Genomic DNA, 60948 nt, shown 5'->3' with positions numbered 1-60948 from the left:
AGAGACATTAATACGTATTCAATATAAATTTCCAGTAATATATACACTCTTTAATTCACTCATAAACCCTCTAAAACAAGCTAAAAGTTAATTTAAAATCCTAATTTTTATTCCCAATTAATGGGTAATTAAAAATCCCTTCAAGAAACATAGTTATAACCTTTATATAAAAATTCCAGCTTTATAAAAACATGTAAAATTTCTGTAATTATGTTTAAAAACATCTAATTTAATAGTTTCAATCACCTACAATCAATTCCCATCAATATAAATTAATTTAGAAACCTAGGGTTTTCAATTTGGGCTTTTTTAATTCAAAAACCAAAACTGAAAATTATATACATAATAATTATAATCAAACATCATAAAAATTATCACAAAATCCAAAATAATAATTGAATCAAATCTAGAATAATCTAAAAACAAAAGAAGAGGTTTTCTTTCTTTTTTTTTAAAAAAAAAAAACACACGCACAACAAGGGGGAAAACGGAGGGTGGCTAGCGCCACCTCCCACGGCTGCTGCTGGTGGTGGCAGCCGGCTACCTTGGTGTGTGTGTGGTGGTGTGTGAAAATTAAAAAAAAAGGGGAGGGGGAAAATTTAAGGAGAGAGAAAATAAGAGGAGAGAGAGAGAGAGTTTACCTTTGGGTATTCTCCACCTTGGGCAAGATCTAACTTGCTCATAAGATGGGTATTTTATACCCTCTCTCTAAAACCCTCCTAAGCTTAAATTCCCTTTCTACCCTAAATAATCCCTTCTCCTATCCAAACTAGTCCTTTGGCTTTCCTTAAACACCAATGACTTTAAATTTTCTTTTATAAAATAATATGCCCCAAAGTTTCTAAATAATTAAATAAAATATTTTCAAAATAATTAAATAAATAAAAATGAACCTTTAATTAAAATAATTCCTTTTAAATTAATAAAATACCATAAATAATTCATTTCAATTATTTAAATACTTTATAAAATAATGATTTAAATTAAAATACGACTAAAAATACGGGGTATTGCAGAAGCAAGCTAGAGATAGAAGAGTCGCCAATAAGTTTTAAGAACTTGCATTGTAAACTGTTCACGGGTGCAAAGGTTACACCCCATTCACGATCACGGAGATCGAGGCTAACTCCATAGTGGTCCGGAACCGTGACTGGATATTCGGGGATGATGGTACGAATCCAACCTAAAAGAGATGAACCCGCCCTAAATCGGCCTATACTTAATTCTTATGATATTCATGTGTGCTTTCCGATCAACATACATACATCAAGTTAATCTTAAACCTGTTTAATCTACATTGCTTGATTATTAATGCACAATCAAATCTATTATTGGTGATCACTTGATTTAAAATCCTATTATCCGAAATCAAATTATTAATTATCTTATTAGGCTTGATTTCAAGTACAAATTCCCTTTAAACCCGCAAAAAGGGCGTGATCATGCAATCTCGTGAATGAGGAATGGTTTTTTATTTGGGAGAGTATCAAGGATGTGTTTAGGCTAATGGATAAGAATATGAGGAATCAAGAGAGAGAGAAAAAGTATTAGAGAGGCTATTGATCATGATTGTTGGTGATTGAAAACGGTGGAAAACGACCTCTATTTATAAGAAAAAAAGAGGGTCGAAGCGATCAGAAAAGATCCGAATTCAAAACGGAATAAAACAGGTTCCATCGCGTGGTGATAGGAGCATCGCGGCGCAATGGTGCTGTTGCGGTGCGATGGTCCTGCAGTTTTGCGGATTTTGTTTTTACCATAGCTTTTGATCCAGAAATCAGAATAAGATAAATAATACATCGTTGGAAAGCTCTATAAGTCTAATTTCCAACCCAATTTGAATAAGATTGATATATTTTTTAGAATAAAAGATATGGCCAAAATAGTGGAACGGTGTCAGTGTTGGATAGGGTTTGGTATTTTAATCATATCTTTTTTGTTTCTAATTGAATTGGGATTATGATGTATCATTGGAAAGATAATTTCAAGGGCTATCCAACCATTCAAGATTTGGATAAAAATTATGAGGCACAAAATTCAGTTTTGACCGGGATTAGAATTATAAAAAAAGAGATGTTTTATTCAATATCAAATTCTTTAATATTTATCTTTCGGGGAAAGGATAAATTAGAACCTTCTAGAGGATTCTATAATCTTGTAATAAATCCTAAGTGTTTTAGGATTGGTATTAAGGTGTTGGACCTTCCTCATAATCATTGGGTCGTAGGTAAGATGGACCTAGGTGCAGTTTAGGCTCGGTTTAGTATTTGGCCATAACTTATTCGTTTTAAGTCGGATTTGGGCTTATAATATATCGTATGAAAGCTCCCTTAAAGCCCCATCCAACTAAACTAATAATTGGACCAGTATTATGGAGCAAAATAATCTGTTTTGGACGTTTTTAAGGTTTGGACACGAAATGAATGATTTTGGGTTTAAAGACACGAAATAAATGGTTTTGGATTAAAACATTTTAGGAAAGATTAGGAATATGGTCAAGGCTTAAGGGAATTTCACGAGACTCTTCAACTCTTTACCAAACTCGTTAATCAAAGACGTGGAAGATACTCATCACTGAGTTTGGTTTTTTTTTCGCATCGCGAAAAGCTTGTCGTTCCACGATGGAACCATCGTCATGCGACAATTCCATCGCCACACAATGGTTCAATCGTTTTTTTCGAGTCTTCACATCGAGTCCCACTATCACTATTAACCAATTTAACGTCCGTATATGGTCTTTCCCTGGTCTTGTATGATTTTAACCACTAGGTCATGACACGAGTCTTGCAAATAACACTTACACTCACGAGTCTTTGCACACACTTTGTACTTACCTTCTTTCAAACCATGACCATGGCTTAGGTCCATGCATGAGTCATCTTTTCTATCATTTGAGTTAAAGGTCCATCTTATTCCCGGAAATTTCCATATCTTTCCACATTCACATACTTTCCTTATATACATATAACTTCCTGCATAATTTCCTCTTACATGCTTCACTCATATATATCATTAACCTCATACACTATGCTCCTTCCTCATATGTGCATGTTGAATCGAGTTCGAGTCATGTGATTGACAAGAAATGTCCATGGGGTTTCCTTCTATATAGCGTTTGGTCAAGGAAAGATGGTCGATTAGTTCGAGACAACCCCTGCATACAAGAGATCTTCTTGAGAAACGCGGTTGGAAGGAAGAAGAAACCAATGGAGGCCACTAAGGAAGACATTGAAAATCACTAAAAAAACCATGGAGAACCTTCCCGAGCTTGTCAAGAGACTCTCCATTCGAATAGAGAAAGTTGAAGATACTAATAAACAAAATCTGCCTGAGACCATCAAGCGCATCTAAGAGAAGCTAAGCCAAGTTTCCAATGACTATAAATATCTTGATATGAGTACCAAATGAATCTCACTGAATAAGGAACTTCTTCCGCACAAGTTCTCCTCTACTGACATTCCTAAGTTCAAGCGCACAAATAACCCTTACATCCACTTGAGAGCTTTCGAAAGAGTCATGGAAATCAAGGGGATTGACAAGCAACTCTTCCTTCGATTTTCTCCTTTTCATTAAATCCGGTGTGCCAACAATGGTTATTTTCTCTGGATCCCAAAGAAACTTCTACTTGGGAGAGTATTGTACCTACTTTCATCAAGAGATACCAGTTTAACGTACAAGTAGAGAATGATCATAGAGAGCTCAAAATATTGAAGCAAAAGGACAATGAAGGCTTCACCAAATTCTACCTCTACTAGGTGGAAGGAAGTTTCTGCTAGGATGAATAAGACCCCAGACGAAAAAGACTCTGTGAGAATGTTCATTAAAAACCTTCAAGACAGGTATTATAAGCACCTAAGATTCTTGGAACTGGCCACTTTCAGGCAGTCTATGACATAGGTATTAACATTGAAGATGACCTCTTGAAGGCTAAGGCTAATAACAATGACAAGAGTAGGAAGAACGATAATCCTTCTTCCGCTTCCTCCCATCAAAATTGCAACTACATTAATAATATCGATGACGACGAAATCTGCGCCCTTGAAAAGGATACTTCAAAAGCCAAGAAATCCAGAAGAGCGCTCACACCGATTGGAATATCCTATGATGTCACATTCGACCATCTCTACGATCGAGGTTTATCAAGCCTATTTGTCCCGCTGATGATCCAACACCAGATAAACGGTCTTCAAGATGGAATCCCAATTCTTATTGCAAGTACCATCGAGGCAACAGTCATACCACGGACGAATGTTATAGGTTTCAAAACCTTATGCAAGATCTCATTGATGCAAATAAGCTTCCGTTCCCTCCAGCTGGTAAGAAGACCGAGTAATAAGGAAACAAGGCACATGGCACTTCGATTTTTTGGATTTTCATGATTTTTTCTTTCTTTTTTGTTATTTTCCCCTTTCCCCCAATAAGTCTAGCATAGGCACTCTCTATCTTTTTTTTCATAGATTTACTTCGTGTCCTTGTTTTTTGCCCTTTTCCATTTTCAATAAAATGAGCATTTATTTCTTTGCATATGATCATTGCATTGCATATCACTATAAAAAAAAAAAATCCACAGCGAGATAAACGCTAGGTATACCAATGATTTGAGGCACCCCTTGTAGCCACATCATATCACCTACACTCTTTCGAATATACAATCCTATCTTGATAAACCATTTTGAGCCTCGTCTAACTTGGCCTTTTTTCCGACCCATATCTACCTGACCTTGGGATCGGATGGTGTGCAACTTATGCAATTTTCAAAGCAAAGTAAAAAAGCTTGAGTATTTTTACCAAAGTCCCAAAATTTCAAATGTTCAAATAGCTATAAAAGTGTGCAAAAGAGCAAATGTTCCAATGTCTTTGATATGAACATGTCTCGGATTACGTCTCTTATCGAGTGCTCAGCACCGTACTTGAGAAACATGAATGCTAAGTGAGTGATAGACTGCATGATCGAGATTTCCCACACTTATCCAAGGAAGATTCAAAAACAAATTTCAAATGCAAAAAACAAAACAAGTTCAAAAAGTGAGAAATCTCAAGCATGCAAATACCAAGATTCAAATGCAAGGTTGCACACCTTGGGGGCTTATTTTGGGTCTTGAGCTTGTATCCCCTCTTCTTCAAACTTTAGCATAACCCCATTACAACCCCTGAAAGACCTCCTTGAGGTGTACACACACTTGTGAGAGGTTCGGTTCGAGCTACATCCGGCCTAAAACCTAACAGATACATAGGCAACCTCATGTTGGGGTGCAGCCGTAATAATTATTTATCACGTTCATTCACATTCATGCATGATCATATCAAGGAATCTCCAATGCTCGTCCCTATCCATTTAAAGCTAGACTTGGGGGTTTGATCCCTACTTCATTAGCCTACCCAGCCTAACAGTCACCATCATTTGGCTCTTCTCAAAATATTTTTCCACACCCCTAGCTTTTGTAGCTTAACCCTGATAAGTGGTATTTATGACCACTTTTATGACCTTTTTACCCCTCTTTTTAATCCTTTTCTTATACATTATCTCCTTCTTTCTCTTATTTTTGGTGTAGTTTGCCTTTTTCCCCTCTACTACTAACCTTTTGCTAATTCTCTGTTATTTTAGGTGTTTTTAATCCCTTTTTCTTCCCCTATTTTACTCTCTCTCCTATCTTGCCTATATTTGTGTATGAGTGTTTGTTCAGGTTGCATGGGAAGCTCGTGATCTTTACCCTGATGCTTCACTTGAACCTCGAAATGCATTGAAGTAGTGGAAGAATGGAGTATGAAGATTATCATGAGAGTCGAATCAGTTGCAAGGAGCAGCTGCTTACCCCTACAAGAGCGTCCGCTCCTCCCGAGCAATTTTCATACTTTTCCAGCAGTATAGAGGAGCGGCCGCTCACCCTTATAGGAGCGCCCACTCCTTGCTGTAGGAGTGCCCACTCCTCTAGGGTGGAGCGCTTGCTCGCCTGGGATTGAAGTTTTCTAAAGACCCTTTGGAGCGGCTGCTCCCCTTGATTGAGCGATCGTTCCCCTGGGTATTTTTGTGCTCTCTTATCTCATTTTGGGCTTATTTTGGGGGATGAGAAGAGGATATAAATACCCTTAATGATGTAATTAGCATTTGATTAAGACTTTTAGACCTAATTAGAGAGTTAGATTAAGATTTAGAGAGAAGATTAGCTTAGTTCTAGAGAGAGAAAGTGTGGTTTCCTTTAATTCCTCCATTCTTAAACTTCAAGTTATTTCAATATAAGCTTTTGATTAGTAATTTCTTTCCCTTATCTCTCTTATTTTGTTTATTTCTTTCTACTTTGGTTGTTATCTTTGTTTGTGGTTTAGCTTTGTTGCTTTGTTTTGTTCATCCTAGTTTGTGAATGATGATTTGCTTTGTGGTGTTAGTTGTTTTATCTATCTTTTAATAGCTTCTCTTCCTTCTCTAGGCTACATTTCTAGCTAAGTGAAAGGAGGGGGCTAAGAACATGGTTTAGCTTTGATTAGATTATGATGATGGATTGGATTATGCCTTGTATTATTGAATTTATGCTATTTGATCGTGTGGAATCAATGTTGTGCACCATTAATTCCATGATTTGATTGCCTTGATTAGATGCACGAAAGTGATCTTAGTTAGGGTTAGATCTTGTTCATCAATATACTTGGATGATTGCATGGAAATGGTTTATTTGAGTATGATTATTAATCCTTTGGCATATTATTCATGAAACTCATTATCATCTACCTTTGTTGATCATGTTTGTCACCCCCCCCCCCTTCCCCTAGCACTCGTCTCATCTTGTTTAATTCCCACTTTCTTATTTGTTTTGTTTATTTTGTGTCGTTTGTCCGTGTTTTTATGTTAAATGGTTTCAATCTCTCTCTCACTACAATTATATACACCTCTTTAGGTCTCAAAAGTCTTGTTTATTTGTATTAATCACCGTTTCCTTGTGGATCTCGACCTTATTTATCACTATACTTGTATCTTTGTGAGTAGTTTAATTTGATAGGAAGAATACGAACGACTTAACAACTTTCTTCGCATCAATTTTTGGCGCCATTGTCGAGAAAGTGGCTTGTTTATCGTTTGTTTCGTGTTTGCTAGAGTTATCTTAATTGCTTTCCTTTTTTGTTTTTCCTTTTGCTTTTCATTACTAACCGTGTGCTTAGCGTTGTTGAATGCAAAGAAGATCACTAGGGCCACCTACACATCAAGTTGATCCCGAGATTGATTGAACTCTTAGACAAGTGCTAAGGCTCTTTGAAGAGGAGTCCCTAGGTCTTTTTGAAGCCAAGAGGTAGTTTTTGTAACCCGATGTGAGTTTCAATGTTCAAGCCTTCAACATTCTTTTATATGTGGCATAGGATCATTACCAAGGCATGCTTAGATCGAGAACTTGTAGTCTAGCTACCCAAGATCGCGACCGAACTAAATCTAGGGAGGACAAAGGCGTTTTCTTTCGATGACTATTTTTATTTTTCTAGGTTTAGCTTTTCTTTTGTGCTTCTTTGTATCTTTGTTTGCATTTGCTCCTTGATGGACAAGTTGAGCCTATCCCTCCTTGCTTATGAGCACATTACAAACCTCAAGGCCTTTTTGTTTCATTTTTCACCCTTAGAATTGTGAAGCTTTTAGGTCACAAAAGTTTGTTTTCGACTTGGTTTGAAAAGTTGGAAAGGTGATGGGCTGGAATGGAATACAAGGTTGTTTTTTTAGAATGTTTTTGTTTAATAAAAGAAAGTGTGAATTCAAGAAAAAGTCGTCCATAGTTATAGAAGGCAAGGACAATGCAATAAAAGTTTACAAAAGCAAAAGCTGAAAAAAAAAGAATGAAAATTACAAAAAGATTTTGATGTAGTGTCTTCCCTAGTTTGAGCATTGAGGACAATGCTCAATTCAAGCTTAGGGAGAGGCTCTAAGCATTTTGTTTATAGTTTTAATTTGTGAATTTGTGTTGAATAAGCTTGGGGGAGATGTGTTTTTGTTTGAAATTTGATGATCTCTTGAGTTCGTTTTTTAGAGAGGGCCCCTCTTTTGCTTCACTTAGGAAATACCACCAAAATTTTCAAATTTTTCCACACCTTCACCCCCTAGCCTACGTTACAACCCTTTAACATCCTTTTGACTAAGATCAGTTGAGTCACTAGTTGGTGGAGGGACCTAAATTTTAAGCATATGGAGAGAGCATGACTTGGTAAGATGTCATGTTCCCCTTGTTCTTATCGTCTTATCTTTGTTCCGGCTCCCTCGCGGAGTCAGGAGATGCTACCTTGAAGGGTGGATTTGAATCTAGAGAGAGAACACGGTAAGATTGTTTGGAATGCGGGGGGAGTGGAGCTTGTTAGAGTTCTCTATGCTTAACATAGCTTATCCTTCATTCAACCTTTGGCATCCGCTTGCATGCTTAGAAAGTTTGTCATCCATATATGGTTGTCTCTCTAAAAGTTCTTCTTGATCATGATTTGTGATGTGTTTGTTTACTTTCTTTCTTCCTTTTCTCCTTGATTTTTGGTTTGTCTTGAACTTGGTTCTCAAGAGTTGTGGGTTAAGCTCTTAGGAAACCCTCACGAGAGCACACTCGTCCTCTAGGGCGATCTAGGGGTTTAAATGGCTTGTCTCTAGTTGCTAAAAGTGATCGTGATTCCTACAAAAGTGAGTTAGTTTATATTCTCTTCTCTTCTATCTCTCTTTGCTTGAACAAGTTCATTTTTTTTCTCTTTGGTTTGATTTGTTTTACTCGAGGACGAGCAAAAGTTTAGTTTGGGGGATTTTGATAAGTGGTCTTTATGACCACTTTTATGACCTTTTTACCCCTCTCTTTAATCCTTTTCTTATTCATTATCTCCTTCTTTCTCTTATTTTTGGTGTATTTTGCCTTTTTCACCTCTCCTAGTAACCTTTGGCTAATAATTCTATGTGATTTTGGGTGTTTTTATCCCTTTTTCTTCCCCTATTTTATTCCCTCTCCTATCTTATGAGTGTTTGTTAAGGTTGCATGGGAAGCTCGTGATCTTTACCCCGATGCTTCGCTTGAACCTCGGAATGTGTTGGAGTAGTGGAAGAATGGAGCATGAAAATTATCATGAGAGACGGATCAGTTGCAAGGAGCGGCCGCTCACCCCTGTAGGACCGCCCACTCCTCTCGAGCAATTTTCATACTTTTCCGGGTGTATAGAAGAGCGGTCGTTCACCCTTTAGGAGCACCCGCTCCTTGCTGTAGGAGCGCCCGCTCCCCTGGGATCGAAGATTTCTCAAGACCTTCTTGAGCTGCCGCTCCCCTCGATTGAGCGACCACTTTCCTGGGTATTTTCGTGCTCTCGTATCTCATTTTGGGCTTATTTTGGGGGATGAGAATAGGATATAAATACCCTTAATGATGTAATTAGCATTTGATTAAGACTTTTAGCCCTAATTAGAGAGTTAGATTAGGATTTAGAGAGAAGATTAGCTTAGATCTAGAGAGAGAAAGTGTGGTTTCCTTTAATTCCTCCATTGTTGAACTTCAAGTTATTTCAATCTAAGCTTTTGATTAGTAATTTCTTTCCCTTATTTCTCTTATTTTGTTTATTGCTTTCTATTTTAGTTGTTATCTTTGTTTGTGGTTTAGTTTTGTTACTTTGTTTTGTTCATCCTACTTTGTGAATGATGATTTGCTTTGTGGTGTTAGTTGTTTCATCTAGCTTTGTTTTAATGGCTTCTCGTCCTTCTCTAGGATAGATTTCTAGCTAGGGGAAAGGGGTGAGAACATGGATTAATGTTGGCTAGATGATGATGGATGATTGATTATTATGCCTTAAATTGATGATTTGTGCTATTAATTGCTTGGAATTATTAAGTGCACCTTTAATTCCCTCATTTGAATTGTTGCCTATTTTAGATGCACGGGAGTGATTTAATTACGTATTAGATCCCGATTATTGATTTTCTTAAACAATTGCATGGGAATGAATTGTTTAGGTGGAATTTTATATTCATTGGCTTGTTAATATTGATTTCTATCATCATTTTGTTGTGTTGGCCATGTTTGGAACCCCCGTACCCCCTAGCGCTTGTTTTTATTGCGTGAATTCCTTGTTATTTGTGTTCATAAGTTATTTTTAGTGTTTAAACCTCAAAAATACCAAAATAATACCCCTTGTTTCGTGTGTTCATGAATTTTATGATTGATTTGCTTTGCTTTCCCGTGGAAATATGACCCTTACCTCCCACTATATTCGCTTATTTTGGTAGTTAGGATTAATTTGATAGGACAACTTTTAACGACGATTTCTACGCCTATCAAACCTTATTGTCACTCTCACACATATCACAAATACATATCCAAATAATCAATCCCTTAGGAACCCTTTGTCATGAAATCCTAATACGACTTTGAAGCATGCCTTGTTATCTTAGAATCACTCATTATCATAATCATCATCATCACAAAGTATGAGGTACTTAGCCTCCGAGCCTAAGTTACCCAAATACTTTCATTATTGGATTATAAATTGAGATAGTCTAGAATACTACAATCCTTGCACCAAGAGATATAAAGATTAATGAAAACACTTGATTAAACTCATTCAACATGCATCATTACTCGATTCATTATTTTCATCTTTTTCCTGTTTTTTACCAACACTTTACCTACCTTCATTTTCACGTCTTTCTTATTAGGAGAAAGTCGGTACCCTCCACAAAAATGACGGAAATTTTTTTGCTTTTCTGCATTTTCGAGTTGCACGAGCACAATCACAATGCACACACAATTTATGCACAATCATGTCATGTTACCACATCGAGTTGAGTCTACACACATGAGTTGTACACTTTAAATTAAGTCATGTCGCGAAAAATCATATAGAGTCGAGTTGAATACATATGAGTCAATACATAAGAGTCGATGAATATATACAAACATGAGCAAAGTCCTATAGACCAAAGTACAGATGCAGGTACACTAAGGCCCTGGTGGAAGAGGCTTCCGGTAAACTTACATAGATCAATAATGAAGAAGATTGAAAATGTAACTTTTACGACAAATTTGAGACGATTTGAATTGAGCACGAGCAGCGGCAGCAAAATGAAAATGGACAAAAGGGAGAAGAAAGAGTTAAAAACTCTAAACCCGATCCCAACGCAATAAATATAACGCGGCGTGACAGGCACTGTCACCGCGCGATGAAAGTTGACATGGCGCGTTAGTTTTGAGATCCCGCAAAACGATCTGTTGGATGATAATTATTCTACTTGAAGTATCATGATGAGTATTTGTTTTTTTCCGAAGTCTCGTGATGAGCAAACCATTCTTCCTAAGGCCTCGTGATGAGCAGTTTATCAAAAATCTCAATTTGATAAATGATCGGCCCAATTACAATCACATTGATTACTTTGATTAGTGATCGACCCGATTATGATCACATTGATTAGTGATCGGCTCGATTACGATTACATTGAGTAAGTGATCGTCCCGATTACGATCATATTGATTACTTTGATTAGTGATCGGCCCGATTACGATCACATTGATTAGTGATCGGCCGATTACAATCACATTGAGTAAATGATCGGCCTGATTACGATCACATTGATTGCATTGATTAATGATCGGCCCGATTGCGATCACATTGATTAGTGATCGGCGCGATTACGATCACATTGAGAAGTGATCGGCTCGATTACGATCACAATTTCCAAACATGGTTTGATAGGACTCTCGAGGCGAGATATAACTAATGGAAGAGAAAATGTACAGAAATCAATTTGAGCTCGGTAAAATCTTGAAGAGTAAGGTTTTACGATAGGTTTTCAAAGGCACCCCAAGCAATCACTTCTAAGGCATGAAGACAAGAAGATTTTGAGAAGACGGCTTAAGGAGAAGTGGTCTTCGGCAGCGCTCCCTGAGAATAAGGAGGTTGTCACTTGATTTGAGAAAACGACTCAAGGCGAAGCGGTTTTCGGCAGCGCTCCCTGAGAATGAGGAGGTTATCACTTGATTTGAGAAGACAGCTCAAGGTAAAGCGGTTTTTGGCAGTGTTCTCTGAGAATAATGAGGTTTTTGATTTGAGTAGACGGCTCAAGGCGAAGCGGTTTTTGACAACGCTCCCTGAGAATGAGGAGGTTTTTGATCGTCGGATAATACGTCGTGGTATACTATCCTAGATCAAATCTACAATTTATATTCCTAATCTTACTCTACCAAGTTTACACAAGGTAGTGGCAAGTTAGGGTCAAACCACAAGGACTAAGTGTATTAATTTGAGCTAATTAAACTATTAGGAAGGTTGTGAGATAGAGAGAGAAAAAACTAAAACAATATTTAAAGCAACTAACATAAACTAGGGAAAGTGGAATCCAATTACATTAAAGAATTCAACAACAAATCGCAATTAAAAGATTATGATCTCAGTTAGGAACGATCAACGCACTCAACTCACTCCCACGCAATTAAGAATGTTGATTATCCTACTAAGCTAATTCACTCTCGCGCAACTAGCTTAGCAAAGGTATGGAAGAATCTAGACTCTCAATCAACTCACTTCCGCACAATTGATTGAAAGCACAATGAAGAACCTAGAATCAATTAGTTAAAAAGATTCTAATCAATGTAAGAATCATCCAAACACAATAATCAAGAATCAATTGCATTCTAATCACAATCAATCACTCAATTTATCAACATAACCTTCATCCATTTCCCTAGAACAAAATCGAAGCAAACATAATGAAGAAAAACATGAAAAACAAGGTAAAACAAGAATTAAAACAAGAATCCAACAATTAAACTAATTAACTACCCTAATCAACAAAGAATTAAGTAAAAATAAGAATTAAACAAAGCAATAAAGGTGAGAGAAAGTTAGAAAAGCTCATTGAATAGATGAGAAGAGAATCCACAAAATTGCTTCTTCAAGCTCTCAAATCTCCATTAAAATCCCAAGCTTTCTCTCTCTAAAACTACTCCTAAACTAGAGAGAGAAACTCCTATTCTAAGCCTAATCCTAATTAGAGGAGAGAGAAAATGTAAAAACTTGCTTCATAAAGTCTAAAGAAGGTCGTCCTATTTATATTACAAGAAGAAAAATGGAGAAAAAAACGAAGATAAAACTTGAAGGAAACCCAGAAACCCGCGCCTGCGGCCGCCACGACCGCTCGCGGTGGCTAAGGGTTGCGCCCGCGTAAAGGCATCTCCAGGGCATCTACAAGAAGCTGGCCAAAACTGGAAACCCGCAAGGCCGCACCCGCGGTGGTTAGGACCGCACCCTCTCCAGTTTGGGCCACGCCCTCTCGAATCTGGGTCGCGCCCTCTCCTAGCCATCTTTATGCCATCTCCGCTTAATCTTGTTAGCTTCTCCTCTTCTTCTCCATGGTTCTTGACTTTAAAGCTTCATCTTTTGAATCTTGGTCTCTCCTTGTCCCATAGACACACTTAGGCACTTAAAGTACCTAGACAAAGGATCAAAGAAAGGCAAAAGTAAGAGAATAAAAGAGGAAAACACGTAAAACTAAGCAAGAAACCGAGCATAATGCACGTTATTGCAAACTAAGGCCTAAAAACATAAACTAAGACATTATTAACTAAAACAAGACTAAAAGGACTAGAATTAACCAAGATAGACCAAAATAAACCTAAAACTAAGGGAGAAAACCACCCAAAAATGTGTCATAAATGACACTTATCAAATTCCCCCAAGCTTAGCTTTTGCTCGTCCTCAAGCAATATACAAAAACAAAAGAGAAAAGGAGAATGATTTGTTCAAGCAAGACTAGAACACCAAAGGAGATGAGAATGTACACTAACTCACTTTCGTAGGAATCATGGTCAATTTTAGCAACTAAAGACATGCCTTTTAAACCCCTAGATCGTCCTAGAGGACGAGTGTGCTCTCGTGAGGGTTTCCCAAGAGGCTAACCCACAACTCTCACGAACCAAACAAACAAGGCAAATCATGAAAAAGAAAAACAAAAAGAGAAAGAAAGAAAACAATTGCTCATGAATGGACTTTTACAAATGAACAAGCACCAGCGAATACGAGTCTTTCTAAACAATAGAGGAGTGCACGCTTAAGATGTCCAAGGTTGATTGAAACATAAGAAATGCTAAGCATAGAGAACTAATAAGACACAATTCACCTTCATCTCAAACAATCTTACCGCGTTCTCCATACTAGTTTCAAAATCCACCTCTAGTGAGCATCTCAATGATTCCTCTAAGGAACCGGAAAAGAAGAGATTTTAGGGCTACTCGACATCTTGGCTATGCAAACCGCTCCATAAGCTTGACTCCCATCTCCCTCCACCGACTTGTGACTCAACCACACAGGTCGAAAGGTCTTTGAAGGGTTGTAATGTATGGGCAAAAAGGGTAAAGGTATACTAAAAATTTGAAAATTTTTGTGGTATACTTAATTGTGATCCTCACCAAGGGAAGCTCTCAAAGGGGGTGAATAAGGGGAAGGAAGGCGCTTAAGCTCAAAAGGGGAATGAAAAGGATCAAAATCCTCTCATCACAAGAAAATCCCCCTTACCTTTACACCCTTGGCCCATATCATCCTCAAAAGCACTCTCACACTCCAAGTGAGGTGCCTCGCATCCATTTCCAATAACCCTAGCACTCATCACTTGAGCAAGTCTCACTTCTCTCACTTTTTGTTCTTCTTGAAGCTCTTGGACTCGTTGGGTGAGATATTGTATTTGGGCAAGAATTTGGGCACATCAATGTTATTGGGTTGAGGTTCACAATCACCATTAACATTCATATCATCAACATTAGAACACACCTCATCATAATGAGCATAATAGGGAAAGGGGTTAACATGCATATTTGGATCATCACAAGGCATATTAAAAGCATCAAGAGAATTCATGAAAAAATTAAAAGAATATTGACATTGAAAATCAAAATAAGAAACATGACATTCTCTATCATAAGAATCTCTAGCAAGCCATGTGAAGAAATTCCAAGCATCATGCATAGGCAAAAGATGGAATTTACCATTATACACATTCTCAACCATTCCCCTAGTATACTCATTCATGCCCCAATAAGCTATACCACAAGCATCACTAAGAGAACAACCATAGAAACAAAGGAAACCATCAAGTCTTTCAAAGTAAGCATAGAAGGGTTCATCATCAAATTAAGGAAAAGATAAGCAAGTCATTTTCTTTTACACAAAGCAAAGAAAAGCAAACAAAAATCAAAACTATACACAAGAACCCAGCTAATCTAATCAACACAAACTAATGAACGCCTTAGTCCCCGAAAACAGCGCCAAAAATTTGATCGCCGGATAATAGGTCGTGGTCTACTATCCTAGATCAAACCTACAATTTTTATTTTTTATCTTACTCTACCAAGTTTACACAAGATAGTGGCAAGCTAGGGTCGAACCACAAGGACTAAGTAAATTAATTTGAGCTAATTATACTAGTAGAAAGGTTGTTAGATAAAGAGATAAACAACTAAAACACTACTTAAAGCAATTAACATAAACCAGGGAAAGTGGAATCCAATTACATTAATGAATTCAACAACAAATCGCAATTAAAAGATCATGATCCTAATTAGGAACGACCAACACACTCAACTCACTCCCGCGCAATTAAGCATGTTGATTATCCTACTAAGCTAATTCACTCCCGCGCAACTAGCCTAGCAAAGGTATGGAAGAATCTAGACTCTCAATCAACTCACTTCCACACAATTGATTGAAAGCACAATGAAGAACCTAGAATCAATTAGCTAAGAAGATTCTAATCAATGTAAGCATCATCCAAACACAATAATCAAGAATCAATTGCATTCTAATCACAATCAATCACTCAATTCATCAACATAATCTTCATCCATCTCCCTATAACAAAATCTAAGCAAACATAATGAAGAAAAACATGGAAAACAAGGTAAAACAAGAATTAAACGAAGAATCAAATAAGTAAACTAATTAACTACCCTAATCAACAAAGAATTAAGTAAAAACAAGAATTGAACAAAGCAATAAAGGTGAGAGAAAGTTAGAAAAGCTCATTGAATAGACGAGAAGAGAACCCACAAAATTGCTTCTTCAAGCTCTCAAATCTCCATTGAAATCCCAAGCTTTCTGTCTCTAAAACTACTCCTAAACTAGAGAGAGAAACTCCTAATCTAAGCCTAATCCTAATTAGAGGAGAGAGAAAATGTAAAAACTTGCTTCATAAAGTCTAAAGAAGATCGTCCTATTTATATTATAAGAAGAAAAATGGGGAAAAAAACGAAGATAAAACGCGAAGAAAACACAGAAACCCGCGCCCGCGACCGCCACGGCCGCGCCCGCGGTGGCTAAGGGCCGCGCCCGCGGAAAGGCATCTCCGGGGCATTTACAGGAAGCTGGCCAAAACTGAAAATCCGCAAGGCCGGGCCCGCGGTGGTTAGGACCGCGCCCTCTCCAGCTTGGGCCACGCCATCTTCAGTCTGGGCCACGCCCTCTCCGGTCTGGGCCGTGCCCTCTCCTAGCCATCTCCACGCCATCTCCTCTTAATCTTGTTAGCTTCTCCTCTTCTTCTCCATGGTTCTTGACTTTAAAGCTTCATCTTTTGAATCTTGGTCTCTCCTTGTCCCATAGACACACTTAGGAATTTAAATTACCTAGACAAAGGATCAAAGAAAGGCAAAAGTAAGAGAATAAAAGAGGAAAACACGTAAAACTAAGCAAGAAATCGAGCATAATGCACGTTATTGCAAACTAAGGCCTAAAAACATAAACTAAGACATTATTAACTAAAACAAGACTAAAAGGACTAGACTTAACCAAGATAGACCAAAATAAACCTAAAACTAAGGGAAAACCACCCTAAAATGTGTCATAAATGACACTTATCAGTTGTTACCTGACTTCAAAAGGCGGCTCAAGGCGAAGTGGTCTTCGATAACGCTCCCTGAGAATGAGGAGGTTACCAAAAATGAGTTCAAATTGACAATATGTCACCCAGAGATGTGTACCCGGCGATGTCAGTTACGCGTTTCTTTCCTTAACTCCTTTATTTATAGAACTGACGTTTTCAACAGGTATCGACGCTAAAAGAATGATTTAGGATCTTAGAATGTTCTAAATCATTCTCCGTCCCTATCGACTTACTTTGACTTTTGTTTTCGAAACTTAAGTTTCTCCAAATTCAAACAAAGTGGGGGCTTCTGTAGAAACCTGATTGTGTCTCCCCAAACACCAAACCCGGTGATGAGTACCTTTCACGTTTTGATTGACGAGTTTGGCAAAGAGTTGAAGGGTTGCGCAAAGTTTTTGTAAGCCTTGACCATATTTCTAACCCTACCCGAAGGGTTTAAATCCAAATCATTCATTTTGTGTCCATAAACCAAAAATCATTAATTTCGTGTCCTTAAAATCATTCATTTCGTGTCCAACTTATAAAAAACGTCCAGTCTAATTATTTTTGGTCCATGTTCCCAATCCAATTATTGTTTAGTTGGATGGGGCTTGAAATTTTTTTTCCAACAATATATTATAAGCCCAAATCCGACTTAAAACGAAGGAGTTATGGCCAAAATACTAAACCGGGCAAACCGAGGCTAGGTCCATCTTTAGTACGACCTAATGATTATATGGAGTCCAAATATTTTATTTAGGCCCCACATGATTATATTCCTAATCCTAAATCAGTTAGGATCCTCTAGAATCCTGTAGAAGGTACTAATCTATCCTTTTAGAAAAGATAAAGATCAAAGAAATTCGAGATTAAATAAAACTTCTCATATGATAATCCTTATCCTATTCAAATTCAAACAAGTTCGCATATATTTTACATAGAAAACTCATTAGAAACCAAATTCCGCACAAACTTTGATATCTTTTAGAACCATCGCACAGCGACAGGTCCAACGCGTTGCGTCAGCCCTGTCACGCCGCGACAGAAACCAACGCGCCGCGACAAACCTTTCGCGTCACATCAGAGGAAAACTATTTTATTCAGAACTTCTGATCTTTTTCTGATCGTTTTGACTCTATTTTTTCCTTATAAATAGAGGTCGTTTTCCCCGTTTTAAAATCAGTCACAGCCATCAACAATCCTTATCAACAATCATCAAGAACAACTATCATAATAATCATCTGTACACAACCCGAAATTCCTAAACATCCATGTTCTTAGCCTAAACACGTCCTTGATTCATCCAAATCATATTCCCTTGCGTGATTCGAATACTCCAAACCATACTCAATGTTGTCTTTGACCTTGGTGTGAAAGGTTGATATTTCTGAGGATTTGGTCCCAAATCTATTTTTCAATTCTTAGTTAATTATTTACTTTACTGAGTTTTGCTTTCTTGAAGTTTTGCTAACGTGTGTATTGATTTTATAGCAAGAAGGTCGAAGCATCAAAGTAAGTAACTTGATTATTATATTACTATTTTAATATAATTCATGTTTAGGATAACGCTTTGATTTTGATTTCTAGTATCATGTTGAGGACAACGTGTTGATTTTGTTATTAGTAACATGCAAGGATTGTTATTAATCAGTTTAGTATCACGCCTAAGATCTTACTTCTAACGATGTTCTACTATTGTTTTTCATGATGATAATTGTTATATTAATTATATGTTGCTTGATTATCCATGATTCATCGTTATTGCTTGATCACACCCCTTTTTGCAGGTTTAAAGGGAATTTGTACTTGAAATTACGCCCAATAAGATAATTAATAATCCGATTTAGGTTTAATATGATTTTAATTCAAGTGATCACCAATATTAGATTTAATTGTGCATTAATAATTAGCCGACATAGATTAAACAGGTTTATGATTAATTTGATGTATTTATGTTGATCGAAAAGCGCGCATGAATATCAATAAGAATCAAGTAGAGGCCTATTTTAGGGCGGGCTTGACCTCTTTAATGTTAAGTTCATACCATCATCCCCGAACATCCAGTCATGGTCCCAGACCACTATGGAGTTAGCAATCTCTGTGATTGTGAATGGGGTGTAACCTTCACAATCATGAATGGTTTACATGTTCTTAAAACTTGTTGGAGACTCTTTTTCTCTAGCTTCTTTTCCTTGGAGCGCCGCCATGCTTAAAAACATGACCCACATGTAGGGTGGAGGTAAAAAATTCCGTACGAAAGGTTTAGCCATGTAGGTTGGATTTTGGTTAAGTCCAAGCAAGAAGCTGGGATTATACTCACTATAGGTTGGGATACGATTCGATCCATAGCTAGAGTTACTGTTCAAGCTAACATATGGGCTAGGGGTCACGGTTTGAGCTGTAGTTTGGGCTAGATACTTGGTCTCTTGGAGTAGGGGGTCCAAACCCTCAGAACTATTAACCTTTCACATCGAGGTCGAACGCAACGTCGAGTATGGCTTGGAGTATTTGAATCTTGTGAATGAGGTATTGTGACTGATTTGGGAGAGTATCACTGCGCGATAGGACTATCACGGCGCGGCAGTGTCCATCGCTGCGTGATGGTTCTGAAGATAACAAAGTTGTACAGAATTTGATTTCTAATAGAATTGGGTTAACAAAATATATCCGTACGTCAACTCTTTACCGAATTCGTTAATCAAAACGTGAAAGGTACTTATCACTGGGTTTTGTTTTTGGGGAAACACAGTCAGGTGTCTATAGAAACTCCCACTTTAACTGAGTTTGGAGAAACGTAAGTTTCGAAAACAAAAGTCAAAGTAGATCAAAAGGGACGGAGAATGATTCAGAACAATCTGCGATCTTAAATCATCCTTTTTAACGCCAATACCTGCAGAAAGAGTCAATTCTACAAATAAAGGAGTTAAGGGAAAAGAAACGCGTATCTGGGGGTGATGACAATCCACTTTAAGAACATTTGTCAACACAAATCTTAAATGGTGAGCGACAATCCGATTCAAGGAAAGTTGTCAGTGTCACGTAACAATCCATCATAGGAAAATGTTGCCACGATGAAACGACAATCCGCATCTCTGAACAATTGCCAAAGTCCAACTTAGGAAAAGTTGCCAACGCTGTGTAATAACCCGTCATAGGAAATAATGCTACGATTAACAATCCACGCCTTGGAACATAACTCTCGAAAGACAATCCACTTTGGAAAATTTTCCAATGCTATGCGACAATCCATTTAGGAGAATATTGCCTCAATCGATAATCCGCGTCTTAGAACATTTGCCGGACAAGCCAAACAACAACCCGATTTGGGAAACTTTTGCCATAACTGAATATGAATGACAATCCACATCGGTGAACCTTTGCCAAAATATTGAATAATGACCCATGAAAATCCTCTTTGGGGGAATTTTGCTATAGTGAACTCGGTGATGACAATCCAATCTCGGAAAAAATTGTCAAAGGAGATTACTTGTGACAATCCATTTCTGGAAAAAATTGCCAAATGAAATGACAATGTAATCTTGAAAAACTTCCAGGTGAAGAAAGTGTGCGACAATCCACTCTTAGAAACATTGCCAATTGAGATGACAATCCAATCTTGGAAAAAATTGTCGTATAGGTGATGTGCTTGAGCCTTGCAAAAAGTCAATTTGCCAAAGGACCTTGACAGTTGGTTGGCTTGAGGTTGACTCAAGGTTTGTTGTACTTGACTCATTGTGATTGGTTGGCTTGAGGTTGACTCAAGGCTTGGTGTTACTCGACTCATTGTGTGACTCAATGTACTCAAATCGACTCAATGTGATGACATGTGTGTGTAGACTTAACTCGATGTGGTGACACGATTTAATGTGCATGATTCGTTTTTCATAGACTCAACTCAATGTAACTCGAAAATGCAGAAAAAGCAAAATTTTCCGTCATTTTTTTGGAGGGTACCGACTTTCTCCCGGAAAAGAAAGACGTGAAAAAAGGATGAAGTGTTAGGTGTTAGTGAAGGACGGAGTTTTTGAACTTCTCCAAATGGAAAAAAGATGAAAAGAATGAATCGAGTGTTGATGCATGTTGAAAAAGCTTAATCAAGTGTATGCATTAATCGTTGTATCTCTTGGTGCAAGGATTGTAGGATCCTTGACTATCTCAATTGATGATTCGATAATGAAAGTATTTGGGTAACTTAGACTCGGAGGCTAAGTACTTCATACTTTGTGATGCAATGATGATTATCATAATGAGTGATTCTAAGATGACAAGGCATGCTTCAAAGTTGTATCAAGATTTCATGACAAAGGGTTTCTAAGAGAAGGATTATTTGGCTACGTATTTGTGATGAGTGTGAGAGTGACACTAAGGTTACGCTGCAAAGGCTAAGGGTGTGAAAAAATATTTTGAGAAGAGCCAAATGATGGTGACTATTAGGCTGGGTAGGCCAATGAAGTAGGGATCAAGCCCCCAAGTCTAGCTCTAAATGGATAGGGATGAGCATTGGAGATCCCTTGATATTATCATGCGTGAATATGAGTGAATGCATTTTTATTACGATCGCACCTGAATGTGAGGTTGCCTACATACCCGTTAGGAATCATGTCGAACGTAGTTCTAGCCGAACCTTGCACAAGTGTGTGTACACCTCAAGGAGGTCTTTCAAGGGTTGAAACGAGGTTAGGCTTGAGGTTGAAGAAGAAAGGATAAAGGCTCAAGACTCCAAAATAAGCCCCCAAGGTGTGCAACCTTGCATTTGCATCTTGGTATTTGTATGCTTGAGATTTCTGGCTTTTGAACTCGTCTATTTTTTTTTTTTTTTTTGCATTTGAGATTTATATTTGAATCTTCTTTGGATGTTTTCGTGGATAAGTGTGGCCAATTCCGATCATGCGGTCTATCACTCACTTGGCATTCATTTTTCTCAAGCACGGTGCCGAGCACTCGATAAGAGACGCAATCTGAGATATGTTCATATCAAAGACATTGGAACACTTGCCCTTTGCACACTTTTATTTCTTTTTGAACTTTTTGGGACTTTGGTAAAAATATCACTCAAGTTTTTGCACTTGGCTTTGAAAATTGCATGAATTGCACAACGTTCCATCCCAAAGTTAGATAGATGTGGGTTGAAGAAAAAAAGGCCAATCGTTAAACGAGGCTCAAAGTGGTTTGTCAAGAAAGGATTGTATATTCGAAAGGGTAAAGGTGACATGATGTGCCTTAAATCATTGGTATACCTTGTCTCTAGTTCGGCGTGAAATTTTTAATTTTTTTTTTTGAAATGCAATGCAATGCGATGCAATGATCATATGCAAAGAAAGAAATACTCATTTTATTGAAAATGGAAAGGGTAAAAACAAACTCATGAAGTAAATCCAAGAAATGATGGAGGTGCTTATGCTAGCCTTATTAAGGGAAGGGGAAATCAAAAATAAGAAAGGAATCATGAAATCTTGTCATTGAAGCCCGCCTCGTGCTTTGTATTTATCATTGACCAAAGGTTGTAGAAAAGGAAACCATGGGCACTTATTGTCAATCACATGACTCGAACTCAATTCAACATGCATAGATGGGGAAAGATCATAGTGTATGAGGGGAATGATATGTATGGGGAAAGCATGTGAATGTGGAAAGTGTTCAAGAAGGAAAGTGTAAGGTATTGTAATGTATGAAAGGTGATGTGGAAGGGAAAGATGTAGGAAGGTACATGGAAATTTCGGGGAATAGGAAGGACCCTCAACTCGAATGACGGAAAGGATGACTCATGCATGGACCTAAGACATGGTCATGGTGTGAAGAAAGTATGTACAAAGTGTAGTGTGCAAAGACTTGTGATGTGTCATGACCATGTGACTAGACATGTGGGAAGACTTATACAAGACCAAAAACAGACCAACCATGGACATTAAACAAGTTAATTGTAGCAATGAGACTCGACACGAAGACTCGGAAAGAGCAAACTGAACCAACGCATGGTGTTAAAATTGTCGCATGGCATTGGTTCCATTGTGGCGCGTCAAACGTGACGTGTTACGATGGTTCCAAACGTCACGCGTCACAAGTTAAATGTGGTGCGCCAAAACTAGAGCATCACAATGACCTTTTTTCAGTCGTTCTTTCGAAGGTTTAAGCCTAAAGTCTCCTAGGTCATATTTAATTAACCAAATTCATTAATTAATTAAAGTCCTCTTAGCTTTGGGTTAGTATATACAAGTCATATGTACAAGAATCAAGTTAAGACAAAGGGTTAGTTTAATCATAATCAAAGGGTTAGTTTAATCACAAACAAGGTATGCACAAGTAGTCAAATAGTCACAATATGATGCAATGAGTTTGCAACCTAACCATGGCTCTAGTTTTCTAAAGTCAGTGATTATGGTGTCCAAGAGGGTCCATGGTTAAGAGTCAAGAAGTATCTCGCGGAAGCCTTACCTTAGAAGGGTTGGCATGATGGACGGGACCCCGCGAGTTAAACTCAACTCCATAATTTGGTGAATTCAATAAACTCGTATGCACCCATTATTGCACGGAACGTTTATTAGGGTGGACGGAGCGTGAATTCCCAAGGGCTAAAACCACATGTAAAACACATATGGGTTCAAAAAGGTCGAAAAAACTTAATCAGGAAGTAAAGACATTACTAGAATCGGGCAAAACAGGAAGACGAAATTCTGGCGCAGAATCGCCATATCGTATCGCTGAATGGCAGGAACCATTGTCCAGCGACAGCTTTGTCGCGGCGCGACAAAGCTGTCGTCTGGCGTTGGTTTCTGACGCCGTGCGATGTTCTAACGCTCTGCGACAGTTTCTATTTTCGATGTTTTTCCGATTTTTTATAGTGTCTTTTCAATTTTAGTTGTGAGAAATATTTCCAGCCTTTCCTACGTGTATGTCCTATGTTTTTGACGCATTACGGATGGTCTTTCCAATGCAAACTCTTTTATGCTTATGCCACAATGTTAATCAAAATTACGCACATGAATATCTATAATCTTTCAAGTTTCATCCACTCATTCTAAATCAATTGTTAAACGGATTTTAGGAATCAATTTAGAAATCTTCCCTAGTGGAGTCGCCAAAAACTGTAGGAAATTTTTCAACTCATCTTTGAGCCGCACTGTGGTTCACGCTTTTAGGAATGACGGCGTTCCAAGGAAAATAAGCTAAAGATAAAAAAGTCGCCAACAAGTTTTAGGAACTTGTAAACCGTTCACGGGTGTTAAGGTTACACCCCATTCACGATCACGGAGATGGCTAACTCCATAGTGGTCCGGAACCATGACTGGATGTTCGGGGACGATGGTAAGAATCCAACCTAAAAGAGAGTGAGCCCACCCTAAATAGGCCTCCACTTAATTCTTATGATATTCATGTGCATTTTTCGATCAACATGCATACATCAAATTAATCCTAAACCTATTTAATCTACGTTGGTTGATTATTAATGCACAAGTAAATCTATAATTGGTGATAACTTGAACTAAAATCATATTAGCCTAAATCAAATTATTAATTATCTTATTAGACGTGATTTCAAGTACAAATTCCCTTTGAACCTGCAAGAAGGGGTGTGATCAAGCAATAACAATAAATCATGAATAATAAAGCAACATGTGATTAATATAACAATCATCATCAAAATAATATCATCAAAACATCGTTAGTGGTAAGATCCTAGGCATGATACTAAACGGATTAATAACAAACCTTAGCATGTCACTAATATAAAAAACAAAGCATTATCCTAAACATGATACTAGAAGTCATAAAGACATCCTAAGCATGATACTAGGAATTAACATAATATTGTAAACATGATTTCTACTTCAAAATCATAGAATAAGGGTGATTCAATTACTCACTTTGATGCCTCAACCTTCTTTCTATTAAAACAATACACACGTTAGTAAACTTCAAGAAATTTAAATTAATAAAGTAAATAAATCAAATATGAATTGAAATACAGATTTGAGATTAAACCCTCAAAACTATCAACCTTTCACGTCGTGGTCGAAGGCAACGTCGAGGATGGCTTGGAGTATTCGAATCTTGTGAATGAGGTATTGTGACTGATTTGGGAGAGTATTAAGGATGTGTTTAGGCTAAGGCTAAGAACATGGAAATAAAGAAAGAAAATTGATGATGGGAATTAAGATGATTGTGATGCTTGTTGATGATTAGAGCTAGGTGATTGTAGCTTATGATTGATGGTTCTATCTGAATTGAAAATGGGGCAATCAACCTCTATTTATAAGGAAAAAATAGAGTCTGGACGATCAAAAAAAGATCAGAATTTGAAACGGAATAAAACAGGTTTCATCGTGAGGCGATAGACCTATCGCGACGCGACAGTGTCCATTGCAGCGCGATGACTATCGCGGCACGATAGTGTCCATCGTGGCGTGATGGTTCTGAAGATAACAAAGTTGTACGGAATTTGATTTCTAATAGAATTGGGTTAACAAAATATATCCGTACGTCTTTTAATTTGATTTGGATAGGGACTATTAGAAAAAAGAAGTTTTATTCGGCTTCGAACTCTTTTGATCTTTATCTTTTCCGGAAAGGATAAATTAAAACTTTCTAGAGACTTCTAAAAGAGTTCTAATTGATTTAGGATTAGGAATAAGATATTTAGACCCTCACATGATCATTGGGTCGTAGGTAAGGTGGACCTAGGCTCGGTTTAGGCTTGGTTTAGTATTTTGTCCATAACTTATTGTTTTAAGTCGGATTTGGGCTTATATTATATATCGTTGGAAATATCCTTACAAGCCCCATCCAACTAAGCAATAATTGGACTGAGATTACGAACTAAAATAATCTGGTTTGGACGCTTTTATAAGTTGGACACGAAATGAATGATTTTGGGTTTAAAGACACAAAATGAATGTTTTTGGATAAAACATTTTAGGTAAGGTTAGGGGTACAATCAAGGCTTAAGGAAACTTCATGAGACTCTTTAACTCTTTAGCGAATTCGTTAATTAAAACGTGAAAGTGATGCGGATCAAACATCAAGAATTTAGGAGTCTAGATTTATTTTCTATAGGATTTATTTTATCGTATTCATATGATTTATTTAGGATAAAGATTTGGAAGAATTATCTTTTCATAAGATATAATTAGAGTTTGTTAGGATTTTATTTTATCTTTTAGGTTTGTTTATATTATCAGGCATGGGATTGTATGCCTATAAATATTTGTTTTATTAATGAGAATTGAGAATGTCTTTGAGTTTATGAAAACATGAAAATTGTGAGTTAGTTCGAGTGAATCGAATTGATTTCAAAACGTTGATTTTCTTTCAAAAAGATCAAAATTTGCGTTGCTTTTCTTCTTGTTTGAGTCGAAAAGATCAATATTTATTGAATTCGGTTTAGCCCTAATTGCTAGTATCCCTTATTGTGGTTTAATCCACATCAGAATGGTACTCATCACAGGCTTGGTTTTTGGGGAGACACACTCAGGTGTCTTCAGGTAGAATGAGGTGGGTTTTTAAAGTCATTTAGATGAGGGATTTCCAAGTCATTGGATGATATATAGTCAAGATGCAAATTTGGATGTGGTAAGGGTGGAATATCATGGTTGTGATTATTTAAGGTTTGTACTTCTTGTGGTGTAAGTCGAAGGGGGATTTCATCAACTACTGGGCTCGGGGGTAGGCTCCAGTTAGCCTTAGTGCAATGTAGGTCCTCCTTAAAAATGGTCAAGGTTCCTAGCCACTTTCCTTCTTGCATATAGACTTCTTTATTCCACAAACCCTTATGTGTAATTAAATCCTTATACTTTTTGATTAATAGTTCATAATTAGGTGTGTTGGGTAAATGGAATAAGGCTAGAAGGATGATCCATGGTTCTTCACCCATAGGTTTCATATTCCTTTTTTTTCTTATATCATTAGCATGCCAAACAATATCTGTTATAAAGTCACGCCACAAGTATAGCATCCGATTTTACTAGCCATTCATCAAAGAAGTGCCTTCTAATAGTTTCCATCATTTGTGATAACATAAGCTATTTAAGTAAACAATTCAAATTTTCTCAAGGTTAAATCCAAAACTAACACCAATGGAATTTAAATTTCCATTAGCGCACAAATAGCTATACGACTTTATACTTAGTCTAATGCACATAAGTTTTTTTCAAAATCAATAATTTCAATTCATTTTGTTTTCGAAAATAATAATGTACTCGATTCATGATATTAGATGGCCGAACACACGTCTCCCAGGAAAGTTACCTATATATAGCGTCGAGGAGAGCCTTTCCAATACAGAGAGTCGTACCCGTTATAGGCCTCCAACGAGGAATCGAGAATCCTTTTCTCAATCATCTTTCCAAATAAGAAAATAGTTTTTATAGAAAATAGTTTTACTTTCAAAGAATGCGAAACTTTATCTATCACATCCTATATGTCCATCCTAAGTCTACCCACAAATTTTATTCCTCAATTTTAATCTTTCTACCTAACTGAATTATGGCGCAAACACCTTGTCTCGATGGTAAAAGGAAACGAATTTAGAGACGCCATTAAGTGTTCGACGAAATGCATGAAGCGATGAAGGAAGAAATACAAGGTTTTGGTGGTAAATAACAATGACCCAGTTAAAAAAAATGAAGATGGAAGTAAACCCTGATACCGAAATTTCGATTGAGGGATGAGGTGGTGGTTGGGCTGCTGACGGGGTAGGGGGCTGTTAACGGGGTAAATAAGTGGCTGTTGGGATTTTTTTTTCAATTTATTAAAACAAAACCTGCCAATTACAATATGTCACGTGTCACAATTAACCTATTAAACAGGTTACCAATCGATCACGTTCTATTTATAGAAGATGCATGTAACAGGTCGTTTTATTCCAAAATAATCAAAAGGTCGTGTTATTTCTGGAAGACCGATGAAAGGTCATTTTATTCTCGACAATTTTTCCTAAGATTTTTTATCTAAGACTTTTAATAAATAAATACTATGAAATATGCAGATTTTTTTACTGCAAATTAATTTTTTCAAACAATATGTTGTCAATGTTTCATTTTTATTAGTAAAATAAAAAAATTATTGTAGAAATAACTATATAAGGTGGAATTTTTTCACATTAAATATTCATCCATAAGTCACCCGATCCACCCATTTCATTTGTTGATGGACGGATGCAGGTGGCGGGTGAAGCGGGTGACGGATGGAGCGATTGGAATGATGGATGGATGGATGCGGAATCTGCCCGATCCGTATCCGATCCATTGACATCTCTACACCACAACCTCTCTCTTCACTTATATATTAGAAATTAAAAAAAAAAGTCTTGTGTGTGGCTAGTCACATGGTGTGGGCACATTTGCTTAAAATAATTATCACTATTTGTTAATATGAGTAACCTCAATTATTTATGTGGGTAATATTAATTTTCCCATAAGAATAACTCCAATTTATTATACAAGTAGCATCAATAAATTAAAAAATATGTAACCTCATTTGTTCATTTGAGTAACCCCTCTTCTTCTATTTTGACTATTAAATAAATTATCCACTTGTTTATATGAGTAATCTCATTTTTCTATTGTGGTAACCCCTTATCCATCAAAATAACCGGCCCCATTTGATCATCGGAGTAACCCCATTACTTAACTAATTTCTTATACTTCCTCTGTTATTTTTTTTTCTTCTTCTTCTTTAGTTGCATCACTTTAGTTTTCATGGACTCCTAGGTAATTTTTGAAGTACATAGAGAGAATAGATAAATAGAGCTTATGTGATGGGAGAAATAGAAATAAAGAGAATTTGTTAGTTAAAAAGGAAAGTGATGCAACTAATTTGAAACTTTTATTTTAAGAAAGTGATGTAACTAAAAAACAGAGGAAGTATGTGAATTAGCTAGCTTCATACTACATAAGGCGTGTTCGGCAAAATATAGTTGTGGAGGTAGTTGTTAGTTGTGGTGGTAGTGGTAGTGGTAGTGGTTAGCTGTGCAAATAGCTGTTAGGAATCGACAGATTGTTACATGTGAAGATAGATAATGAAAATATGAGGGTTTGGTAAGTCATTGTTGATTAGCTATTAACATATAAAAATTACTACCTCCGTTTCGTATTATCTGCAACAAAGTGGCTTGCATAATTCTCAAGACAAAATTTTTTAATCAAAGATTAGTAAAGAAAGGGGCATGTGATTAATTGGATGAGAGAGAAATAACACCACCAGCACCGACACCCCACCTTGTAACCACCTGTCACCACCACTAAGGTCCAAAACCCCACCACTACCACCCAAAACCCACCCAACCAACTCGCACCACAACCAACACCCCATCCCGTAACCAATACCCTACCCCGTAAGGCCGTAACCACCCTCTCACCACCACCGAGATCTTAAACCTCACCTCACCACCACTATGATTCACCTCATCACCACCAACCGAAACCCCATCTCGCCACTACCAACGAACCAAAACCCCACCTTACCACCATAGGCGGTTTTGGGCCGGAGCAAGGTGGTCGACGGAACAGGGCCCCCAAATTTGAGGGGCCCCAAAATTTAGATATATATAATTAAGTTAGGCATAATATCTTGAAAGTGCAGTTGGTGTAGTGGTTAGAGCAATTGCCTTGAGTATAGGAGGTCTTGAGTTCGAGACACACATCAAATAATTTTCTAATTTTTTGGGGAGCTGACAGCTGGCTTCAATTTCCTCAAATATATTGATTCATTGAATGTAGTCAGTAGTCTTCCTCTAGAAAGCTCCGCCCAAAAATTCAGATTCCTTTTTTCCCCAAAATTTTTCAATCTACTATTTCAATTCCAAAAAAACTCTATATCTTCTAAACTCTATATTTCTTATTTACTTTCTATTATTATCTTCTTCATTTTCTTCAATTATTCAATTAATTTTCAAATTTTTTCATCTCCCAAAATCATTTTTCCCTATATTAATTCATAATTTCAACGGTTAAATCTTCAGTTTGAAGATGAAATTAATTATTAAACCGTTGTTAATCTCCCAATTTTTCCTATATATGCATTTTATTTACTCTTTCAATTTTACTAATAAAAAAGAATCCCTTAAGATAATCTTAATTCCAAAGTTCTTTGCAAGTATTGTGAGTATAGGCTATAGGCCTATAGCTAGTAATCGGAAAAAAACTCATCACAAACCTCTTCGGATTAATCCCGGATACGACTTTTTGTTAAATTTTAATATCTGGGTATGTTGAATTATTTCCTGTTGTTTAATTTAAGTGCATTTTTCTGATTTTTATTAACTTTTTTTTGTTGAATTTTGTGGGTGGGAATGTGGGAGCAGAAGAACACTTTTGATTCGACGCTTGTTGTGTATGAAGCCTTCTGCAATTTATAGCAGGTTAGAAAGTTTAATTTTATTGTTTTTATTTACTTTTTATTCTGGGGAATTTTTAGTGCAATATTGTTGAAATTGAGGTTAATACCGAACTGGGTAGAATTGAAAATGAGGAAATGCAATGTACATTATGTTTAAATGGGGATTTTTGATTTTTTTGTTGTTGTTATATGAGAGACTGAGAGAGTGTTACAGTATGATAATCATTGAAGCATTTTTATCTTCAATAGCTTGCTTAGCTTTCGGTGATTATCTTTGGCCAGTGTTAGTTTTAGATTAATCCCAATTAATTAAATTGCCAAGTTCTTTGTGATTCTTCTGTTTTCACTCTTCCTCTCTTAGAATAGAAGTCTTTAGTTAATAAGTATATCATATTTGATTTTATTTTTAATTACTGATAGTTTTTTTTTTTACACAGATTACAGAGATTGATGATGGAATTGGATTATACATAGCAATTAGCGATTTTAGATCTGTCGAATTCAATCGTTGGCTTATTACAAGCTATATCTGGTGATATTTTTCCTCTCTATCAAGTATTTTGTGCAATTTTGTTTAATATGTTTCGAAAGTATCCATCTGGACATGAAAAACGTAGTAAAAAAAAAGAAAGAAGATCAATTCATTCAATCACAAAAAGGTGCTTTAGATAAGTTTTTTTTTTAAAAGTGCCACAATCAAGTGAAGATCCTATTGACTCAGAGTTGTTAGATGAAAATAATGTTGGTGGTGATAATGTTAATGTTGATAATGATAATGTAGATGCGAATAATGCCAATGTTAATGTTGATGATAATAATATTAATGTTGAGCAAGAAGATGTGAATGTGAACAATGTAGATGATTTTGAACAAAATGTGGAAGAAAATTTAGACCATAATATTCACAATGTTGAAGAAAATGATTTTGTTTCTCATGATATATATGATCCAAGGATATGGGGAGCTCTTGATCAAAAGTCGATTGATATTTTGGCTATCAATGGCCCTAAAAGAGACTTAATCATAGTGAAAGGCCCTAAAGACAAAGTATCTAGGAGATTTACTTCAAATTTGTATACTAGATATTTGCCTAATGGTGAAACATGTGATAGAGATTGGCTTGTCTATTGTAAAGAAATTGACAAAGTATTTTGTTTTTGCTGTAAAATCTTCCAAAAGGGTCATGGAAAAGGCAATTTGGTTAATGAAGGATATAATGATTGGTCACATATTAGTCATAGACTTAAAGAACATGAAACAAGTGTTGATCACGTTTTGAACATGGCTGCTTGGTGTGAACTAAGAAATAAATTGAAAAATAATGAAACAATAGACAAAGTTGCCCAAGACCAATTTCAAAAAGAAAAAGAGTATTGGAAAAGTGTCATTATTAGAATAATTGCTATTGTGAAGTTTCTTGGTAAAAATAACCTTGCATTTCGTGGGAAACACGAAACGTTGTATCAAATTAGCAATGGAAATTTTTTAGGTTTGATAGAAATGTTGGCTGAGTTTGATCCTGTGATTATTGAGCATGTTCATCGTATTGAGAATGGAATTATTCATCATCATTATCTTAGCCATGATATTCAGAATGAATTGGTACTTTTACTTGCTTCTAAAATCAGTGATGCTATTATGAAAAAAATAAAAGAAGCAAAATATTTTTTTGTGATGTTGGATTGTACACCTGATGCTAGTCATCAAGAACAAATGACTTTAATTTTAAGGTGTGTTGATAAATGTTCAAATTCTTATAAAGTTAAAGAATTTTTCATTAAGTTCTTACAAGTTAATGATACTACTGGTTTAGGACTGTTTAAAGTGTTAGAAAATGTGTTAATAGCTCATGATCTTGACATAAATAATATCAGGGGACAAGGATATGATAATGGTTCTAACATGAAAGGTAAACATCAAGGTGTGCAAAAGAGACTATTGGATTTGAATCCTAGAGCTTTTTATTCTCCATGTGGTTGTCATAGTCTTAATTTAGTTTTGTGTGACATTGCAAATCATTCACCTAAAGCAAGGGAATTCTTTGGAATAGTCCAACGCATTTATACTATATTTGTTAGTTCTACCAAGAGATGGCATATTTAAAAGAAAATGTTAAAGGTTTAACTCTTAAATCATTATCTGCCACTCGATGGGAAAGTCGTGTTGAAAGTATCAAAGCAATTAGATTTCAAATAACTGAGATACGTGAAGCATTACTTGAAGTAGCTGAAGTAGCTGATGCTGACAATGACCATAAACTTCAAAGTGAAGCTAGATCTTTAGCAAATAATGAGCTTGGTAGTTTTGAATTTTTGCTTGCTACAATCATTTAGTATGAAATTTTATGTGATGTAAACTTTGTTAGTAAACAATTACAACCCCAGGATATGCTGATTGATATTGCCATTAGTGAGATTAAAGGACTGATTTCCTTTTTTAAAAAATATAGAGAGAATGGTTTTTCAAAGGCCATGGATATTGCAAAAAAAATAGCTATTGAAATTGGAATCGATCCTATATTTCCTGAAAGACGTATAATACGTAGAAAAAGACAATTTGATGAAATAGATGGTGATGAAACACTATTATCTCCCGAGGAATCTTTTAGAATCCAATATTTTATATACATTGTGGATCAAACTATTGCATCATTGGAAAAAAGGTTTGAACAATATGAATCGTATGAGAATATCTTTGGCTTTTTGTTCAATTCTGATAAATTGCATTCAATGGATGATGAGAAACTTTTATCTTGTTGTTTTAATTTTGAAAATGCTCTTAAGAAAGGTGAGGTTTCTGATGTTAATGGAGAGGATTTATTTGTTGAGTTAACATGGTTTAGAGAGTTTTTTACCCAAGGAGAAAATGGGAGAAATTGATTTATTAAATTTTTTAAAACGATATACTTGCTTCCCAAATGCAACAATTGCATAAAGAATATTATTAACAATTCCTGTAACTGTTGCTTCTGCAGAACGGAGTTTTTCAAAGTAAAAGTTGCTAAAATCGTACTTAAGGACGACCATGTCACACGAAAGATTAAATGGACTCGCTTTGATGGCAATTGAATCTGATCTTTTAGATGAAGTTGATATAGAGAATGTAATCGATGATTTTGCTACAAAACATGCAAACAGAGCTACTCTTCTTAAGTGATTTCTAGAATTTAAAATTTAATTTTGACGAATTTTCTGATGTAACGAATTTTTTTATCAAATAAAAATTGTGTATTAAATTTATCGAGTAGAAGGCCCCATTTTAAAAAGTTGAACAGGGCCCCATAAATAATTTGCAATTTTAGCCCCGGCACTGCTTACACCTCCAACAAACTGAAACCCCAACTCACCACCCCTAAGATTTGAAACCTGGCTTACCTCACCACCACCAACAAATTGAAACCCCACCTCACCACCACCAAGAATCGAAACCCCACCTCACCACCACGCACTAAGATCTGAAATGCGCCACCACAAACACCTCACTCCTTGTTAAAAAATCATCGAATTCCACCCCACCAAAATTGCGATTGGTAGTATAATTGTGTGTGAGGGACTGGTGGTGGTTGTGAGAGAAGAGAGAAGAGGGAGAAAAGTGTTCTTGCTGGTGGTTGAGAGGGAGGAGAGAGAAAAGTTGGTGATATAGGTGGTGGATGTGGGTTGTGAGGGAGGAGAGAGAATATGGGTTGGGGTTTTAATTATGGATAAATTAATTTGGTTAATATGTTAATAGGTGGTTTATTGAAATTAAGTAGGGATGTGTTGGTAATATTTAGAGGTGATCATAAATTCGGGCCGGGCCAGGCCTTAACATCAAATGTCATGCCCAAACCCGTCCAAAAGTGGCGGGCTTGTCGGGCTAAAACGGGCTTTTTCAGGTCGGGTTCGGGCTTTTAACTAAAAAAAGATTTTTAGCTTGTCTAAACCCGCCCTATTTTCGGGTCGGATCGAGCCGGGCTAGCGGTTCGGGCCATTGTTGATCACCTCTAGTAATATTACACAAAAAATTTACTAAAGAGGAAACTTTTGGTTTGTTTCGGATAATGTGTAACATCCGTTTTTGGAAAATGTTGCAGATAATACGAAACGGAGGTAGTAATAGTGATTTGAATAGTGATTTGACAACCTACCAAAAGCTACCCACTTTTGCTTTTTCAATTTTTTTTTTCCTATTCTACAACCAACCCAACTTCAATAATAATCAATGTTTTTCTCTATTCATTCTAAAACTCCGTGTCAAGAGAATTAGAGCATTTATTTAAATCCGAAGGAAGCATTAAACACACAAATGCTACTATCCTAGAGTGCATACCTGAGCAAGATGGGCCACACCCGAGGCGGGGCCATGGACATAAAAATTCGATCCGAATTTTATTTTTTTAGGCAGGCCTTGGACAAACATTCTACACATTTTTAATTGTTTTTTTTTCTCCCAAAAACCCTGCTAGGTCCGGTCAAAATTTACAAATTTGTATAAGCATGTTCGGCCCAAATCTTGACCCAGCTTGAATTAATGGGTTATTAGGCTTATGCCCAACCCGAATAAGGCCCGGCCCGCCAAATGATCACCCCTGCTAGAGTGTAAATTCCTGCTACACTACACGACTCACACAAAAATTAGAAGAAAACCGAATCCGACACCTCAAACGCCGCCGTGAATCAATGACCGGCGTCGGAAGGCAACGGTGGAAGAACAAAAAAGCGTCGAAACGCTCAATCCTAATTTTCTCTCTTCTCATTCTCTCTCTCATCTTCTTCATCTTCTACCAAGAGATCTCCACTTTCATTCTTCCACTCTCCTCGAAATCTCTCTCCTCTCAATTCCCACAATGCGTTGCTAAAAGCGTCGAGAAATTCTTATGGTATGCCCCACACAGCGGATTCAATAATCAGCTATCCGAGTTCAAAAACGCTGTTTTAATGGCGGCGATTCTTAATCGGACTTTGATTGTTCCTCCTGTTTTGGATCATCATGCTGTTGTTCTTGGTAGTTGTCCTAAGTTTAGGGTTTTGGAACCAAAGGAGCTTCGGGTTGAGGTTTGGGATCATGTTATTGATTTGATTAAGGGAGGAAGGTTAGTTACATTGATTTTTGTTACTGATTCTGATGTTGGATTTGAATGTGATTTGTTCTTGTAGTTTTCGAGTTTACAAATGAAATTCAATGAATGTGATTTCAAAAGTTTTATTTGGTTGCGTTTTTAACTTGTTCATTGTAAATATCAATAAAATTAGGCAGAATGGATGATTTTTAGGGGTTTCTGTAGTTTAATGATGCATAAGTTGATTTATTTGCCGCAAATTCATGAATCACTAGCCTTGACTTGTTTTATTAGAGGCTTATGGATGATTCCGGTTTGTCGGTCTCCAATTATAGGCTGTCGCAGAATTATGGCATTAGGAATGTCTTAATTGAACCATGTTTGGAAGATGGTAATGGATGATGGTTATGAGAATGAATCAAGTGTAACTTTGCGGGGAATTTATTGTTTAAATGTCCATGTTAATGGACCTCATGCCAAAACTTGTGGTTTTTTCATATAAATTTCCATTACCATCCAAAAACACCTCCAATTGCTAATTGATGGTAATGAACAATATGAAGAAAAGGAAATAATTTAGGATGAACAAATTGGCAAAGGACTTCCCTTAAAATTCTATATGTAGATTTCTTCTCTTTAGTTATTAGCACCTTTATAAGATCCTTAATTGAATTTCATTGATGGGAGAAAATTGCCCGTGTGTTGTAATTTATAGCCATCTTTGAGCGATTGATATGAGAGACATGAGTTGGTGTAGAGATCTGGGGAAAACTGAACCAAATGAGCCTAAGTAACTTTTCCACTTGGATGATGAAATTTTATGCCCAAAACCAAATTACCCAAATTTGACCAACATTGCACACTTTCGTTGGGATAATAAGCGTTTAGGCCTACATAAAATTATCTTAGAATTGCTTCCTTCCTGCCTCTCATATAAATGGACTACTGCCATCTCTATTTTCTTAATAAAAATGATGCTCACTTCTTTCTCTGATACCTACCAAATGAAACCTATGCAGGGGAGACTAAAGGACATTTTGTTAAAAATTACTGAACCTATGCAAGTTAGGTTATATACTTTCCAGAGTTTACTTATTTTGGCTTTATAGATTTAATCCGAGTTATATCTATATGGATTAGATCAAGATCTGATCTATAACAGTCAAAAAAGCTATTCACTGTTTTTTTTTAGGCTTAAACTTGGCAATCCTATTATCGTACCCCATGTCCAAACCTTAAATAGTTTTTTTGGAAAGTTTTTTCTGTAAACGGTTCCCTGATCTACTCTTTCCAAACAATTGATTGGAGAATCCTTAATATTATTAATACTCTGCTTATGGTGTCTCTATTACCATCAAATTTTCTTGCATAAAATTTTGACTCTTTTTAAAAGTAATTGTAATGGAAAAAGGCCAAAAAAGTGGCTTTATCTTTATTGAAGTCTTTAGGTCTTAAATTAAGTACAGAGTATAGGATTGGAATACTTTGGATCTAAATGGGATAAATCTGGATTCAGAATATCTTTCATTGGCTTTGGATTGATAACCCAGTCTTGACTTTACCTGCACAAAGCACAATTGGCTACTCAAATACGGTTCTACCCCAGGAAAATTCTTGTTTTGATTGATTAGAACATGACAAAATGATAAACAAGGAATGGAAGCTTAGAGCTAGAACATCTTACCTGATTGTTTTTCTCTATAGAGTAAGTTATTGAAAGCAGGAAGATTTATTGAGAGGGAGGATAAAGAAATCCTATAAATGATAAAAGGATATTTGATACTATGAGATAAAATTCACACACTTTGTTTATCTGATTAGGACATTCAAGGGAAAAGCTATGGAAGTAATGAAGCCTCAAAATTTTCCCTTTCCATTTGCCTTTTGTGAGTAAATAGAAAGACAAGCCCACTCTAATCCTATATAAAACATAACTCTATGAGAAGGCAACTAGTTCATTGTGTAGAAAGCAAATGACTGCCAGTATCTTCAATAGTGAAATGCATGACATGATCATCAGTAAAACTTTATCTTTCCATGTATAGTTGATAGGTAAGAGCAATAGGAGAGCACAAAAAATCTTCCTTGTTAACAGGATTACCGGGTCACTCTCTTTGTATGCGATAACCTTTTCTGGCTTCAAGAATAAGTGAAAATATTTACAACCTCCGTAGTATTGTACTGAAGACTTGGACCTAGATGCCTTTTTTGTGCCCATGTCCTCCGTGATGCATATTATGCTCAAAGGAGTTGCTTCACTTTGTCAGACCTGCTTAGCTGCCTATCAAACATTTGGAGTTTAGGTATAGACTGATGTGTAAGTATAATCTCTATGCTTACTGTTGCATTAAAAGGGATCTATGTTGTGCTGCATGATTGGGCAAAGCAATTACTATTACAGCTTTTCTTCTCTAGTTTATGTTCACGTTCAAGATGGAGAAATCTGAATTTTCCGGGTTGCTCTGCTGAAAGTACTAAGTCAATCACTGCTTTGGTGTTTTTTAAAGACACTAGGACACAAAATGTTAAAGGGTATGTTCATGCTAGTGGAATTCTCATGCCTTGTCATCTAATCTGCTTGATGGATTTTCTAAGTACTGATAGATCTATTGCCTTTTCTACATTAACTATGACTATGAATATTACTTTCACATGTTTTTGATAAGAACAATTGTTTCAATTTTTTACTGTTTTGGTATTCTGTAATAGGGAACAATTGCTTGCAACAAAATGAAATTCTGTCATTTATCTGGAATAAGCCAGATTTCATAGCTGGATTTGTAGTTATTTCTGTTGCAGATTAATTCTCCTTTCTTATTTTTTTTAGATCAAAATTAATTTTGTCATGTACACCTGCAGGTATGTATCCATGGCAGAGATCATTGATCTTTCTTCAGTATCTACTGTGGTTAAGACAATAGATTTCAGACATTTCATATCAATGTGGTGTGGTGTGGGCTTAGATTCTCTTTGCTCAGATGACCCCAATGTCCAGACATCTTTGATGAGTGATCTGAAGAAATGTGGGTCATTTCTATCTGGATATCATGGTAATGTAGATACGTGTTTGCATGCTATTGATGTAGATTGCAGAACTACAGTCTGGACATATCAAGAGAATGATTCAGATGGGGGTTTGGATTCCTTTCAGCCTGATGAACAACTCAAAATAAAAAAGAAAATTTCATACGTCAGGCATCGACGAGATGTGTATAAAAGTCTTGGACCTGGTTCTGAAGTTTATTCTTCAACTGTGCTAGCGTTTGGAAGTTTATTCTCTGCTCCATATAGAGGCTCACAGCTCTACATTGACATTAAAGAATCTCCAAGAGACCATAAAATTCAATCCTTGCTTGGTATGATTGATTTTATGCCATTTGCTCCAGAAATCATTAATGCAGGAAAGGAGTTTGTCCAAAAGAACATCAGAAAACCGTTTCTTTGTGCACAACTAAGGTTGTTAGATGGGCAATTTAAGAATCATTGGAAGGGAACCTTTTCAGTTCTTAAGCAGAAGGTTGAAGCTTTAAAACAGAAGGGCTCTCTCCCTATTCATATCTTTGTGATGACCGATCTTCCCAGAAGTAATTGGAGCAGCTGCTACCTGGGAGACTTGGCCAGCAATGCAAACTCATTCAAACTTCATGTCTTGAGTGACGAAGAGGTGGTTGTGAAAAGAACTGCAAGTAAAATTGCAGCCGCATTCGATAGCACTAAGGTTAGCCATTGCTCTCGTCGGCCACTTGATGTTCTTCTTTACGTGGAGGAGACTGTTTGTAGCTGTGCTTCCCTGGGATTTGTTGGGACAGCTGGGTCTACAATTGCAGAAAATATAGAGATGATGAGAAAGAACAGCGTCTGTTTAAATTCAGATGAGATTGCAGTGTGACTCCATGTATTGTGAAGCAATCTTTAATTGTTGAATGCTGCCTATCAAATTGATTTACTATCTCATGAGACTCTAGTCTCAGTGGCTACTGCAAGCTGACTAGCCTGTGTCTCTCTTTGCTGGATTCCTGGAAATTAAGCATGGTGTACTACGGATAAAATCATGAAGCCCGGTGATTGCTGCAATGGTTGCTGGAATTCTTATTGGCAGCCTTCCTGGCTTCCTGCTACATTCTTTTCCAGGACTGATGTCTTTAACGCATTGTATGGCATGCAGCAAGTTCACATACTTTGGGAGGCCGTGGAGTGGATAAGTGTTAAAATATTATATGTTCATATCTGTCATATGCACAAGGTATGCCTGGCTCAGTTGGTGAGATGGATGTCAATGAAGTTATAAAACTCTATAAGTGCAATAAAGTTGTGGATTTGATACTCGCTTTACTACTTTCTTTTCGCTACTCCTTTCAGTTTTTTGATTCAGAAATTTCTTGATTTCCTTTGTTTCAACTCAAGCCTGTTTTGGCCTCAAATTAAAAAAATATTGTGCTCTTTAAGGCCATCTACCATTGATTAGAAAGCTTTCTTGGAAAATGTTATTTTGCCATATAAAACACAGCGTCATCGGATAACAATAATTATGTAACATGGTCATTGGCTAAGTATTTTCCTTTTTACTTGTGACACAACACCTTTCATCTAGTGAGGAGAATCTTGTAAATTGCTTGATAAAGAAGAAGATTATTAAGAGTGAATGAGGAGCTATCAATAGTTTGTGTTGGATAATTATACAAAAAAAAAGCGCTGCATCTGAAACTGGAAATGTGACTGATTAGGTTGATGGAGTATCTATAGATCTGAGGCAATGTTCCAGATCTGGCGATGTATTGATTTTTGCTCAAAACCATTATTTTGCATGTACCTGTAGGTGTAGCCACTGCTACAATCCTTTGATTTAGTTGGGTCATCACCTAATCACCTCCTTTGCATCTGATGTTATATGAAGTGCAAATTTACAGTTTAAAGAAAGGCAGGGGGCACTGCTTTACTTTGTTCCACCTATTGCATTTCTGTTTTTCCTGAGTTGCTTGGATATAAAGTACTGATTATTGTTGCCTATTATTGCCTTCAGTGTTTCCTCTATGAAACTGTGAGAACCAATTAGATACATCCATGTCTGAGTTCTACAAGTCTTCCCCTACATGTTTCTTAGTGTCTTAGTGATATAGTGTAAACTTGCTGTTGATCGATAACATCAGTATTGTAACTCATGAAGGTTTTGGTTTACAAAGTATTGCAAAAAGCTTTAGCCTGATAAAAGCACTCCAGAAAGTAATTGCACTTTACTTGGATGAACAAAGGTTCCCATGTTCTACCACATGAACATTGAGTAAGTTGTAAGAATTGACCTCTTAACTACAGCAGGTGAAAGGCTGCAAATTCCTGACAATTAGCTTAACATAACTGACTTGTGAATCTGTATAATACCTATTTCTACTGAACTGACACTAGTTTCTTGGTCCAGTAAGGCATCAGGGGCTAAAAGTGCAATTGAGGCGTTCTTGTCTTCCAGGTATGCCAAATTAGTTTATGTATAGTAAAATATTCATTTCTGATAATGAATCTAAGTTCTACATGTTTAAACTTACTCTAATTGTAGGATTGATTGTATGTCCATTCTTTCTTTTATGTTGTCATCTATTTTTCATTTTTGGTACACTCACTATTAGTAGTCACTTATCAATTGATGCTAATCTATGCCAACACTGAGTATGTGTAAAGCAAAACAACTTGAATCGATAGTCACATAAGCTTTCAATGGATTGATCACTGTATTGTGGTAAGCATACCAGACCTTGCTATTGCCCCACGTGCCTGTGCCTGTTCTTTTGCTTGTGATGAGGTTCCAAAACACAAGGGATTATGATGGAGTATGATTAATAAAGGGGATAATGTAATACCCCGTATTTTTATGTATTTTATAAATTATTAAATTATTTATTATGTATATTTTGGGTCAAATAATTTTAATTATTGGATATAAATAAAACAAGTTTTAACTTTTGGATCATTAAATATTCTATCCGAATGTAACCCATCTTTATAATAAACTCAATCATCCTATTTTTCTATTTGGGCCAACTATTTTATTATTCAAGTCAATAATCTTTATAAAGCCCAAACCTATCCTAATCTACTCTACACTGTAAATACTCCATTTATCCCCAAAATTTGTCACACAAAAGTCAAAGAGGTAAATTTATCTCTTTTCTCTATTCTTTTTCCTTTCTTTTGTTTCTTTCCTCCTTTCTTTTCTTTGGATTCACGTAGGAACTAGGTTGCACAAGAACGGGTACTGACACGGATACGGGAATCTATCTCAAAATAAAGGACACGGGTACGGGATGTTAAAATTCATATAATATAGTTTTTTTAAAAAACTTGACCATATATTTGTCATTCCGTTCTCTCATTAGATCATATTGTATCATATTAACAATGAGCTATATATGAAGGCACCCATATTATTTAACAATTACCTTATTTATTACTTAACTTAAATTTTCTTATTAAAAGAAAGTTAAACAGTTCATATCATAATAGAATACGATCCGAGACGTATCGTCGTGTGTCCCACGAGTGTTGGTGTCTGACACAGTGTCCGACACGGACACGGCAGTTAGATGAAGTGTCCATGTATCCTAGTGTAGGAGTACTACTCCTTTCTTTTCTTTTTTTCTTTTCCCCCTTATTCCTCCTTTCCTCCTTCGTGAGATGAATGTACGTGGGTTTCCATGGATTTCCGCCACGTCATCACGCATCCCCAACTATCAAACTCCGGCGCCCCACCTTCCGGATCGCACCCGTCGGACCACCACCATCCGTGGCCAGCCATGCTTCCCACAAGGCTTTGCTTTATCTCTCTCCTCTTTACTCTATTGTTTATCTAAATTTACATATATTAGTCAATATTTATTTTAATTATCCTAAAGTATGAGTAAGCAAGTTTATATTAATGTTCTATGGTTGAAAGTTATTAATTTCAGATTTATTAGTTTGGTTTACTTTCAGATTTTAACAAATTGTAAGTTAAGGATATAATTTTATAAAAGACATGATTGTTAGGGTTCTTGTATAAATTGATTTGAGGCTTTTGTATATCTAGTGATTCTATGGATTTATCAAGCGTAAAAGTTTATTTTCAATGATGTTTTAAGGGTTTTTAATAAAGTAATATTCCTGGAATTTTATTTAAAGTAGTGGTATTGTGATTTTTATAAAAGGGTTCGACTACCCATAAAAAGAGGGATCAATTAAGGATTTTAAAATAAATTTCAGATTATTTTAAGTAGTCTAAAGTGAGTTTAAGTTGCTGGAAATTGTGTACACAAGGGTAATTTATATAGTGTTATTGTCCCTTTATGTAGGATACTTGGTTCGGGAAGTGTTTTAGTATATACGGCTACTTTAAGAGCTTATTAGAGTAGGGGCATTTAAAGAGAAGCTTTTGCAGCATATTCATGTTGGGGGTTTGAGCGAAGAGTGGATCCTACTCTAGTTTTATCTTGAATATGGGTTTACTATTGATTTTTGGTTTATTATTGTTGTTTAATGAGACTAACACATTACCTTTAAATATTCGTTTGGTTTTGAAACTTATTTATAACTGTGTTGGTTTTTCTGCTGCTAAGTTCTAAATTAGCCTTAACGTTTGAACACGTGGCGGTAACACGTCAGTAATTCTTTTGGATTTTATTAAAGGTATTTACAGGTTTAAAGAAAGAATTATTGGGGTGTTACCGATAAGGTCTTATTACAATATATTTATTTTTATTATGTTTAATAAGTTTTGGGTTTTTAGTAGGTATTTAGGTATTGTTGAAAAAGCCTCTAATGCATGAGCTTGAAAATTTAAGCTGCTTAGTGTGTGAGGTTTCTGGAATCAGCCATCAGTGGAAATGGTTGGTTTAGATGAGTTCTATCTCAATATTTCTCAGGAAACCTAAGATAATCGGTGTACATAAATGTGCATGGGAATCTTTTTATTTCAAATTTGTTCCATGACTGATATCAAGTGATTGCATTAAAACCTGGTTTCGGAGAAGAAAAATAAGCTTTACTATCTTATGTATTTTCGGAATATATGTTTTGTTCAATTGTTTTCCCATTAATGCACTATTTCCAGAAAATGCAGCGAGTACTGCTACATGTAGAGAACAAACTAACTCAAGAGCATAACAATTCACTAGAATGTGGCTTTTCTCATCACACTGTGGCAAGTGCTTTAAATGCCTGCATTGTGTTTAAAATACTCAGAACACTGAAATCTGTGTAATTTATTTTGTGCCGAAAAATAAAATCATATTGAGTTTTGTTGGTACATTATCCCATATATTTCTGTATTTCAAAATATTGTTGTAGACGATAACTTGGGATGATATGGTACAAGTAGATTTATCTACTAATTCAATCTGGCTGGCTCTTTTATGCACTTTTCCAGAACATGCTGGGATGCTGAAACTTTTCTTGGATGGCTTTTTATAAGCAGTGGCTGATTTGCCATTCAACCTCAACGTTTTAGCCATACACTAAGCATCCTTGGATCTCTGAGACAATAATTAATGGCACCTACAGCAGTTCATATGCCAACTCCTGTTGTCGGTAGGATGCATTTTCTCTCTCTTGATGATTTTTTGAAATAGTTTTCTTAATCATGTAGAGTGATTAATACTTTAATAGATTCTTATGGCTCATCCTGTATCACATTTGCATATACATTGCCAATAAAATAGCATCTCACTCCCTTCATAAAATTTGATGCCCCTCTTGATTTGTTTTCCCTACGTTTTTTTATATGCTTATTTTCATAAACAGAACTATTTTGTTAAGATTGACAAGTATTGACTGTAATAAATAGACGATAATTAAGTGTAACCCTTTTTGTCAATAAAAGTTGAACTAGAAAATTGGGAATTGACATCAATTTCCATGAAGCAGGTTGTTAACTGTTGGAACTGGATCCAGATGCAGTTTTTGGGAAAAGTTGTACTACATTATTTGCACAATCATTGCTGTTATAGTTGTCCAACTGTCTGGGAAAGCTGAAAGTTGTTGATCAGGGTTGTGCATGTTTGAGTGAATATCACTGTCTTCTTTGCTTCCTATTGAAGTCTGCATAATGCATCTTAAATTGTTTCCATTCTCTCTGGTTTTGTTGTCGTCGTTTCACTTGTTGCTACCTTGTCATTGAAGTAGTGGCCTGTATGGCAGTAAGGCTATTAGATGTCAAAAACTAACTGACCCAAGAGCCTGACTTGAACTAGATCAAGAAGGATCTGGTTGAAGTCGAGAAAATGGTGACCTTAACCTGGCCCAACTTAAAATCATCCCAACTCCCGAGTGACTTGAGAATTTGAGACCCAAACCTAAACTTAACCTAACCTGAATACAACCCACATTTGACTCTAAATTGCCCCAAAGCCAAATTAAACCCGACCCGTTACTCGTAGGACCCAAATTTTATCCAACTTGAATTAAACCCAATCCGTTACTCCTAGGACCCAATTCAATTCATGAACTATACCTTGTAATATGCTAAGGATGTTAAAGTTGGCATCACGTCCTAATAATTAATGATTTCCTTTAATGCGTCCTAACAATGAATGATTTTTTTCCAAGGGGAGGAGAACAAATTTAAACGTGTGCTACCATTGACCTATGAGGCTATGAAGCATTAGTACTTCACTTGATAGTCTCATAGACATACTCATGTCGGGTTTGATTATGACACGTACTTTATGATTACCGGGTTCTTTATGTAATAGGATCTACACCTCTAATTAAATTCACTGGATAAGACCTTAACCTTAGATCTACCTCTACGATGTAAGGTTAGTGTCGTACCAAGTGAGCCAATCATTTTTCATGACTTGAGAGCTCTCAAGTAGGTAAATCTATTTTTATAGGATTGAAAATTATTAAATATTAGTAAAAGTTTAAAAAAAAATTCATGGTTAACTCGAGCTCGAGTTGATTGGGATAAACTAGGCTGAGCTACACTTGAATCGAGTTGATCTTGGCTTGTTATCACTTATCACTTATCACCCTCACACTTGACTACTTGAGTACATGTATTGTCGTTCTTCCTCGGCTAATTTCAACTTTTCTCTCTATTTAGTGGGAGTTTATATGTTTTTCGTTCAAATTTCCTTTTTGATTCAATTAGGAAAGGTTATTTCTTAAGAAGTACCTCATTTTGTTGATAGAACAATTTAGTTTCGCATCCCAACGTTAAAATATAACCATTAATATATTTAATTATGTACTAAGTACTAGTTAAAATTATAAAAATTAATATTATGAAAATATACGTCTTAAGGACTAATAAAATCCTCATATGAGTTGTAACTATATGAATCTCTCTACTGTATTTGTTTATACTATAAGTTAAAAATATACTCCTTTGTCGAAATATAGACTATGTGAAGAGTCAAGTAAATTTTAATTCATGATAGTAGTGGTTATTTGGGGTAACATGATTGAATTCATTTTTACCTTTGTATTAATTTGGTATAACCCAAATCTATTGTTTTAGGTGTAGGGAGAGAGCCACAAATGTCAAAGATATAAATAAAATATGACCAGAGATAAAGGTACTACTTCTTTAGACTTCAATGGACTAAAATTTATTTATTTATAATAAATTATATTTGTAGTTTTTTTAATAACTTTGCATCAAACTATGATTATGTTGTGCCAAGTTAGGGTCTGTTTTGCTCACCTTAATTTCACTTATTTCATGTTTAATAAGTTCAAATAAAAGTTCTGAATAGGGTTATCCAAGTTCAAATTACAACTAAAACAAATTTAAATAAGTTCAGATAAGTTCAATTAAGTAAAAATAAGTTCAGTTAAGTTCAAATAAGTGAAAATCAGGTGAATAGAGATTGCCAACTTTGTCATTGTACGTTCTTACTCCATCAAATTAAATCATATCTTAATAATTGGATATTTTTTAATTGATGATGGTCTTTGAAACCTATGCAAAAGTTTAGAAAACATTATGCGTGCATTAGTATAATGAATAACACATACTTAGTATTAAATTAATGGGTTTTGTTATGCGTTTTAATTTTGATAATCATGTTTAAGTTATCAACTTATCATGGCAAAGTTTTTGTTTTTGAGGAGAATAACACAAAATAAAGTTTATTAATACCATGAATATAATGAATAGTGCATAAAATTATATTCCCTCTGTGTTTAAATAAATGAAACATTTTTCTTATTCGGCCATATTTAAATAAATGAAACGATATTTTTTTTTTAAGTAACTTATTTTTATTTTTTAATAATATTCTACTAACTAATGGTCCTCGCAAAACTCCTTAATCTCTTATCTCTCCTCAATATATACCCCACTACCTATTATTCTTAATAAATTCAAATAACCTTTCTAAACTCTGTAAAAGTCAAAACATTTTATTTATTTAAACACGAAGGGAGTAATAATGAGTGGGGATTATCTTTTAAGCATATGATTATCAATATAGAACAGTCCAATTTACGTATCCGACATGAAGGTGCATTGTTGCCTTTACGCTTAGGTGAAATACAATGACACCTTTTTCGGTTCTAATTGTTTATCATTGCTCGTAAAAAAGTACACTTTTTCTTGTTCCTTTATTATTAAGTTTGTTGTTGTAAATAACAACCATTTATCAAAAACAACTAAAACCCTTCACATGTATATAAATAATATTCATCGTGATACATTACCCCATTGAATTTATAGGTAATTTAATTAGGAGAATTAGTGGTAAAGATTTAAAATTAACCTTATAGATTATCGTCGTATTATTTCAACCCCTTCAATATTCTAAAATACTCTAGAAGTCATTTATAATAGTTGTGTTTTCTTTATCCTAAAACTCAATGCTTTATATTATGTAGTGCATGTTAGAACGTTTAGAGGTTGAAAGAGTAATTAGAGGTATCAAAAACTGACTCGATCTACTTGATTTAAAATTGACTTAAATACAATTCAGTTAGATTTCGACTAATATGAACACAATAATTTAGTATGACTCAAATTTGAAATAGATCCGACCCGATTTTACCGAAAAGATTATTACATACCGAAATAGTCTAGATTATTACCTATATAATTAAGGAAATTATAAAAGGAAGGTGAAGCAACAGAAACAGAGGAGAGATTTCCAAGTGGGGACTTGTTAAGGATTTGGTTAGCAGATAACAGCGACCCTGCTCAATAAGAAGGTGACCTTGCAACTATATTGGTTGTTGAAACCTCTCCTAACGCCAAGCCACGCATTTCTTAGCTTATTATCATTATGTTTTTGTTACCATTTTACCCTTCTCCTTCTTCCTTAATCACTTGATTGCCACTCAAGAGTCTAGAGCTAGCTAGAGGAATACATATCTAGGCAAAATGACTATAATGTAAGGCACAAATAACCATCACAATTTCAAGTTGGATCCTTAATTACTTCATAATCAGTAGGGTGATTCTTATATGCACCCGTAAATGTGCAAAATCACGTCAATATGTCATTGGGTGCATCTAACTCTAGGTGCACTTGGGTGCATATAAGAATGTTCATAATTAACGAGAAATCATAATACTACCTCGTTTCATAATGTTCATGTTTGTCAACTCGCATGTATCTATGCACTTTTCTATGTTTATTTTTCCTTATGATTTGTTATTTGTTTACCTCCTTCCCCTATACAAAGGATCAATCCGCTTTTAACATGTTCCCTTTTGCCCACATGTGCACCCTATTTTAAATTTTTAACACTCTTCTTTCTTAATTTATGAGCAAAAAATTACTACAAAGAAAATGGCAGTACTATAGATGTATTAAACATGATCTTCTCTTTTTCTATTTATCTGAAATTCTATACAAACAAGATTGCAACATGGCAATTTGTAAATCACTACATATAAAAGGGCAAATTAGACATTTCTTAAGTACTCCAGAATCTTGATACCAACTACATGAATAACGCACATTTACATTTTATATTTTAAATTAAATTTAGCACCAACTGCATGAAAAATAAGCATCAATATATCTTCAAAGGAATGCAAGGTAAATTAACCACAAAAGAAGAGGCCAGCATTAGACACATGGAAATTTGTCAATGGTCCAACCATCCTTAGCTTATTCTCTATAGTAATCCTTACTCTAAATACACTTACTATTTCCTCTAACCACTACAAATATCCCTCCTAATTATGATTTAAACCTTAGTTTAAGAGCAATTATTATTGTAAAAACTATAGGAAGTAGTTTGCAATATACTTAACCTATTAAGATTCCCTTTTTATATTGTGGTTTGTACACTATGAAAAATTCCTACAATTTGTTGGAAAAGCTTGGGTTATACAAGATGTTCTTGAAGGCAACACCATCCAAAGCTTTAGTGATTAGAATCAATGTTATCATCTTTGCTTTCTTTCTTGTTGCATATTGCACTCTTCTTCTCCGGCCATCTTCCCCATCGGCATATCAAGATAAAGTCGCGTCGTCATCCCTTGTAAGGTGCTCCTTACGAGAATGTCATCACAAGGTAAGGTGAGCTTACCCTATATATGAACCAAATGATAAAGTTTTATGAATCAAATCTTGTCTACACTACGATTTGTTGTGACTCACTTTGATTAAACCTTGATAAAATTAATAGGCAGCTGAAAGTGACGTAAAAATGAAAGCAGTCTTAGAAGAGCAAGGAGGAAATCAAATGATAAGCCCTAAGAAGACTATAGCAAGAAGAGAAAAACCAAAGTTCTTACAAGAAATGGGAATAAGAGGAATGAAAATCGGCGCAATAAACATGGAGGATGAAGATCTTAGTGAATGGGAAGTACATGGAGATACAATAGTTAAAGTCCCATTTGAGAAGGTCTCTGATCTTTTTGAGTGGAAGCACCTCTTCCCTGAGTGGATCGACGAGGAAGAAGAGAATGAAGGCTTTCTATGTCCTGAAATCCCGATGCCTACATTCGAGGAGTATGGAAATCTAGACATGTTGGTGGCTAACTTGCCTTGTAACTTCCCAGAGAAAGGGTGGGCAAGGGACATGTTTAGGCTACAAGTTCATTTGATAGTTGCTAACATGGCGGCGAAGAAGGGGAGGAGGGATTGGTATGGGAGGACAAAGGTGGTGTTGTTGAGTAAATGTAGGCCAATGTTGGATTTGTTTAGGTGTGATGATTTGGTAAGAAGAGAAGGAGATTGGTGGTACTATGAGCCAGAAATGGTGAAGCTTGAGGAAAGAGTTTCTTTGCCTATGGGTTCATGTAATTTGGCTTTGCCTTTGTGGGGACAAGGTATGCTTAATTCTTACTCTATAGGCATGCTTAATTACTTGGTAATCTCACTTAGTTGGCCATTTATATACTTCGTATAGCTCAACACAATCATTACTTTAGGACTTCTTAACCTTGTAGGAAATTGTTTTGGTTCTTGCTTGACTTGTGTTGATGATATACTATTATCAACTAGTCCACCATACGATGAGAATGAAATCGATATTTGTATGACATGTTTGCATCGAGCCATCAACTAAACTACTAAAAGCTAAGCGTGTTATTTTTAAATCATAAGATATCCTTTGTTTTTTTTTTTTATTTTTTTTTTATGATATTGCTGATGTGGTGTTACCATAATATATAGGCGTTAGGTGTTTCTATTATATTGTTACATAATTTGCATTGTTTAAGTGTATCATTTCATGTTAATAGTATTTTTAAAATGAAGCTACAATTAGAAAAATGTTAGATATATTCAATTATGCATCATACAAAGCAGCAAAATCTTTGTTCACATAAAAAGGTAAAACTACCAATAAACCGCGTCAGGTAGGGGTCGAACCTACGACCTTCTGCTTAGGAAACAGACGCTCTATCCACTGAGCTACAGACGCTTCTGATATTCATAGAAAATATTATATTTAATTGTATTATAATGTGCCATATAAATTTCCTGTTTCTTGTCACTTACTTAAAGTAACAAAGTTAGTAATTATACTAATTTGCTAAATAAAATAATTTTTTTCCAACAGTATCAATTTTTTTATTTTTTTATTTTGTGACAAGTGATTTTTAATTTATGAAATAATTAAATGTTAATAATTGTATTTTTTAATTGATGATAGGGGTAAATGAGGTATATGATGCATCAAACATAGAACAAAGCACAAGAAAACCAACCAAACGAGAAGCCTATGTCACGGTACTACACTCATCTGAAAGCTATGTATGTGGTGCAATCACCTTAGCACAAAGCCTCCTTCAAACCGGCACGAAACGAGATCTAGTTATACTTATAGACAAAGCCATCTCCCTCCCTAAACGAGAGGCTCTTGTTGCGGCTGGTTGGAAGATTCGACTCATAAAAAGAATTCGAAACCCTAGAGCCGAGAAGGGCACCTACAATGAGTACAACTACTCCAAGTTTAGGCTTTGGCAACTCACGGACTATGACAAGTTAGTCTTTATCGACTCAGACATAGTTGTGCTACGTAACTTAGACCTTTTATTCCATTTTCCACAAATAACCGCGACAGGCAATGATGGCTCAATATTCAATTCAGGGATCATGGTACTCGAACCCTCAAATTGTACATTCCGTACCCTTATGGGCCTACGTAAGGAGATCACTTCGTACAATGGAGGTGACCAAGGGTTCTTAAACGAAGTCTTCGTGTGGTGGCACCGCCTTCCTAGGCGTGTTAACTTCTTAAAGAATTTTTGGTCTAACTCTTCACTAGAAGCAAGTGTAAAGAACCACTTGTTCGAGGCCGATCCTCCTAAGCTATACTCCATACATTACTTAGGCTTGAAGCCATGGTTATGTTATAGAGATTACGATTGTAATTGGGACGTGGCTGATCAACATATATACGCGAGTGATGTTGCACATAAGAGATGGTGGAAGTTGCATGATTCCATGGATGTTAAGTTACAAAAATTTTGTGCACTTTCTAAGTTAAGAAAGAGGGATTTGGAATGGGATAGGAATAAAGCCAACAAGCTAAAAATTAATGGGGATCATTGGAAAATCAATATTACTGATGATAGAAGGTTTGTTAAGCAAGATTTATTGTAAGTAAATGTTTTTGTTTTTGTAGAAAAATGATATTTTTGTATGGTTTTGGCTTCATTTATATAATTCATTTCATACTTTTGTAATTTATCTTTGTGTAGAGGTATGGATTATCTGAGTATATATGAGTTGTACATTATACATTCCACTCTCAAACAAGTTTTCGCATCCCCTTAAAAAGACCATAATACCGTTCATGATCCAATTTATTACAATAAGATTTATTCAAGGAGAAATTTATAAAAATATTAATTTCTTGAACGATAGACATAATTAAGGGACAACAATCATGATTATAACTTTGATATGCAAGCACATAAATAGCACTTTAAATTTTTACATTAATTCTTCATTAAAAAAAATAAATAAATAAACTTCAAAATATGAATCAAAATAAAAAAAATAAAAAATAAAATACATATTAGAAAAGAATGAAATGTAACCAATAATTAGAAAGGCAATGTTAATGCTTGCACATATGAGAGAGCATCGGGTAGGGTCAGAATGTCAATTTAAGCAAGACCAAGGTTTTCTTCAGCAAAAAGGTATGTACGAATCGAAGGCAGAAAATTATTGATATCTTGAGGGTCTGAGAGGTAGAAAGACATGAGAAGTACCTTGGTTTGCCGACTATTATTGGGAGATCGAAAAAAGCAATATCTGCAGGGTGGAAGGAAAGACTATGGAAAAAATTGTAGGGATGGAAAGAAAAACTCTTATCAACTTCGGGCAAGGAAGTTCTCATTAAAGCTATGGCCCAAGCTATTCTGACGTATATGATGAGCATTTTTAAGCTTCCTAATGGCCTAATTGATGAGATTCACTCAAGGCTTGCACGGTTTTGGTGGGGTCTATAGAATTCGGAAGTAAGATGCATTGGCAATGATGGGAGCTTCTATATGCTGGCCTAAAGCTCAAGGTGGTATGGGGTTCCGGGATCTGAAAATATTCAATCAAGCCCTCCTTGCTAAGCAACTATGGTTGTTGCATCATCATTCGGGTACGTTTATCAACTCAGTTTTAAAGGCAAAATATTTCAAAAATTGTGATGTTCTTGCGGTAAGTAGGGGTTATGACCCGAGCTATGCTTGGAGGAGCATGTGGGGTGCTAGAGAATTGCTTATCAAGGGTCTCAAATGGAGAGTGGGGAATGGGATTGAAATCAGTGTATAGAGTGATGCTTGGTTGCCTGGGAACACGTCGGCCAATAGTAATATGGAGTTGCGGGTTATTGACTTGATTGATCACAACAACAATATGTGGGATATCAATTTCATCTCCAATAACTTTAATGAGGTAGAAAAGGCATGATTCTCACCATCCCTTTGTCACTGAATAGACCAGTGGATAGAATGTTGTTGTGGCCCTCGAAGAATGGAGTCAATAGCGTCAAATCGGGTTATTGGTTGGGTAAGAAGGTCATGAATTCAGCCCCTCATGTGGATATGAATGCGGTATGGAAATTAATTTGGTCTCTCTTGTGCCCACCGAAGATGAAGCACTTCCTATATGGAGAGCCTGCAAAGGCTTTCTTGCGGTTAAGGAGCGTCTTGTCTATCACCATATTGCCTCAGACAAGGTGTGTTCAATCTGTAGCGCAGTGGAGGAAACAATTATACACGCCTGCTTTGAATGTACTGCAGCAATTGAGATATGGGGAGCGAGCTCTTTCATTCATCAAATACAACAGGCCCTTCTTCCAGTTTTTTGGAGCGTTTTTTATGGCTCTCTAGAAATGTCTCAAGGGCTGACCTTGTAACTATGGCTACTCTTGCTTGGGCTTCGTGGCATTACAGGAACATGTTTATCTTTGAACAAAGCCCATTCAATGCTGTGGAGGTTGCTAAGGGATTTGTGAATTTGGTGCGTGAATTCAATGAATATGCTGGGAGAGTGCTGAACAAGCCAAGTCAGGTGGGACGCCCATCAGCTAGCTCGTGGAGTTGCCCGAGCCAGGGATGCGTCAAAATTTACTACGATACACACTTGGGGATTAAAACTGCTCTAGGAGTTGTTGTCAGGAATGAGCAAGGGGCTCTAATTGTTGTTGCCGTGCACCACGAGAGTGCAGGGTAGGATGTTGAATGTGTTGAAGTCGCTGCCTGCTATTTTGGATTGAGAGTGGCTAGGAGTAGATTGGGGTTTATTCATGTCCACCTGGAAAGTGATGCAATTAACGTGGTGAGGGCTGTCAAGGGCAAAGCTAAGGGATTTTCTCCTGTTTTCCTTCTGTATGATGACATTATTAGTCTTTCTTCCGATTTTAGTTCATTTTATTTTCTCATGTTAAGCGGCCGGGTAGTACTCTAGTTCATGGTGTGGCAAGGTGGGATGCTAGGGGATGTGATGAATTTGTATCTCTTGGTCCTTATCCTCAAAGTTTATCAACTTTGGCGGAAATTGATCTGCTTTTATTAATTTTATCCGCTGCTTGCTTTCAAAGAAAAAGAAAAGTGATGTCAATATTTTGGCCCTTTTATAACCCGGTCAATCAAGCAAAAATATGTCATAGGCCCTATTGTTAAAGAGAAATACAAGTTTATCACTTTAATAAACTTGTATATATTGTTAATCAAATGGCATATATGTAAATAAAGTACTTGAATATATATTAGTGCTTTTACAATTAAATATTATTTTTTGTACTTTTTGTAAAGTTGGCAATTAGCTCATGTTATTTTACTAACTTGAGGTTGTGAACTCAAGACAAGAAGCTTCAAGGGAATCCAAGAGAAGAGAGAAAGCTTAGAAGTGGAGCTTTAATGGGGCCTCACAATTCTGCTCACAAGCAGGTTCAATGGATAAACAATGGAGGAGGGATAACTTACTTACCATTTAGGGTTAACCATGCCTTTTCTTACTCCCCTAATTATTAGGACTTCCGTGTAGTTTTTACGGCAAAGCTGTCGGAAAAGGTAGTTGATTGATGATGTCTTCATTGAAGCAAGTTGAAGAAAGGCACGAAAGTGAGTGGGGATCGAAGGTTGAAAGGTCAATGGGTGGAGGAAATAGAAAGAAGATGACAATGGTTAGTTAATGAAGGAAGTAGGACGAATTGAAGATGATGAAGGAAGTAGGAGTAGGAAGATGAAGGAAAAACGATGAAGTTAACACTGTCAACTGCAATATACAAAATGTCCATTATATAAAAGAAATTACGAGTTTGTCCCTTGATAAACATAATGTTTATCAAGGTGGTAAACCTGGATGGGCTCATTGTTAAAGTTTCATAAGTTTGGAAGACCTATAGTTTTAAGTTATTCGACGTTTCATATAATATTTTGAGCACCTCAACTTTTGAAATGTAACGACACGTTTTTTAGACATTACATATATGATTTTTGAAATTTTATATAAGTTATTGGTAATATCAGTTTTTGGAATTTTATGTACTAGGTGGATGAATTCATGGTGAAATGAACTTACTCAATACTTTGTATTATCTATAATATTATTAAAACTCAAAGCGATAACATATTGCATGCTTCCACCATATGTCACCGTTCCTTGTATGTGATATGGTGCCTAGGGGTGAGCATGGGACGGGTACTCGTACCGTTATTAGTAACGATTTTGTTAACCGATACCCAATATTACTAAAAGTGAGATCCATCAATCGAACCGATAAGTTCGGGTACACAGATTTGACTATTTCAGGTACCCGGATTTTTTGATTGGTTATCGGGAACCCAATAATATATCTAATAATGATAATTAAACTTAATAATTTAGTTATTATGATATCATTTAACACTAATTAACAACAAGACCAAATTATTAATAATATTACTAATCATTGATATTATAAAGTAATTATAAAGTAAAGTAAGAGTTTAGATTTTGGACAAATAGATTTAAGTAGGAAAAAAAAACAAAAAATTTCTTATCGGATCGGATCGGGTAACCGTTAATTTTAAAATGATACCCATTAACCATACCCGATAACAAATTATCGGAACGAATACCCGAACAGTTATGGTTATCGAATCGGGTACCCTAATTTTCCAAACGGTTACGGATCATGTTTTCGGTTTTTTGGGTGGTTTTGCTCAGCCCTAATGGCGCCACATGAGCGATATATGTTACCTTGTCATATGTCATATGTGTAACCTTCAAATTTAATTTGTAATTGCACAATAATCTACAATTTAATTTTGTTGAGGCAAATATTGTTCTTTGCCAACAAGTTAAATACTCTATCTTGTTTTAGAGTATTCGGGAACTGCCCCTCGAGTTCCCGGTTTCAAAGATTGATAACCTTGCTAATTAACGTAGCAATATAAGCAATAAGCAGGCTTCCCAAAGAAAGTAAAACAAGTTCAATTTCAAATGCATTCCATTAATTAAAGAATAGAGTTAGGTCTACAATTTTATAAGTTGAAGGAGAGGTTACCTCCATGATCATACAATTGGAAAAGACGAACGATCTTCAATACATGCTAAGAGAAAACTAAACTATCATTTGGCTACTAAGCCAAGGGAAACTATGAAAGCTAAGAAAAAATCTTAAAAGAAATGAAATGCTTATTGTTAATTGATTTGCTAATGTCCTTCCTTTAATTTTCAAGCCTCTATATATAGGCAATTGGAGCGGTTATGGCTGACTCCCATAACTGTTGTGCAGTTATGCCTCTTGGCGCCAACTATTTTCAAAATTAAATTATCCACTATGCCCCCAAATCGGTTTTAAATATTGGGCCTCTAGATGATACTAGCCCAATTCTCACTATATCTCCACCAGTTCAGCCCGATAACTCTCCACTGACTCTAAGACCCGGTACTCTTGGTCAAAGTCAAGAAAAGTCAATAAAAAGTCAAAAAATCGATTGTTGGGTGTAACAAATGCCCCCCTAATTTGGGCGGTTAATGACGTTTGAAACCAACCAAATTATAATGAGAAGCATTGCGTATGTTTAATTTTTCAAAGTAAGACACAAGGAATTTAATTATTACTTCATATATATATATGTATAAAATTAGAACTTTACAAAACAAGAGCATTTCAAAACTTAGTAGTTTTGAATTGTGTATGCTCTTTTAAGAGTTAATGCTAAATGTATACAATGATATACTTATTGGGTTGCCTTTAGTATCTAGGATCATCCTGAATCATCGCCACATCATTTTGTAGCCTAGGGTTGTTGAGATAGTCTTCAAACTCATCATCGTTGGGCTCTAAGAGGAACCAGTTGACCCTGTGATGCTCGAAGATTTCTTCATACCGCAGTTGACATGTACATTTGTACATCAAGGTACGTATTTTCCCCTCCGTCCCTCTGATCACTTCGACCTTATAATATCGCTTGGAGAAAGGAATTTTCCTTAACTTCCTATCAAAAGAGGGAAGAAAGATTGCTCTGATCTCTTTAGCCCACCCCTTGTAGATTAGGGCGGCGTTTGCTTTATCCTTCTCTTCTAGTCTGGGAAGGATAAAATTTCTTAAGAGATCAGCATTTGCCCCCACTGGGAAAGCGCTTGGGCCGGCTTCGCCTTCACTATCTTCAAGAATAGCAGGTCTCTCTTCCCATCGCTTGTTAATTCTTTTATTCAAGCAGTTTCTCTTCATATGCCTGTAGTTTCTTTCCACTTGGCCCGCCTATCCAGGCTAGATGGTGGTTTGGACATTCGTTCGGGTACTCTATTGACCCATGGAGGATATTATTGATGTAAAACACCCTTGCCCTATGTATCTCACCATTAGGGATAATGCGTAACATTTGGATGGGCTCTAAAAGGTCTTCCATTACTAAGAAATTTGAAATTCAAGTAATTGAGAGTAGGTGAAAAATTCTGACAATCGAATTTCTAGTGAGAGAAAGGAAGAGAGAGAAAGAGAGTTAAATTTGGCTTTATGAAGAAGGAAAATGAGTGATGTGACTACAAGTATTTATAATCACTTTTGCTTCACTCTTCGACGGTTGAGATACTCCGTAACTTCAATACATCGTGGCAAAACCACGTATCCTTCCACATTCTTGACGTCGTTTGATTAAAACACAATAAATTCCGACTTAAGGGGAATGTATTTTGAAACAAACTGTCATAGATGTTATTTGGTAACTTCCACTTTCAAGTAAATAATTACTGATTATTTAATTTTAATTGGTAATTTGGAAGTGTCTTTTCAATTAAATATCAATAAATATTTGTGTCTGTCACTTGGTAAGTCATGAAAGAAATTATAATTAACACCCATATATATTAATTTTCAAAAATTAAGAATATATTTGTGTGGGTATAATCATAAATCAATTGTACCGCCTGATCAAACAACCAAAAATATATTTTCATTACATAAATACTTAATCAGACCATTCCAAGATTAAGCAAAAATAAAAATTAAAATTAAACTTTACATAGTTAAGACATGATTTGAGTACTTAACTCATTCATCAAAAGTTAGTTCATAGAGACAAAAGAAATCGAACCTAGCAAACCCTAGCCCTGATCAATTCCAAGCATGATTGGGGCTTTTGTGTGCTGGTTCAAACATATCAGAAGACAAATCAGAGCTATCCCCTTCCTTTATTATCATCATCAATCCTTCCCAAAACTCCAAGGTGATGATTTTCTTACCTTCTTTTGTTGCCTTTTCTTTGCATGCTCACCTTCATCTCTTCTGCGCTTGCGACTTCTCTTCTTCCTAATGGGCTCATCTCTTAGAACTAAATCAGGATCAAAGCTAAGGCTTGCATTGCTAAACCTGGCCTAGCGCTTGCGCCCTATCTCTTCTGCCTTTTCAACTTCCTTCTCCATCTTAACCCACTTCTCTAACAACCTTTCAGATTCTTGGTCATCCTCATCCTAAGCATTGCTTCTCGATCTTTCTCAGGGGAATCCATGAGTAATTCATCTAGATCTAGATCAACCCTAGTTACCTCCTGGATGAGACTTGACGACAGCAGTACTAAAAGTTGGGCTTTCCATAGCTCAAAGTGATTAAGAGATTTGGAAAATCTGTTGAACTTAGTTTTTCAGACAAAAGATTTAGTTGAGAGAGAAGATACACTTTGCGTGTTTTAAGTAAGAAGTGATTTAATGATCTCAACCTGTATCTATAAGTTGAAATAAATGCTCCGATCACTTTATATTATGTGTGATTTTTCGAAAATTACCTAATAAAAACTAATCAATAGTGTTTTTTGATAAATTTTATCGAGGGTAATTTGATCATTTCTTAATTTCGTCGCTTGATCTTCTAATTGCCAAATTGAGCCTTAAAACGCTTCGTTTAAGGTTGCGTTTCCCAATTTTCAGTTGAAAATCAATTTCTGGACTCTGCCAAACCATTTATATCGTTTTGTGTCTAGAAGAAATCAAACGGTACAATTTAACTAATTCTCCAATACTTGGAAAAGCTATAAAAACCTTCAAAGCGTCCTTTACACTATCTCATCACCAATTCACTCTCTGATCTTCCAACCCTTTCAACCCCAATTCGTTTAAACTTTGAGAAGTATAAAATGGCTTCTCTTCCTTTGCAAGAAGTGTTCAAATCCCTTTTGATTAAAGAATGTTCAATTGAGGCTCATGATTTGTGTGAATTGATACTCAAATATCCTCAAAACTTTAGATTTGACTTCCTTTGGCACATTTCATCCTCGACCACTATAGAAAGTATCTTAAAAGGTATAACCTCTATAGGGCCAGTGTTTTATTTTGTTCTATCATCTCTTGATGCTAAGCAAGAGTTCTAAAAGGAAATTCAGCCAAAGTTTAGTAAGTGCATCCTTGGTAAAGGTTCGCCTCGCTCTACTACGTTCATTGAATTGCACCCAAACGGTAATTGGGTTTTAAGTTAGAATCCAATTAAAGGTTGGGTTTAAGACCTTACAGTCAGAGGTTGGTTTATGCGGCTTTCCAAATTCCACTCCTTATGTCCTTAGGCTAGCGACATATGGTAAGATTCCATCCAACAGGTCGTTGACATTTGCTCTTATATCGCTCTGGGATCCTGTGTTAAATTACTTTATCCTGCACCAAATAAAGTTGCATGACGGTAACCCTTGTTGATATCGCTTTCTTCACTAGTCTATCTCCTTATGGCGATGAAGGCGAGCAAGTTAGAGTTTTCAGTCGGATTGAAGGCGCTAGACCCTTATATAACAGAAGTCATAACCTTCTGAAGCAGATATTAGCAACGTCTAAAAGTAGCAAGGTCAGCTTCAATTCCTACATTTCATACTTCGCATCATCATCATACTCAGCCAAAGTATCGCAAGAGGAAGAGGTACTCTTTATTTTATTTGCTCTTACTCACTTAATGATGTGTAAGTCTGGTGGCATTTCTGCACTATTATTGCCACTTGTAGTGAGCATTGCTCATATCAAATCCTTTGTTTCTCTAGGTCTAGTTTTATTAGGACAATTGTACAGATGTCTATTTAGATGTAGGGAAGCTTTGATGCTAGGATAAAGCTTAGAGAATGTCGGGGGGCCCTTGTGGTTAGCGAGAAGATTATGAAGCGGAAAGCCAAAATGGTGGTAAAGGGATGCAACCAAAAAAAGGAGCAGAGGGATGTTGCTCGTCAAAATCCGTTGCAGTCACTTGTTGGGGTCACATTTACACCATTTTTTGTATGGAGAAAACTGAAGAAGAAGAAGTCATTCAATCAAAAAGGAAACTTATAAACTTTTATTAACAAAACTAATAACTATCTTGCCAAAAAGGCACAAAATAAACATTGTATCTCTATTACATAGAATTATTCAAAACAAAAACTAAAATAAATAAATACATTTCATAATCACTTTTAAAGTTCTAATTTGCTTCATTTGGTTCGTATTCTGGGTCCATATGGCATGTGCTCCTTGTAGAGGAAAGTGAGGGTTTGGTTTTGGATTCAGGTTCGTAGTCCATTATTAAGGTGGGGGTATAGTCACTATATGCTATATTCTAGTTTGAATCATTTGTTGGAATTATTGTTGTCATATGGGTTATCATTAGGACTATAGTTAGGGTGGGGTTCCTCAATGATTAGCTCGATGGAATTGGGTAGTGAACCATGTTGGTTAGGGTAAAGGATATCAAGGTCTTTAGAGGATTCATACTCGTGTAAAAGAATTGGTGGAGGTGGGGGTGGGAAGATGATGTCTAGTTCTTTTAGGGCTTTTTCCTTCTGGGTTGAAATCTAATGGGCTCCCATAGGTGTTGGTCCTCCTGGGGGTTGTGCCATTTAAGTTCAAGATACTGGAGATCGGCCTTAAAGTTAGTTAAGGTTGCTAACCATTTTAGTTCATGGTAGTGTTCATCTAAGTTCCACGCTCCATCTGGCCGATTCACATTTCCATACTTCTTGATTAAAGAATCATACTTTCTAATATTAGGCAAATGGGCTATAGCAATAAGAATCACACAAGGTTCCTTAGTTAAGAATGGCATATCTCCATGTTTAGCCAATTAAGTAGCATACATAACCATAGAAGTTATGAAGTCCACCACGAACTTATCATTAGTATTAATTAACTTTTTAAAAAAGAAACGTCTCTTCACAATATTCAACATCTGTTATACACATAAATTTATTAAGTAAACCACCACAATTCATACATTGTAATAAGAAGTTTTAATTCGCACTTTGAATCAATACTTTAATAGAATAGTTGCATTAAAAAAGTTACCTATAGCGTTGAGGAGAGTCTTTCCTAGACAAAGAGTCGTGCCCATTATAGGCCTCCGAAGAGATCTCGAGGATCCCTTTCCCAATAATCTTTCCAAATAAGAAAAT

The 60948-nt window shown here is 36.0% G+C and overlaps 2 protein-coding genes, 1 non-coding gene and 1 pseudogene across 4 annotated transcripts; 3 read left to right on the top strand and 1 right to left on the bottom strand.

Annotated features, from left to right (window-relative positions):
• Positions 1–3723: 3723 nt before the first annotated feature.
• Positions 3724–33154, top strand: LOC110696683 (annotated as a pseudogene).
• A 1362-nt stretch (positions 33155–34516) lies between these two features.
• On the top strand, positions 34517–39533 carry LOC110696554. The gene is made up of 2 exons (XM_021873881.1): positions 34517–35231; positions 38058–39533. The coding sequence occupies exons 1-2, from the start codon at positions 34819–34821 to the stop codon at positions 39085–39087; spliced, it is 1443 nt and encodes a 480-aa protein (XP_021729573.1). The 5' UTR covers positions 34517–34818; the 3' UTR covers positions 39088–39533.
• Positions 39534–48200: 8667 nt separating this feature from the next.
• LOC110696553 (UDP-glucuronate:xylan alpha-glucuronosyltransferase 2-like) lies at positions 48201–51306 on the top strand. Of its 2 annotated transcripts, none has more exons than XM_021873879.1 (3): positions 48201–48683; positions 48798–49443; positions 50271–51306. In XM_021873879.1, the coding sequence occupies exons 1-3, from the start codon at positions 48459–48461 to the stop codon at positions 51221–51223; spliced, it is 1824 nt and encodes a 607-aa protein (XP_021729571.1). In that variant the 5' UTR covers positions 48201–48458; the 3' UTR covers positions 51224–51306. The 2 variants fall into 2 exon arrangements, with proteins under 2 accessions (XP_021729571.1, XP_021729572.1); XM_021873880.1 differs by having other exon boundaries at positions 48545–48688.
• On the bottom strand, positions 49967–50039 carry TRNAR-CCU. Its single transcript has one exon. It is a non-coding gene; the product is annotated as a tRNA-Arg (tRNA).
• Positions 51307–60948: the final 9642 nt, after the last annotated feature.

The sequence above is a fragment of the Chenopodium quinoa genome, unplaced genomic scaffold, assembly GCF_001683475.1.
Source record: "Chenopodium quinoa cultivar QQ74 unplaced genomic scaffold, ASM168347v1, whole genome shotgun sequence".
In the NCBI taxonomy this organism is placed as follows: domain Eukaryota; kingdom Viridiplantae; phylum Streptophyta; class Magnoliopsida; order Caryophyllales; family Amaranthaceae; genus Chenopodium; species Chenopodium quinoa.
Note: the sequence above shows the minus strand (reverse complement) of the source record. Positions and strands in the feature narration are given on the sequence as shown.

Bases quoted from the DNA above. Each gene is read 5' to 3' on its own strand.
- LOC110696554 (XM_021873881.1), top strand. From the start codon at position 34,819: ATGACCGGCGTCGGAAGGCAACGGTGGAAGAACAAAAAAGCGTCGAAA. The intron at 35,232-38,057 runs GTTAGTTACATT...GTACACCTGCAG, and splicing joins GATTTGATTAAGGGAGGAAG to GTATGTATCCATGGCAGAGA.
- LOC110696553 (XM_021873879.1), top strand. From the start codon at position 48,459: ATGAAAAATTCCTACAATTTGTTGGAAAAGCTTGGGTTATACAAGATG. The intron at 48,684-48,797 runs GTAAGGTGAGCT...TAAAATTAATAG, and splicing joins TACGAGAATGTCATCACAAG to GCAGCTGAAAGTGACGTAAA. The intron at 49,444-50,270 runs GTATGCTTAATT...AATTGATGATAG, and splicing joins TTTGCCTTTGTGGGGACAAG to GGGTAAATGAGGTATATGAT.